The following is a 72,089-nucleotide window of genomic DNA, read 5'->3' on the forward strand; positions in this document are numbered from 1 at the left end:
TTCTTATCATATTCCTTTGATTCGTCGCCACAAATATCATGGAGTTTCAACACTTAATTACTTATTTCAATAAAAACATTGTACTCATCTTCTGGTTTGCTTACCATACTTTTCACATCAATAATACTAACATCATCACTACTATGGTATACTTTACTGCCAGTTTCATCTATTTCTCTCTCTTTCTCACTTTCTATGGTTGATTCTTTTTCCTGTTTCTTAGGTTTATCATCAGCTGATTCACTATTACCTTCTTGTGTGAACAACCCCCCCCCCCAATTCTGAACTAAAACATTTATTACTCTCTTCATTATTAGCTTGCTCTCCCCTTTTTTACCAGCTATAAAAATCATTTAACATCTCCTCATCCAGAATTGAGTCAGAACTTTGATCTCTCCTATGTTTGTTTTGTGGTGGTCTACTGTGCCACATAGCATCCCAAAATGTTTTATCAAAATTTGTATAATTCACCTGGTATTCCTTGTTTTAAACCTGTTGTTAATGGTACAGTTATTTACACTATTGGGTTTCGTGTGAACGTTAGTGGTCCTATTATGTTTAAATCTGTTCGTCCCAAAGTTGTGGACTCTCATTGAGGCGGTCCGGAGTTTTCCGGATGTCTACCTCTATTGTCACCCCTCCAGTTTGTATTCATTCTGTTGTTACCTTCCCATTTGTTGCTCCTAGTTACACCACTGTTTTCCCAGTTACTTCCTCTCCCATTAGCATTGTACTCTCTTGTTCTATCATACTGGTGTTCATTCCAAAAATCTCTATCGTCCATTCTAGTGTTCTCCCCACGGTAATCATAATTCCACCTCTCACTGTAATGGTTTCCATTACTAAACTGTTGCACATTTCTCTCCATTGCCCTGTCTAATTTGTCTATGTATTTTAGAAAATGGTCTAAACAGTCGTCAGGTCCATGCACTAATCCCCACTGTATTCTTTCAGGTAACCTTCCTTTAAGGGCATCAATTTGCGACATTTCGTCAAAGGCTTTATCTAGATGCACCAGTTTCTTACGTTGATCCCTGCAAAAGTTTTTCATTGAGTAGTTTCTGTCCCTGAAACTAGGCCCATTTAAAAATTCACTTTTTATTCTACCCTGTCCAGTCTCAGACCAAAACTTATTTAAGAAACTCTTCTTAAAATCATCAAACGTTTTCCACTCATCAAAATGTTGGTTTGCCCAAGACAAAGCTTCTCCCTCAAGAAATTTTTTGACAAATTTAATCTTTAGATTATCAGACATGCCAGGAACAAGGTTGTCAGAGCAGTATTGTAAAAAGTCTACAGGGTGTAAATTATTGCAAGGAAAACCTTTTACAGGTGAATTACTCCACACACTCCCACCATTCATACATAAATTTCTAGACACAAAATTATCTTGCATTTCAGTGAATCTCTTGTCTATTACACTTAAATTACATGTTACAGACTCTTGTATCTTATTTAATTAAGCATCTAAGGAGTTAACTTTTGATTCTGTATCTAGACTTGATTCGTCTACTCTCTCCTCCACAGTTCTTTGAGCTGCAGTTAACCTTTCAATCTCTTTCCCTTGACTTGAGCTAACTGTGGCCAATTTATTTTCTAAGGTCACAAACTTATTTGCTATAGCCTCAATTTGGGAGTTCACACCCTTCAAACTTTCTCCTAATTGAAGTTTTAAATTTGAGATCTCTTCTTTCAGTACATCACCGTTGGTTTTCATTTTTGCTTCCAGCGATTCACTAGTTAAGTTTAATTTCGCTTCTAGCGACTCACTGGATGCATTTATTTTCGACTCTAGAAATTCATTATTTGAATTCATTGCCATTGTTAATTCGGACTGCATTTGTCCCATTCCGGCAAAGAGTAAACTTACCCAGTCCTGTTGATCCGGTTTTCTTTCGGTTTGTGAGTCATCTGGATCGTCACTTACACCACACATTTTAGAGCCTAACGTTTCTCCCACTTCCTTTTTAATTTCTTCTGATAGCGTGATGATGACACCACGTGTTTGGACACAGTTTTGACGAAAAGTTTAAAAAAAAGCAGAATTGTACCACGACTTCGATCACAGGTCCACCTCTTCGATAAGTCACCACTTCGTTGGTTCTCACACTACTTTTTCTGGTCCAGGAAACGTGTACAATGTTATTCATGCTTTACGAATTATAAAGTTTATAATGTTTCGCAAACGAAGCACAATTAGTCTCATCGCATTTAACTGTAATATCCTGGACGAGCCACCAAGTTTAACAGACCTCTTCCTAAGATTTCCACAGTCTGTAAGTTGTCCTACTCCTTTGCCCACATGGTGACTTCAGGCACTACAGGAGATTCAAATTTATAGTCCGAGGTCGTTAACAAGTACAGACAGTCTGGTACTGAACTCATATCGATGGCTGCGTTGTTGTCTTCGTGAAGTCTAGAGGTGATTCCACTGCGATGTTCCTGCAGTTTTCTTTGTGTTTGGATGACACTAACTGGTTTGTAGGGCGACGTGATATTTTGATTTTTAGAGAGCAAACGTTACATTAGTTTTGCATATCACTATTGAATTCATTTATTCACATTTAACACTTCTACAATAATATGAAATAAGACATTGTTTTACACCACATCTGTATCGCCACCTCCTCCAACCCACGCTCCCGGTCCAAAGATCATCAACCACCTCCTCCAAAGATCGACCTCCTTCCCGCATGACCAAAGATAACCGTCTCTTAGTTGTTAAACTCGCAGTCAAAGGCTATATTTACATAAAACATTACATGTAAAGAAATTACTGACATACATGATTTTACGTTCTGTTATACTGTGTTCAGTGGGATGTATTTAGTTCACCATCAATTTTATAACCTTAAACCTATACACTGTACCGTTATTGAAACACAGCAGAGCACGAGCACTTATTTTCAAAGTATTTCGTACTATCAGAACAGCTTTTGATATTCTTTCCCATATAAAGTTGTTAAAACTCTTATCTAGATTTTGAGTCCTACAATGTAATAACTGTTATTAAAAACATTGAGTTACTAGGACATTAGAGACTAGAAAAGTCATTAAAAAGAACAAGTGAGTACAAAATTCTATTTTTAACACTGCCCTCTGTGTGACATGGGGGCGTCATCACACGTGCAGACACTTTTAAAATTGTCTCATTCTGGAGCTTTCTTCGGCACAATTTCCTCGAAATAGACTATTTCTCATTCAGAAAACCACAGACAAGTTTTTAAAACAAAAATAAAAAATCGATATTTGTCACTTTTTCATGTACTTGTTCGCAGTGTCATGATAATGAAGTTTTCTGCGGCACTAACTAGTAAATAAACTGAAAGTTGCAAACTGTCTGGCAGGAAGTGGCGTCAAGCTCGTGCTGGACAACAATAAATAAGCTACAGAAAATCAGTATAAAATGTGAAAAGGAGGCAGCGTGTGCATCACGTTGAATCTCAGTATCACTTTAAACTTCCGGGGCACGGAAAAGAGCATCAAAAAATAAGGATTTATGAAAGAAGATTTCGTTTTTGCGGCATATTAGCCTCACAAACGTGATACATAGTACTGTAATAAATTGAAATATTAAAACTAATACAACCAATGTAAGAATTAAGATGAAACTAATTAGTAAGCTAACTACTTTTTTAGATCCAAAGCAAATGAGGTATTATGTGAATATTCGTTGTGATTTTAGATGTAATGGCGTAGAGGTAAGGTTTCCCCTTCTCCTATGGAGCTCAGTTACGTACGACTCATTTATTCGTGCAACGGAACTACTTTATGGAGCACCGGAAAGAAAAAATCAAACCTGAATAATTAGGGCCACTCTAGTCTTCGTGTACGTCGTGTCGCTCCTAAACGTCCTTACCCTTGATGTTTCTGAGGCAGTGTACCATTCAAGAGATGTTGTGGTGAAGTACAAAGAAAAGGCGAGTTGATTATGTTATGTTACTCGTGAGACTCAGTATCAACAGATAACGTTCTATGGTTCACATTACATAAAAAGTTGTAAACAGGCTAATCTTTATTTTATGCACCAATCGATGGAGTAACTTTTAATCCACCGCGGTATTCGGTAGAAAGGCACATGTTACGATGAGAACAGAATACGAAGAAACCTCTGTGTGTCTACGTGCGACTGAGTGAGGCGTGTGTCACTCCACATGTCCTGAGATACAATGAGGTGACAACAATCATGGGATAGCGATATATACATATACAGAAGCGATAGTATTGCGGACACGAGAAATAAAAGGGCACTGTATTGGCGGAGCTGTGATTTGTATTCAGGTGATTCACATGAAAAGGTTTACGGAGTGATTGTGACCGCACGACGGGATTAAACGAATTTGAACGCGAAATGGCAGTCGGAGCTCGATGGTTGGGTCATTTAATTTCTGAAATCGTTAGGGAATTCAGTATTCCGAGATGTACAGTGTAAAGAGTGTGCCGAGAATATCAATTTTGAAGCATTAGGTCTCACCATGGGCAAAACTGTGGCCGACGACCTTCATTGCGTGACATAACCGCTAACATTAACGCCGGACGTAAGACGAACGTTTTCGTTTGGACAGTGAAGCGAAATATGGCGTTAATGGCCTATGGCAGCAGACATTTGTTCGCACAGTAGCAGTAGCATTGTTACGAATGAAGGAAGTCCGTATCCTATCTCGTTTCGCCGTAGTCACACGTTCCCTCTACAAACATTTGTCTCACTCTTCTTTGCAATAGTCAGCAGAAAGAAACTAATTTTTGGCATCATATGGTAGAGTACTAAGAGAGAGCTGTGATCTGCAGGGAAATGACATTTGACATTCACGCCTAGCGTGTTAATGCACGAAAACTTCCTGGTGCCGAAAAGCGCAGGTATAAAATGCCGCTGGAACCGTCACCATGGCAGTTAGTCGGAGCTTGTGCTGGGAGGGCTCCCGCAGAGCAGTATCTTTCCGTTGTAAGTAATCACATTAACTGCTGATAGCAACGTAGGCCTGAAATCGCAAGGAGTAAACGATGCTTTGTTAACCGCATGAGCGTCGCGCACCGTCAGATAGGCTGTTAATATCTTGAGTCAGCTGCACGGTATATGCTGAGCAATATTTCTTTGCCAGAAGCTTTTTCGCTCAGCTACGGGCGTTTAAAAAATTCTCTTTGAGTAAAAGAGGAGCTAACCGGCGGGGGGGGGGGGGGGGGGGGGGGGTTCACATGTTTCTAACCAACCGCAGGTATTTGTTAGGGGCAGTCAAATGGAAACGAGACAAAGGGAAAAAATTAAACATGTTTATTATTTCAAATGTAATCGCCATAACCGTTAATGTATTTACCCTATTGTGAGAATTCATGGAAAAAAGTTTGCAGTGGCCTATGGAACCATGATTGTACCCTTGCGAACACCTCTTTGTCTGAATCAAATTGAAGGCCACGTATGCCTTTCTTCATTACTCCAAAAATGTGGAAATCGCATGGGGAGAACATGGGTCTGACTGACTTACATAAACTATTATTATGTCTTTCATTTATTATTTACATATCTTGAACTCATTACTTTGACCTCTGTTTGTGACATGTATCGATTGAAAATCCGAAATAAAATTGTAAGTTGAGCTAAAATGTGCCAAAACAATAATATAGCTAATAATAATAATAATAATAATAATAACAACACAATGATTGTGTTGTCGTCTTAAGTCCGGAGACTGGACTGCTGCAGCTCTCCATGTTACTGTGTCCTATGAAGACCTCTTCACCTCCGAACAACTACAGCAATAACAACCTTTTTGGTCTCTCTCTAAGATCGTCCTCCCCCCCCTCCCCCCACCTCCCCTCTTACTTCCATCCAATACTAAGTTGGTGATCCCTTGAGGTCTCTGAATGTCTATCAACTGATCCCGTCTTCAAGTCAGATTCTACAGTGAATTTCTTTTCTCCCTGATTCTATTCAGTACCTCGTTATAGTTGAGTGATCTATTCTTCCGTTTACTTCTCTAGTACAACATTTCTTAAGCTTCTATTCTCTTCTTGTCTGAACTGTTTATCACCCATGTTTCACTTCCATACATGGCTACACTCCACATAAATACTGTCAGAAAATACCTCATAACACTTCGGTGTTACCAAATTTCTCTTCTTCAGCAACGCTTTGCTGCCATTGGCAGTCTACATTTTGCATCCTCTGTACTTCAGCCGTCATCAGATAATTTGCTGTCCAAATAACAATATTCATCTACTAGTTTAAGTGTCTCCTTTCCTAATCTAATTCCTTCAGCACCACCTGATTTAATTTAACTGCATTCAGTTATCATTATTTTGCTTTTGTTGATGTTAATCTTATATCCTCTTTTCAATATACTCTACATTCTGTCCAACTGCTCTTCCAAGTCCTTTCCTGTCTGTGACTGCATTACAATGTCAGCCGCAAACCACACAGTTTTTATTTCTTCTTCCTGAGCTTTAATTCCTTCTCTAAATTTTTCTTTCGTCTCCTTTGCTGATCCTCTATTTACAGATTGAATAACATCGGGGACAGGCTATAACCCTGTCTCACTCCCTCCTCCACCACTGCTTTCCTTTCATGCTCCTCAACTCTTACAACTGCCATCTGGTTTCTGCACAAGTAGTAAATAGCCTTTCGTTCACTGTATTTTACCCCTGCTACTTTCACAATTTCATAGAGAATATTCCTGTCAACGTTGTCAAAAGCTTTCTCTAAGTCAGCAAATGCTACAAACATAGGTTTGTCTTGTAAAATAAATCGTAGGTCCAGTGTGTTCCTACATTTCTTCGTATTCCAAACTGATATTCGCAGCTGTCGGCTTCTACAAGTTTTTCCATTCCTCTGTAAAGAATACTTGTTAGTATTTTGCAATCGTGACTTATTAAACTAATAGTTCGGTAATATTCGCACTTGTCAGCAACTGCTTTCTTTGTAATTGCATTTTTCTTGAAGTTCGAGGGTATTTCGCCTGCCTCATACACCCTGCACATCAGATGGAAAAGTTCCGTCATAGCTGGCTGTCTCGGTGCTACGGAATATCGTCTACCCCCGGGGACTTGTGCTCGATTTGCGTCTTTCAGTGCTCTGTCAAATTCATCTTGCTGTATAATAATCTCCAATTTCACAGTGACCTAAGTCCTCTTCCATTTTTATAATACTGATTTCAAGTTCATCCTCCTTTTACAGAGCCTCTATATACTCCTTTCTGTTTTCCCTTTTTTGCTTAGGACTGGTTTTGAATCTGAGCTCTTGATATTCATTCAACTGCTTATATTTTCTCCATAGGCCTCTTTAATTTTCCTGTAGGTGGTATCTACCTTTGCCCTAGCGAAATATGCTTCTAAATCATTACATTTGTCCTACAGCCATTCCTGTTTAGCCTTTTCCTTTTCATGTCAGTCACCTTTTTATACGATTTGTATTCCCCTCAACTGCTTCATAATTTTTACAATAATAACTAAATCATAACATCATTTAAAAAGTGAATTTATGTTATTTTACAAAGTTTAAGGTACCATGATGGTATTAGCCACCTGCTGGGACTATCCCGAGGATGCTCCTGGAACGATTTGGGGAAACATCAAAAAAGCAAATGGGGCAACTGGTACACACAACACATTCATGCAGGCGCTGAGAAATATGTTTCATACCGAGGCGTGGCTGGCGTATTCACGCTTTCCTGCATCTGATTGCGCTGTTTTTCCTGTTTCTCGCTGTGGGACAGCGGTCGTATTGAAACTTCTATTTTGATATTTTGAAAATGGCATAATTGCCTTCTTGTAAAACGACGAGAGATGACATAAAATTATGTTACACTAAATTAATCACTAATATCAGATATCTGATTTATTGAGAAAACGCTCTCGTTGAATGGACACACAAAATTTTATTGACAGCTGTCTGTTGCGCCTGGCTGATATGTAATACAGCATACGTTGTTGTGTTGCGGGTTGCATAGCTGTTGAAGTCGAGTGTGAGCCAGCCGTGGCACACAACGCCAGACGGCAGGGTATAGCACAGTGGTTCCCAACCTCTGGGTAATTATCCACTGAGGGGTAAAATGAAGTTTTCTGAGTGGTAAAAACAAAAGGGTTCAATTGCGTTTCGGTCACGAAATTAAATTATTTTTAAATGATGATTACTATCACCACCTTATTTCTTTCCCTACAATTCGATCCTTCTATGAGTGTCTAAATCTACTTTTATCATCTACTACCGCCTTAGAAACAAGTCCGGCCTATCTTTGATGATAGCTCCGTAAATATTTGATTCAGTCATAATGTGTACTCAGCAACTCAGCGAGATATTTCTGTCATAGGTGTGGTATCGTACACAGATCCTGTTGCCACATCAAAGTTGGTAACGCGAATCGATACCACAGTCCACAACAGTCCTGCAGTCCTCAACGACTTACGGTAGGCGCTCCTGAAGACCACGTCTCCCCTCTTAATTTAGCTGTGCACTAGTGCACTAACACTGAGGTCAATTTAGTGTAGAGCTAGCAAAAGCTGTGCCCAGTTCGAGACCTATTCAGAAGGAGCCATCATCATATTATAGAACCAACGTGTTAGTTAAAGTCTCGCACTCCACGGAGATTTTATTAAACACACTGATGACATTTCAGTGTGGAACATTGTACTGCAAGACAACAGTTGGTTAATTTGTGTATCAAGTGACGTTTTAATAGTCAATAACCTTTGTGGCTTATCGAACAATCCTGTGGCAAAGATCTGTGTAGTGTTAAGCAGGTCTTTTGTTCATTTATGTAATAAAGTGAGCAAATGTTCCATGTGTTGTAGTTTAATATGCCACCTCACTGAGCAATCAAGGAACCCGCAGTTGTGGCCGGACGATTGTAGTTTCGACTCGTCACAACAGTACGTTTTGCCAAATACTATACGTGAAGACTCAAGCATATGTCCATTCTCTGGAACTACGAACATCAGGTGTTAGTTCGCACTCCACGGAGATTTTATTAAATACACTGATGACATAACTTGGTAGACCTTCGTTTCCTAATAAGAGTGTTGTCACCAGGTATTTTTTTCCTTTTGCCTTAGACAGCAAGTAGTTGTTAGAGGAGAGGGAAGAAGGAAGAAAAAGGTGAGTTAAACGTCTCTGTGATGTACTGTTCGTAAGAGACGGGAAGTCTGGGTTACACAACAGCCGCAACTGTCTTTTTTGTAAGAAGCCAACAGTTCTCGCTGTTGATTAAAAATGATGCTTTATCGTTGTAGAAAAGACTTCTTTGGCTTTGTACACGTTAGAAGTTTCTACGGGTTGTGTTTTTACATAAATTATAATGAAATTTCCCGCGCCCGGGTTCCCGGTTTCGGTTCCCGGCGAGGTCAGTGATTTTCTCTGCCTCGTGATGACCGGGTGTTGTGTGATGTCCTTAGGTTAGTTAGGTTTAAAGTAGTTCTAAGTTCTAGGGGACTGATGGCCTTAGAAGTTAAGTCCCATAGTGCTCAGAGCCATTTGAACCATTTGAGCCATATAATGAAATACCCACTCTTAATGATTAATAAGTCGATCAGTTTCTTCCCATACCAGCAACTACTTTTCATTTTAGTGTCAAACGCACCAAACATCACAGTGTTATTTGAAATACGGTCTATAACCTCGTCACCAACCACGAAGTGATGTGTTTCTTTACAGAACTCTCCGTTGATTTTAGACGGTAAAATGTCAGTAACTCAGTCATTTTGAGTATTAGCCAGTGTTCAGTAATAAACACTGAAATAAATAAAATGCTGACGTTTCCACCGACTTTGCAGTGAACCTATTTAGTAGGGTGACGAACAGCTGGATCTTGATTGACAGGTGGCTACCGACGTCACATCCTCGCTATTGGACAGTTTGAAGTAAAGATAATAGAGTAACGCACGAAATAACTTGTAATTATGACATAAAATCACAAAGGAAGGATGTGCCCATATTGCAGATCAGTAGGAGTACTGCACAATTGCTGTATTGGACACTAAGTAAGGAGCAACCATCTAATAAAACAACGACTTTATTTGACGCTCTTCGGACAGGACCCATCCCCAGATTGTCATGTATATCTTGGTGACCATATATATAAAGACAGTATGCAACAAACGAAACTGACAGCTTTGTTTATTACATAATATTCATATGTATATGATCACCAAGACCTTCATGACGAACTGAGGATGGGTTTGTCCGCAGCTCGTGGTCGTGCGGTAGCGTTCTCGCTTCCCACTCCCGGGTTGCCGGGTTCGATTCCCGGTGGGGTCAGGGATTTTCTCTGCCTCATGGTGACTGGGTGTTGTGTGCTCCCCTTAGGTTAGTTAGGTTTAAGTAGTTCTAAGTTCTAGGGGACTGATGACCATAGATGTTAAGTCCCATAGTGCTCAGAGCCATTTGAACCATTTCAGAGGATGGGTTTTATCCGAAGTGTGTCAAATAAAGTCACTGATTTATCAGCTGGTGGCTTCTTAGTTAGTGACCAATAACAGCAGTTGTGCAGTTCTCCCATCGATGCACGCAATAGTCTACCCTACACCCACCCCTTCATTGCAATCTTTACTTCAAACTGCTTGATGGCATACCAGAATGAGACGTCGGTAGCTATCTGACAACCTAAACAGACAGTATATATAGAAAGCCCTTCACCAGAATCCAGCAGCTAGTCACACTGAAGAGGACTGCTGCAAAGTAAGTCGAATTGTCGGCATTTTATTTGTTTTAATGGTTCATAACGACGCGGTCTAATACCAAGAATCTCTTTATTAGAACTGATACTGCCCGTGGAAATCTATGAACTTATAACGTTCACATTTGTGTCTCCTGTGATGGAGCTAATATTTTCATCTCACTTATTTCTCATAATGACACTTCACTGCCGTTGATCGAAGATAGTTGTTGAAAACTCTCATTATCCAAACAGACGAACCTAATTTGGACAGATAGAGACACGGTCCAAAATCAAATGCAAGAGAACAGTGACACTCTTATACAACTTTTGATCATTAGTGGAAACCACGTCAGCTGTGTTATTACATATTTGTTGTACGACGACCGGTTTCGTTTTTACAACCTCTTCAGGTTGCCGAATTATGCTAAAGTCGTGATAGAAATAGTATGGTTGTCCTATGTAATATTAAAGAACAAATCTATACATGCGACAGCCAGACCATGATGACTTTAGTACAATTGGGCAACCTGAGGCAACCGGTCATAACGCAATGTATGTGTTAAAATACAGCTTAGGTGATTTTCATTAATCACTAAAATTAGTATCAGTTGAGATATGGTGCTCAACATGATCAAGACTTCACTCTTTTACATTCTTCCTTACAAAAATCATATAAAATAGTGGTACGAAAATTAGTTCTTACGAGAGCCACTCCGGAATATAGCAAATGATGCTCTTTCACTCTCACACTGCTGCCTCTGCTAAAACTTAAGTTCAAATTATTCAAATGGCTCTGAGCACTATTGGACTTAACATCTTAGATCATCAGTCCCCTAAATTTACAACTACTTAAACCCAGCTAACCTAAGGACGTCACACACATCCGTGCCCGAGGCAGAATTCGAACCTGCGATCGTAGCACCAGCACGGTTCCAGACTGAAGCGCCTAGAACCGCTCGGCCACAGCGTGCGGCACAACTTAATTAACTGTCCATGCGATATATTGCCTATGACGGTGTTCACATCCTATTACCGCAAAGATTTCTCTCTTATTATTCCGTATTTGTTTATTGTAAGCCGCGACAGCGTTTCGCAACTGAAATTGTGTACTAAGCTACTCCACTTTTGCAGTGATTAATGCCATGACCCTCTGAAAAGGTGTATGTTTTATAAGTGACAGTATAGTTATTTCTTCTTACGTAGTTTCTTTGGGGTGCATATAATATATTAGAGGGTTAAAACAAACGTGAGCACTTGTGTGCATTACATGTGCAACATTCACCTATTTTACTGCGTCAGTGGTTCAGATGCCCAGATAGGATGGTTGCACTAGTTACGTGACTACCATACACAATTTCTACTTCATCGGCTCCTCAGCGTGCAAGCATCCCAGAAGCTCGCATCATAGACTAAGCACCTGTCATCTCATCATAATACCACGACGCGGTTTCCAATAACCCAGTTGTGCGTGCCCACCTACAAAACAAAAGCACTCACAAGCCACCTGCCTATCATTTGTCTTTGTTCTATTTTTCGTTCACGCATACAATTTTTTTTCGTCTTAAAGCTGCTGCTTCAACTATTTGTCATAGTTATTCCTAAATTTTTGATTCTGTATTAGATGTAAGACCTTTTCGAAATTAATGGTCCCCGTCGTGCAAAGATACATAAATAATAACTTACAGGTGATCACCACGTTTAAATGTTGTCAGGCACGTCTTCATTGGATTACACTAATTTCACTTTCATGTAGTGCAGTGCTTCGAACATTATGAACTATGGTCAGTTCTGGTATTTCGTACAACTTGACAGAGAAACTGAAGTCTAAGATGTTCGCCTTTTCCTTAGAGAATGACCCAGTTTGTCTGTTGAACCATTATTTTCCCTCGTGCGTGGGTCAGTTTCTTTCCTGCAGCATACATTATTACGCCATTTCTGTCGTACGAGTGTTTTACGTATAAAGCGGATTGCGACATGCGTCTAGAAGGCGACTGAGATGTTGTGTAATGGAATTTCCATCCATGGGATCTAAAGTCAACTGAAAATGTAAGAGACCATCTCTATCGTCGCTATCTCTGTCAGAAGTATCCGCTCGTCGTTCTTCAGCAGTTGTGAGAAGCGCTAATGGAAGCTCTGCGTCGGAAAGCAGCAGACTGACTCAAGGTAAGCCCGTCTAGCTGTAGTGTGTGTCGCAAACCACAGCGACTGAGACCATCAACTGCGATTAATTTCTTTCCCACACAACAGAGTGTTTCCCCCATCGTACTGTGTAAGTAACATCTCCGGAGCAAAACACAGCGAACTGAGTTAACCATATCCTGAGAGTTGTCACTGAGATGATATTTCTTAACCTTGCAGAGTCTACAAAGAATCCAATCGTTACAAGCAAGATAAAGCCCCAATTAAACGGCATTGTTCACTGCGTACTATTTATGTCTCTTAACGGGACGGAAATCGATAGATGTGATGTACATATACAGACATACAGAAGATTACAGTTTCAAAAAAGATAGATGATTTAATAAAGTGAAAGAGCTTCACACATAGAACAAGTCAACAACGCGTTGATCCACCCGGCCGTTACGCAAGAAGATATTCGGCTTGGCATGACTGATAGAGTTGTTTGGTGTCCTCCTGAGCAATATTAGGAGAAATTCTGTCCAGTTGGCGCGTTAGATTGTCCAAGTCCCGTGCTGGTTGGAGGTCCCTTTTCATAATGCTCCGAACGTTCTCAAATCCGGGGAAATCCGGCGACCTTGCAAGCAAAAAGACAAGCAGTAGAAACTCTCGCCATGTCTGGGCAAGCATTGTCTTGCTGAAATGTAAACCCTGACGACGTGTCGTGAAGAGCAACAATACAAGACGTAGAATATCGTCGACTTACCGCTGTGCTACAAGGGTACAGTGGATGACAACCGAAGCGGTCCCACTATGAGGCCGAGCGGTTCTAGGCGCTTCAGTCTGGAACCGCGCGACCGCTACTGTCGCAGATTCGAATCCTGCCCCGGGCATGGATGTATGTGATGTCCTTAGGTTAGTAAGGTTTAAGCAGTTCTAAGTTCTAGGGGACTGATGATCTCAGATGTTAAGTCCCATAGTGCTCAGAGCTATTTGGTCCCGCTATGAAATGAAACGGAATCATTCCTCGTTGTCAGATCGTATGGCGGTCGACAATCAGGTCCGTATCCCACCACTGTACGGGGCTTCTCCAGACACGTCTTCGGTCTGGAGTCTAATTGGTTCAAATGGCTCTGAGCACTATGGGACTCAACTGCTGTGGTCATCAGTCCCCTATAACTTAGAATTACTTAAACCTAACTAACCTAAGGACATCACACACATCCATGCCCGAGGCAGGATTGGAACCTGCGATCGTAGCGGTGGCGCGGTTCCAGACGCACACATTTAAACCGGCCATCAAGTCCACATTTACTTAACTAACGAATCTACAACTCTCAGTTCTCAGTTCATACAACAAGCAGCCAGAAATACAAATAAGTCCGACCAGACTGACTACGCGATCTCACAGTCACAGTTCTGCTACTAATAGTGAGTTTCACATTCGGTCCTTTTCAGTACTTTTCTTTAAGAGAAACTGCTCGCCAAAATACTCCATATAAGAATACGGAACATGCCACGAGGAAATGTCCACAAAGGCCAAAAGTTCACACTCTCGTAGCTTTCCAACAAAGCAATTGCAAAACATCCAACTTTCATCAGACTGTTCGTAATTACAACGGCTTTCCTTGCAACTAGTTTTAAAGGCGCGGAACACAGTATTTCTTCATCTTACACATAATGGGAAACAGCACATTTAACATGTCCTTTCGCGACCAAAGCTGACAAATGACTCTTGTTCAGACTGCCTCTCTCCCAGTTTATTTAACTAGTTGTCCGTGGGAAGTACTTAATTCTGATTGGCTGATCAGTCTGACGGACCAATCAAAATGATCCTTCGAGTTCATTCTCGTGGCAAAACTCGGCTAGGCCAATCACTATTCAGAAAAGCATTTGTGTTTTTCCTAAATGCAAATACTTACACAATGTTTAATAAACCAAAACCGAAAAACGGCGTAAAGTCCCGCGGGACTGGAAGAAGGCCCAGCTCATAGCAGTCTATAAAAAGGGTAGAAAATCGGATGCACATAATTACCGGCCACCTTCACTGACATCGATTTGTTGTAGAATCATGGAACATATTTTGTGTTGAGGCATAATGACCTTTCTAGACTCTGAGAAGCTCATCTGAAGAAACCAGCACGGTTTTAGGAAACAGCGGTCATGCGAGACACAGCTGACCCTCTTTGTGCATGGTATACAAGAGGCTCTAGACACAGGCTCCCAGGTTGATGCCATATTTCTCGACTTTCGAAAGTCGTTCCACTTAGTTCCGCACTGTCGCTTGCTACAAAAAGTGCGCGCTTACGGTCTTGGATAGAAAGTTTCTAACATACAGGGAGCAGTATGTCGTCCTGAACGGGGTAACTTCAACAGAAACAAGAGTAACTTCAGGTGTGCCCCAGGGCAGGGTAATACACTCCTGGAAATTGAAATAAGAACACCGTGAATTCATTGTCCCAGGAAGGGGAAACTTTATTGACACATTCCTGGGGTCAGATACATCACATGATCACGCTGACAGAACCACAGGCACATAGACACAGGCAACAGAGCATGCACAATGTCGGCACTAGTACAGTGTATATCCACCTTTCGCAGCAATGCAGGCTGCTATTCTCCCATGGAGACGATCGTAGAGATGCTGGATGTAGTCCTGTGGAACGGCTTGCCATGCCATTTCCACCTGGCGCCTCAGTTGGACCAGCGTTCGTGCTGGCGTCCAGACCGCGTGAGACGACGCTTCATCCAGTCCCAAACATGCTCAATGGGGGACAGATCCGGAGATCTTGCTGGCCAGGGTAGTTGACTTACACCTTCTAGAGCACGTTGGGTGGCACGGGATACATGCGGACGTGCATTGTCCTGTTGGAACAGCAAGTTCCCTTGCCGGTCTAGGAATGGTAGAACGATGGGTTCGATGACGGTTTGGATGTACCGTGCACTATTCACTGTCCCTTCGACAATCACCAGAGGTGTACGGCCAGTGTAGGAGATCGCTCCCCACACCATGATGCCGGGTGTTGGCCCTGTGTGCCTCGGTCGTATGCAGTCCTGATTGTGGTGCTCACCTCCACGGCGCCAAACACGCATACGACCATCATTGGCACCAAGGCAGAATCGACTCTCATCGCTGAAGACGACACGTCTCCATTCGTCCCTCCATTCACGCCTGTCGCGACACCACTGGAGGCGGGCTGCACGATGTTGGGGCGTGAGCGGAAGACGGCCTAACGGTGTGCGGGACCGTAGCCCAGCTTCATGGAGACGGTTGCGAATGGTCCTCGCCGATACCCCAGGAGCAACAGTGTCCCTAATTTGCTGGGAAGTGGCGGTGCGGTCCCCTACGGCACTGCGTAGGATCCTACGGTCTTGGCGTGCATCCGTGCGTCGCTGCGGTCCTGTCCCAGGTCGACGGGCACGTGCACCTTCCGCCGACCACTGGCGACAACATCGATGTACTGTGGAGACCTCACGCCCCACGTGTTGAGCAATTCGGCGGTACGTCCACCCGGCCTCCCGCATGCCCACTATACGCCCTCGCTCAAAGTCCGTCAACTGCACATACGGTTCACGTCCACGCTGTCGCGGCATGCTACCAGTGTTAAGGACTGCGATGGAGCTCCGTATGCCACGGCAAACTGGCTGACACTGACGGCGGCGGTGCACAAATGCTGTGCACCTAGCGCCATTCGACGGCCAACACCGCGGTTCCTGGTGTGTCCGCTGTGCCGTGCGTGTGATCGTTGCTTGTACAGCCCTCTCGCAGTGTCCGGAGCAAGTATGGTGGGTCTGACACACCGGTGTCAATGTGTTCTTTTTTCCATTTCCAGGAGTGTATGTCCTCTGCTGATTTATATAAACGATATGATTGATGGTATTGACAGCGGCCTTAGACTGTTTGCCGATGATGCTGTAGTCTCCAGGAAAGTAGTATCACACGAAAGTTGCGAACAAATCAATGAGGATTTGCAGAAAATAAATGCGTGGTGGAATGACTGGCAGTTATCTCTCAATATTAGTAACTGCAACCTACTGCGTATAGCAAGGCGAAAATCGCCATTAATGTATGAGTACAAAATAAATGATCAGTCTTTGGAAGCGGTAACATCAGTCAATTATCTGGGTGTGACTATTCGAAATGATCTCAAATGGAATGATCAGATTACACAAGTAACGGGTAAGGCGAACTCTAGATTGCGGCTTATTGGTAGAATCCTGAAGTGATGCAGTCCTTCAACAACAGAAATAGCTTACAATACGTTAGTTCGTCTGTGTGGAACCCTTACCAGTTGGGTCTGATTCAAGAGATTGAGAAGGTCCAAAGAAGAGCGGCAAGATTCGTGACTGGTACATTTAGCCATCGCGAGAGCGTTACAAATCGCATAGAAAGTTTGAAGTGGGACACACTTGCAGATAGACAACGCGCTAAACAGAAGGAGCTGCTCACTAAATCCCGAAATCCAATCTTCGCCGAGGATGTAGAGCATATATTACAGCAATCAGGGTAAAACACAACTTCTCACGTTTTAGTTACGTACTGTTGTACATAATACAATATTGAATTTTAACGTATGTCTCACATACACACACTCACTCATTCTCATTTATTCACACAACAGCCTAATAAACAGATAATTTTTTTCTGAATTTTATACTACAAAAATGCAAAGTAATTAAGGTTTTTAAAATAAAATCTGAGTTAAATCATTCTACACCTTGAGAACTCTAGTAATGATTTCAAATGGTATTAAAAGACAAACTGTTATTATTCCTAACTGAGTTGTTTTGGGGTGTTTTAGGTAATATTCTGAATCTCCGAAACTATAATATGTACGACTTTGAAATTTTGTGGAGAGCTTCTTCTGACTAACAAAAATTAGTATATGAAATTTGAAAATAATCTGTCCATATTTAATGTGTTTTATTTAGATTCGTAGAAGGTATGAATATACAATCGCTCGAAGCGTCACAGGAGCCGTTCTCACGCTGTCTAGCAGCGACTGCTGTGCTTGTGAGTCATGGCTAAGACACAAGTTAACAGCTTCCTAAGCTCCAATACAGCGGGCTACGTTGCACTGAATGTTATCGGGTAATAACTTGCGACGCCACAGGATCTCTCCCCAGTGCAGAACGTCTGGTGCACTATGGCCGGAGTCCTCAATGCAGCTCGCGATTTTGACGATCTAACGCAACAATTGGACGGAATTTTTTCACGATATCCCTCAGGAGGACATTCAAAAAGTCTGTCAATCAGTGACAAGCCGAATAACAGCTTTGATAAAGGCCAGAGGAGGACCAACACGTTATCGACTTGCTCAATTTGTGAAGCTCTTTCTGTAGAATAAATCATCTAATTTTTCTGCATTTGTAATGCACAGTAATGTAAGTCAAATTTACCGATTTCCATCCCATTCGGTTAATTTTTCGTGGTGCGTCGTTCCTTTTTCCTGTCTGAGAGTGTATTCGTGCATTTATTTCACGTGGCAAAATTATTTGACACACTGCCTATTGGCTTCTGTCACGGATTCTTCGGCAGACGTTCATCTAGTGATTTTACTGACGTTTCGCCAGCACTAGTGGCTGGCATTGTCAAAGCTTCACTCTCCATTGCCATTGGTGAACTGGAGCCGAGACTATATGTACCTGGCGCGCCAACGTCCGAGGGCTTCTCCGCGGTCATTTCCGGTGCGGTTCTCCCCTTGCTACCTGCGACGGTCGTTCGCTGCAGTACGGGAAGCCAGGATCCGTTTACCTTAAGGCTTTCCTCTTTCTTGTTGAAGTTGTTGGCGTGTTTTTGTATTTCTACAGCTTCTCTGAAAAAGCGCGTGTGATAGTGCTTCTCTACAGCCAGAACTTCCGTGTCGGCGAATTTTATTACGTGGTCGGTCTTACTCAGTGCGTGCTCTGCCACGGCGATTTCTTCACCTGATCCAGGCTGCAATGTCGCTTATGTTCTTTGATCCTGGTACTGATTGATCGTCCAGTCATTCCGACATAAACTTTTCCGCATGTGTATGGTATACGGTATATTCCCGACATTGCAAGTGGGTACCTTTTCTCCTTCGCTGATACTGCGCAAACATGGCGTAAAGACGATTTTCAGACCGACAAGAAATATCAAAGAGTGTCTTAGATCGGCGAAGTAGAAAAGGGATCCACTTGCAATGTCGGGAATATACCGTATACCATGCACATGCGGAAAAGTTCATGTCGGAATGACTGGACGATCTATCAGTACCAGGATCAAAGAACATAAGCGACATTGCAGGCTGGATCAGGTGAAGAAATTGGCCGTGGCAGAGCACGCACTGAGTATGACCGACCACGTAATAAAATTCGCCGACACGGAAGTTCTGGCTCTAGAGAAGCACTATCACGCGCGCTTTTTCATAGAAGCTGTAGAAATACAAAAACACGCCAACAGCTTCAACAAGAAAGAGGAAAGCCTTGAGGTAATCGGATCCTGGCTTCCCGTACTACAGCGAACGACCGTCGCAGGTAGCAAGAGGAGAACCGCACCGGAAATGACCGCGGAGAAGCCCTCGGACGTTGGCGCGCCAGGTACATATAGTCTCGGCTCCAGTTCACCAATGGCAATGGAGAGTGAAGCTTTGACAATGCCAGCCACTAGTGCTGGCGAAACGTCAGTAAAATCATTGGATGAACGTCGGCCGAAGAACCCGAGACAGAAGCCAATAGGCAGTTTGTCAACAAGTGGCCACGAAAGCATTAACAATTTTGTAAAATTAATTCTTCAGGATGTCCCTTAACTCTGTCCAAACAAAAACATACACCGTCCGGACAAGCCTTAAAGGCCCATAGGTAGTGACCGAACACCGTGTCATCCGCAAGCCCTTAGGCGTCACTGGATGCAGATGCAGAGGGCCAGGTGGTCAGCACACCACTCTCCCGGCCGTTGTCTGGTTTTCGTGACCGGTGCCGCTACTTCTCAGTGAAGTATCTCCTCAATTGGCCTCATATTGGCAGAGTCCACCCCGCTTGCCAACAGCCCCTTGCAGACCCGGCAGGTGACCCATCCAAGCGCTAGCTAGCTATGCCCGACAGCGCTTAAACTTCGGTGGTCTGACGGGAACAGGTGTTACCACTGCGACAAGGCCGTTGGCGTTCACTCTATCGGGACGGTATTATTGCGTCAACGTTCCAATACGCATAGTACATGAACTACAGAAGGATGATGAAGATTAGATGGGTAGATCACATAACTAATGAGGAGGTATTGAATCGGATTGGGGAGAAGAGAAGTTTGTGGCACAACTTGACAAAAAGAAGGGATCGGTTGGTAGGACATGTTCTGAGGCATCAAGGGATCACAAATTTATTAATGGACTGAGATCCGCCTCTATTGCGAAAAAACACCTAGTGTTTACCTAGGTTTCGGTGTAGATAACTACACCTTTTCAGAACAATAAACTCAAAAGTGTCTATAAAGACCTTTGTCAATAATTAAAAGCTCAGCATAGCTATATATTTATAAAGCTATGCTGAGCTTTTAATTATTGACAAAGGTCTTTATAGACACTTTTGAGTTTATTGTTCTGAAGAAGGTGTAGTTATCTACACCGAAACCTAGGTAAACACTAGGTGTTTTTTTCGCAATCGAGGCGGATCTCAGTCCATTAATATATTAACAAACGATTGCTGACGTGCTGCAATGTTGAAGGTTCTTAGATCACAAATTTAGTATTGGAGGGTAAAAATCGTAGAGGGAGACCAAGAGATGACTACACTAAGCAGATTCATAAGGATGTAGGTTGCAGTAGGTACTGGGAGATGAAGAAGCTTGCACAGGATAGAGTAGCATGGAGAGCTGCATCAGACCAGTTTCAGAACTGAAGACCACAACAACATGAACAATACCCAACGCCAGTACCTTAAGCAGTATCTCATTACGTTCTTGACGAATGTGAGCTAGAACAACAAGAGAACGCAATTCACCACTCCAGAAGAAATAACATGTGGAGAAAATGACAAGAGGAAAGCACGACTAAAAGCAATGGGCAAGATTAGCAGATAATATCGAAGGAAGACAAAATTAAATAGCAAGCTACGTGGAAAACGTGTTTGGTCTTATCAGTGTGGTAGATATAGTGATTCTCTTTTTAACAGCTTCGATATGGCGAGAAGTGAAACTATACTGATTACAGATAAAACTACAACATCTTTTTGATTGCAGTGTGGTTTTGGGTGACATGCAAATTGCTGGGTGTACGGTTGAAATGGAAAATTAGATAGAGGAAAAATCGAATGTTAGACGTATGTACGGCCAAGTGCTGGACTACCTGACCAGGTACAGCAGTTATGTGATGATGATAGGTATCTGACGTGGGAGGAGAAATGTTGAGGACACCAATGACTAAGAAGCCTACGAAGAAAACGGAGCGTGTGAAAATCACGTCGTCTGCGCGGTTGCAGTCATCCTAACTGAGCGAGGGAAGGGCGGACGCGATCAAAGAACCGAAATTTGCACACATCTTACGCGAGCCTTAGACTCTTTAGATAACTTCAAACCTTTACTCACTTCTAGAGGGGGGGGGGGTTAAAATGGACAATCAGACCTTTGTTGGGAGACTGAACTACAGTGTCGACTTGTGTGGCAAACTGAGATATTAAGCTGGAGATCGTCTGTAGTCTGTAGTGAAGACAGACCTAGATGATTCTATTTCTTTGCATTTATTTTGCCAGTATTAATGTCTCGTTGTGACAGAAGACTCAAAAATGTTTTTCTAAATGATGCAGCTAATAGGGTGGTAACATTAGCACGTGACTTTCCGAGAACAGATTAACGTTAAAAATGCAATGCAAATAAATAATAATAACGACAAGAAAACATCTATCATTCCACGTAACACATTCACTCTACATTTTTCCCTCCATTTTTTTCTTTTCTGGGAAAACCTACTCTCAAGGCTATGCACTATATAATACTAACACCGCACCCTCTTTCTGAGCTCAAAATTTCACTGGTTGCATCAAAACACTATACAAACAGGTTCTGACACAGATCTCTTGCAAAAGCTACGTAAGAGCAGTTGAACGGAATGGACAAAGTCTACGTAGAAACGAGGATGTAAGAGCAGTTGAACGGAATGGACAACGGGTTGAAAGGAGGCCATAAGATGAACATCAAGCTGAATTAGGAAATGAGATATTCTAAGTAGTAGACGAATTTTGCTATTCGGGCAGCAAAATAACTGATGATGGTAAAGGTAGAAAAAATGGTTCAAATGGCTCTGAGCACTATGGGACTTGACATCTAAGGTAATCAGTCCACTAGACTTAGAACTACTTAAACCTAATTAACCTAAGGACACCACACACATCCATGCCCGAGGCAGGATTCGAACCGGCGACCGCAGCAGCACAGCGGTTCCGGACTGAAGCGTCTAGAACCGCTCGGCCATATCGGCCCGCCGGTAAAAGTAGAGATTACATACAATGCAGGCTGGCAATGGCAAGAAAAGCGTTTCTGGAGAAGAGAAATTAGTTAACATCGAATATTTTAAGTGTCAGGAAAGTATTTGTCTGGAGTGTAACCATGCACGATAAACACATTGGACAAAAAGGGAATAGAAGGTTTCGAAATTTGTTGCTTCAGAAGAATGCTGGAGATTAGATGGGTATATTGCGCAGCTAATGAGAAGATATTGAATAGAATTGGGGAGGAAAGAAGTTTAGGGACAACATGATTAGAAGAAGGGGTCTGTTGGTAGATACATTCTAGGACATCAAAGAATCGCCAATTTAGCGTGGGGAATAAAAATCGCATAGGCAGACCAAGGAATGAATATGGTAAGCAGATTCAGAAGAATGTAGGTTGCAATAGTTACTCGGAGATGGAGAGGCTTTCACAGGATATAGTCGCCTGGAGAGCTGCATTAAGCCAGTCTTCAGACTGAGGATGGCAACAACAAGGTAACCACCTTGTTGTCGACCATTTTAAATTCTTATGACTGAGAACAGCTGCCAACTTTCTTGGAAGTATTACGTTCAACATTTTGTGCAGAAAGTGAAGAACGTAAGAAGGATCTCCACTCACTGTGACGCTGAAACCGTGCACATTGTTGCTTCAGTTACTTTCAGTATAGTATGTCAAAAATTTTGGGGCAACTGTGTGTTCTCACCCAGCATATTCGTAGCCGAAAAAAAGAGCGATCCAAATGACGTTTTACGTCAGCAAACTCCCTTTGGGCCATTGTCCAAGTACCTCGGAATTCTAACTCTGCCGTCCATGTATGCACACTGCCGGAAAAAAAGTTAGTGCTCCTGGGAGTCGACAAGGATTTTGATCCGATGACGGCATATGCCACCTAGGTGATAGTAGATGCAATGATAATGTTTGAACGCCGTCTGTAAACAGATAGCGTAGTGGCATGGCTACCACAGCACCACCTACGTCTACCGTCTGATAGGGAATGCTCAAAGCCACAGGACTCAGTGTGGTGCAGACGTGGTAAGCAAGCTGGCAGCCACGCCACAGAGACTCACTCTTGCTTCCTACAGCTACATCTACATCTACATCTACATCTACATCTACATCCATACTCCGCAAGCCACCTGACGGTGTGTGGCGGAGGGTACCCTGAGTACCTCTATCGGTTCTCCCTTCTATTCCAGTCTCGTATTGTACGTGGAAAGAAGGATTGTCGGTATGCTTCTGTGTGGGCTCTAATCTCTCTGATTTTATCCTCATGGTCTCTTCGCGAGATATACGTAGGAGGGAGCAATATACTGCTTGACTCTTCGGTGAAGGTATGTTCTCGAAACTTTAACAAAAGCCCGTACCGAGCTACTGAGCGTCTCTCCTGCAGAGCCTTCCACTGGAGTTTATCTATCATCTCCGTAACGCTTTCGCAATTACTAAATGATCCTGTAACGAAGCGCGCTGCTCTCCGTTGGATCTTCTCTATCTCTTCTATCAACCCTACCTGGTGTGGATCTCACACTGCTGAGCAGTATTCAAGCATTGGGCGAACAAGCGTACTGTAACCTACTTCCTTTGTTGTCGGATTGCATTTCCTTAGGATCCTTCCAATGAATCTCAGTCTGGCATCTGCTTTACCAACGATCAACTTTATATGATCATTCCATTTTAAATCACTCCTAATGCGTACTCCCAGATAATTTATGGAATTAACTGCTTCCAGTTACTGATCTGCTATTTTGTAGCTAAATGATAAGGGACCTATCTTTCTATGTATTCGCATCACATTACACTTGTCTACATTGAGATTCAATTGCCATTCCGTGCACCATGCGTCAATTCGCTGCAGATCCTCCTGCATTTCAGTACAATTTTCCATTGTTGCAACCTCTCGATACACCACAGCATCATCTGCAAAAAGCCTCAGTGAACTTCCGATGTCATCCACCAGGTCATTTATGTATATTGTGAACAGCAACGGTCCTATGACACTCCCCTGCGGCACACCTGAAATCACTCTTACTTCGGAAGACTTCTCTCCATTGAGAATGATATGCTGCGTTCTGTTATCTAGGAACTCCTCAATCCATTGCTAACAGCTAAAAGCGGTCAAACTGTGGACTTCCGAGTGATGGGATCGTCCTTTTGGCGAATTGCCACACAAGTTGGTTGTGCTTTGTCAGTTGTGCAACGATACTGGTACCAATGGTCACGTAAACATTCTCACAACCATTGACAAGGGTTTGGGCTTCGACACAGCACATCCGCCGGCCAGGATCAGCGTATTTTAAGGGCAACAATGTCAAATCGTACATCACAGATAAGGGGGCTTGTGAGTCGAGGGGTGGCAACACGAACTGTTGCGAACCGGTTATTAGCAGTGCGACGACGGGCACGCACAACTCTAGCCAGTCTTACACCCAAGCCACAGCATCGATGGACACGGCTCGGCTGTTAGTGTCAGAGGATCACTTGGAATGGCGCGTCGTGGTCTTAATTGATGAAAGCAGATTCTGCTTGCACCCATGTGATGGTCGTTTGCATGTACAAAGTAGACCTGGAGAGCATTGTTTCGAAGAGTGCATTCGCCCAAACTCCACTAGCTCCACCGCAAGTCTCACGATCTGGGGTGGTTAAGCTATAGCTCCCATTCACCTTTTGTGTTTCTGGGCACGGGTGTTGACGCTAACCAGCGCTCAGTTCGTGCAGAATGTTGTTGGACCCCTTCCTTTGCCATTCTTGGAACAGAAAAGTGATGTGCTGTTCCAACAGGATATTGCTCGCCCACACACTGCTCGTGAAACTGGATGCCAGGGTCAGCATCTGTATTGCTGCCCAAGAAGGGTACACTACCTACTAATATGGGTGTTTCAGAATCGATCGGTACCTGGTACCTCAGAACTGCTTGTGCTTATGGTCTGTAAATGTAATCGTTTCATGTACTCCATATGAACTGTTGCAACAATAAATCTTGAGCGAATTGGGAACCTCTGAAAGGATATACTAACTATTTTCCACAGTGTATTTTCTATTTATAAGACTAGTTGTAGGCAATACTGATTCATTCAGAAGAAACTGCAACATTAATTCACTAGATCGAAAAATGATATGCACTTGTAAGGTGTCAGGCAAATCCAACACCTTCCATGAAAACCCTGAAATGGTAAGCAAATCCAGTAGTATGTCACATAGCTCCGAATAAATCGTGACATTAAATTAACCAAAGTAATACGAGTAACGAGTGAGCAAATGGAATACCACAGACTAACACAAGAATGCCTAAATGCATGTCGTACCTTCCCACCGTGAGATCGACGCAGTTCCGAGGGGAGAAACGAGAACCGAAGCCGAGAGCAGAACCGTGTTAAGTTATAAGGCCCTACGATAAGGGACGGACTGGACACCCACGTCGGCAGCCTACCGCTAAGACTACCATCCGCACGTTTTAGCGTGAGACTTTTTCGCGTCTCTATTACGTCAAGGACCACCCCCCACCCCATGTTAAAAGCTAGAGCCCTCCAGAAAAACAATATAGATCTTACGATAAGACAAAAAGGGCCACTACCACCAGCAAGTTTTAGCGTGAGACTTTTTCGAGTCTCTGTTACGTTGCAAACTTTAAAAACATTGCCCCACCACAAAAAGTATGACGTTTCTCATTGGACAGGCAGAATTTTTGTAGGCGGTGCTTAAGGTTAACATTGAGACCCTGATTGGTCAGATGAAAACACAGCCAGATAGTTTTTCTTTTAACCAACTTCGGTAAAATGTAGTAAGGAGAAGTTAGGAGAGAGTTGCTTCCGAGATGGCGAGGTGAGCGGAGCTGTACTGCCCGCCGCTACCCTGACGCTGCCGAAAAACCGACAAGGTAATGAACGCACGCGATGCCGCATTTTTGAGCGCATAAGGCTTCACTCAGAACTGCAGAAGTCTCATCTGTTACACCCCCTTTTTTGCGTAATACTAGTGTCGATCGTTAATTGAAATTCATGGTGTTCAGATTTGCCACTTCAAGAACAGATCTGAAACGCGATGATTTTTCTTTTATATAGTTATTGAGAAGCCACATCAGCCACTATAATTTACAAGTTAGATAAGTAATTAAAGATAATTGAGGGTCACTGTAGACCATTTTGATAGTTTTCTCTTTTGTGAAACTTAAATTAATCCTAGATTATAGATGTGATATGGCATAGGTCATCCTTCGATCGATTGTAGAACTTGGAAACCCATTCAGGGAATATTCGTTCGCATTTTTGTTGAACGCAGTTGGTTTTTACCATCCTGTATTAAAACATTTCCTTTTATCAATAGTGTAATTTATAAACGATGTTTTGTGAGTAGAATAAAATTTCCAATGGTAAACTTAACTGCTTTTTCGACGTTATTTTAGCAGCTAACTAAAAATAGGAAAGCCTTGAACCCTTTCCACTATATTTAGTTAGTATTAAGATTCTTTTACAGGGAGTGCAGTGGAGCTGACGCTGTATCATCGCTAGTCTCACTGAACTCTTCTGAATTCTACATGTCATGTGTGGTCTGGCGTCTCCTTACCAGCAACAGGTCTCAGGTTCAAACTAGTCAATTCCCTAAAAAACACGCTCAGAGCGTCGTTGCACGAAAGTGGTAGAGAGACACGTTATAGAACAAACAGACACCACCATGAATGTTTAGACACTTGCATAGTACTTCCTCAAGGACTGTAGAGAAAGGTTTGTAATAGACAGCAGGCTTAATGTTAAATATGATTCCAGCAGAACAGAAGAAATTGAGTCATGAACTCCAAGTATTCAATCAACTTTTGAAAAGTTTCCTTGTATGACACTCCACCTAATACGTACTGATGTTCCTGAAAGTAGCTCAGATCTTTTCCTTGTAGCGTGTTATTTATTCGTATATGCACCCATCGGCACTTTGTAAACTATATGCTGACTTGTCCCATGAAAAAGTAGATTTTGTTCACCTTGTCATACTGACCTTGATTAATAAATGAATATAATAATCAAAATATCAAGCGATGCTCGTAGTCTTATTCTGTTAGTAACTGAATAGCTCCAGCAATTTCGTGATCGTTTCGTTATCAGATACATAAAGGGTTTTTGTTAGTCTGGTGGTACAAAACACAGTTAAGTTGAGTATTTTGAAAGTATCCCTTCTATTTACTTGCTGCACTTGAAATGCCTTATTAAGTAATTGTACCTTCCATACAAGTCGCTCATTTCCGACTTTTTCTCGGTTTGTCTTTAAGTGGCTGTAATTGTACGGCGCCATGGGTGACGTTCACGCCATAGCTGCTCTCGATGCCATATCCCATTCAAACACAGACTTCACTGTGGATCTGTACAAGGTCAGTTTAAATTTTAAATAAACTACTCGTCAGATACAGAAGCAACGTCATTTTCTGAAATTCGTATATTCAAGTGCAAGACTCTGACGCACATGGGCCATGACACACCAACATTGTTAATGCCGCATTCTCACTTGAAAAATATAGCTGCTACTTCATGCCAAGTGACAGTGGGTGCAGCATCTCTTTTTGTCTTACACGAGCAGTTCCGCAAAGCAAATGGAGTATCATGTAGAGAAAACTGACAGATATAGCACTGTTTCATTAACAGGAGTACAGGAATTGTAGCAGTTGAAAAGTCCGATTCACGAACAATGGTGGTTCGCCCAGTTCGAGGCTCTCATTGTTGTCAGTCCCAAGCGACAGTTGCCGTGCGCGCCTACACGTGATTTGCACATGGAAAAAGCATGTATCCTGCAAATGATGTCTCTCGCTTACTCATGGAGAATTTGTCAGTTACCATCAACGTCAGCGATGACAGTTCGCAACAATGGAATAAAGAGTCACTAAATAACTCGCCACGATCACTTTTCAATACTCGCACTGGCTACGGCATTCACACTACAGCGCTCAGAACAATAATGGACGCTCATTCATTACCAGGGAGAGCGTGACTTAGGTGCACAGAACAAGTCGAAAGTAGAGTGCCATTGTTCGATACTCCAACTTTTTTTATTTGCCCTGGTCATCGTATGAACGATCCTGTTGTAAACAAACACATGCTCGGCGACTGGACGCCTGCGTTACGCCACTAGAGGTAGACCATAATTGTGTAGTGCTGTGTGTGGATGACGCTAGAGTTATGTTATGTTACCGCTAATGAAACTTTAAGCCACTCTAAAGCGTTCACTGATAGCAGTGGCTTTGCTGATCAGTATGCTAAATGCTTACGCCATGCGTTTCTTATTCCAAATTTCAGTGTACAGTCACCTTCTCTGAATAGTTTAGTGCACGAAGTTACTGCTAGTTCTGATGGATACCTGTCGGCCTGGTTTGCAAGTATTCTTTCAATTTCTCCTCTGAACGTGAAATATCGAAACGCTTAAGTTTTCACCTTTTCAATTAAATTGAGAAATATGGTATGGCAGCACAATAAAAATATCACCAAATCTACAAAGTTGCAGCAGCGTAATAGACATAGTGACTTATGTACGCAAGGCTGTGGGTTTGATTCCATTGTACGTTATTCTTTTAAATAAGCTTCTAAAGACAACATTCTGTGCTATGCAGTTGAGACCAAATGGAGTTTCTAGAATAAAATCAACCTCTTTATGTGACAATGAAGTCCTCACCATTCCTCAGTTTGTAAGTGGTGATCTTCTTTTCAGGGGCGGTCAGTTATATACGTCATTCTGAAGAAACATATGGACAGCAGGAGGGTGCGAAGGATCTCTCCTGTTGTGAGTAATGAATAAAATTTCGGGAAGTCTCACCTCCTCCAAAGCCCCCCCCCCCCCCCCCCCAACTGCTTCTCAACTATCATGCGGGCAGTCATTGTGGCACTTCTCACTCGTTCTGCGTTCTTGTTTCTAATGTGTTTGGCGAAAATGGCTGGCACTATGTCGTGTTTTTGATGGACTGGCACCCCGGTTAAAATGCGCCAGTAAAGCGTTGTGTGTGGGTTATATTCGCGGAGTAGTGTGGATGGGCTGTAGCACGTGCAGGATACGGTGGGCGATGGGCAGTGACCAGTTTTTGTCCAGAAGGCTGTGCGAATTCATTCATTTGTTCAGAAAGGGGGGGGGGCAAGGGTGATACGTGTTTTCTACCTTTCAGCCGCTCAGCGATGACTCAGTCGAGGCGCACGCTCTGCAGTGTTCTTCAAACGATTTTACGGAAACTATTCGGTAAAAAATGTCATCTTTGCTTTAGTTATAGAGCCATGTGTAATGTTCATGATGACGTGCCAGTCATTTCTGTAGTGATCATAGTTATTGTGATATTTACGTGAAAGTAACGCACTGCGAGAAATTCGGAATTGTACAATGAAAAGTAGAGGTCACTATGATTTTGTGTTTGGTGCACATTACATAATATGTTCTTGCATATGAAATTTAGTTAACATATTGAATTTTTCTTTAGACTTGGGTAGAGGTATCTATCTACCACCAATTGATCCGATATAGTGCGCTCATTTGCGATCGCGCTGAGCCAGTGGTAAAGCCAGAGTGAAATATCCACAAAATTCCTCATATTTCATAAACGGCTTGAGATATCGAAATGAGATTTTGGTAAATGTTGGCACTCAAAGAGGAGAATATTCTACTGTAAGGTTACTACGCAAAACTTTATTATCTACCATGTTATTCCATTAACTACCAATTTTTTCGATGGAAGAATGTAATTTTTAAGAGTCATCGATAATCGGTGAAATGAGAAATGCCATGGGTTTTGGAACGTAAGTGCAAACATTACACGATTTTTTGTACTCGAGATGTGGTTTTTCATTTGCTACTAACCTTAATTTTCCTCAGTTCCTCACTTGATAAACCATTGTTTCAGAATTCTCTAGCAGTTGCGTCTGCACAATAAATTAGTGAGATGAGACTGTGTAAATTCCAGCGTGTTTTGGCTATAGAAGCAAATTTTAAAATGGTGACCAGAGAAATGTGTAGGTTTTACTCAAAATTCGCCCTCATGACGCTTCCCTAAAATTTGCAAATGGTTAACAAGCCAGGGAAAAATAAATCACCTCATTTTCGGCAGTATTCGTTTTACAAACTAACGAAAGCAGAGGTGACAGTAGATAGTTTTGAATGGTCACCATGCAAGAGTTGGCGTGGAGGGGCCAGACTTAATATTCACAAAAGATGTGAGTGTAGGCTTCAGTTTAGAATGGCACTTCCACACCAGCGCTTGGCATTATCCTTACAACGCCTGTCCATAATCCCCACCACTAGCACTCTCCCCACACATGCTCTGCCGTCTGCGTATCTATGAGCCACTGCATTCTGCGCATAAAACGTAAGAATATTATCGGAGCCGAAAATACGCGGCTGAAGCTCCACGGGAAATAACATCCAATGAGCTAATAACAAACACAGCAGAATACACAGCGTAATGTTTATATCAGGATAGGTCTTACAATGAACAGACTACAGTCCTGAAGGCTTCCAGAAAGGCAATAGATTTAGATAATTTGGATTACAGCAAAGAAAACTGTAGTATGTAGCTATATAATATCATGAGGGTCATGCCTGTATGATTTCAGGTACTGGCGAATGAACTAGGAAATCTGTTTTTCTCGCCCCTAAGCATTCAAGTTGTTCTCGCTTTGGTATATTTAGGTGCAAAGGGCAACACAGCAAAGGAGTTAGAGACAAGATGGTCACAGACAATGGAATTAATGCCCTTATGCATCGGCTAAATGTGAGTACAAAGCGCCAGTTTAATTTTATTCCAAATTAAATGTGTGAAAATCAAGACCAGTTACCTGCTTTGGTACAGAATCAAACATTGCTGTCATGACAGATTGTGATTATTATTATTATTGTTATTTCTATGATTATTTATTGAGTGAATCATTTTTAGTGATGGTGTTGCTATAATAGCAGTGTACAACATTGTTCGTAAGTTGACTAAGTTTTCTTAGAACCTGAAAACCATTCTGCAAGATCTGTGCACAAATGCCCTGTGCAGATTCCACAAAACAAGGCTGCAATTTTAGATCCAGTATGCTCTTTGGCTTGGTGGTAAAGTACCTCTCTGGGAATCAAAACGTCTCGAGTTCGATACTCGGTTAAATATAGCATTTTTATCTGTCAGTTATCTCTTCTTTCATATCTGGCAACGTCTGTTGGTGTGAAAAACGTCGTTGGGAATACATGTTCAATTGCAGGACCTTCTATAACAGTCTTGGTAAATTAGTTAAAAGGCTGGAGGAAGGCAATGGCATGCCACCTCCAACAGGACCATGCCTAGTAAAACGCTGTGGTGTTCAAAACAATATTTGGATTGATGACAGCTTTACTTACTTTCTGCTCTTCAGTTCGTTTTTGCAGTTCGTTACCATGACTGAGACGATGTGTGCAGACTTCTGTTTTCATTTGGCTTTCAGGCCACTCTGTCTCATCCCTGTATTTTGTATTTGGTCATCGTCTCATTGCAGTTAGCTTGCAAATTGTTGGTGTTGAGACTAGTGATGCGTAATCGGAAAAGCCTTACTCAGCTATCTTGCTCAGTTATATGTTAGGTCGATTTCTAGGAACTGTTTGACTGGTTATCGTGATGCGGTTCCAGTGTTTATTATTATTGTTAATTCTTCCTTAAGGAGAGCGCTGGCATCCAATAAATTTTACGTCCCTTTTTTCTGTGTCTGTCTTCTTTCTTCCCATTAACTGCTCCTGTCATTTCTTTTTTTCTCTCTATGGACATTTGCCCAAATTCATGTTGTCTTATACACTCCTGGAAATTGAAATAAGAACACCGTGAATTCATTGTCCCAGGAAGGGGAAACTTTATTGACACATTCCTGGGGTCAGATACATCACATGATCACACTGACAGAACCACAGGCACATAGACACAGGCAACAGAGCATGCACAATGTCGGCACTAGTACAGTGTATATCCACCTTTCTCAGCAATGCAGGCGGCTATTCTCCCATGGAGACGATCGTAGAGATGCTGGATGTAGTCCTGTGGAACGGCTTGCCATGCCATTTCCACCTGGCGCCTCAGTTGGACCAGCTTTCGTGCTGGACGTGCAGACCGCGTGAGACGACGCTTCATCCACTCACAAACATGCTCAATGGGGGACAGATCCGGAGATCTTGCTGGCCAGGGTAGTTGACTTACACCTTCTAGAGCACGTTGGGTGGCACGGGATACATGCGGACGTGCATTGTCCTGTTGGAACAGCAAGTTCCCTTGCCGGTCTAGGAATGGTAGAACGATGGGTTCGATGACGGTTTGGATGTACCGTGCACTATTCAGTGTCCCCTCGACGATCACCAGAGGTGTACGGCCAGTGTAGGAGATCGCTCCCCACACCATGATGCCGGGTGTTGGCCCTGTGTGCCTCGGTCGTATGCAGTCCTGATTGTGGCGCTTACCTGCACGGCGCCAAACACGCATACGAACATCATTGGCACCAAGGCAGAAGCGACTCTCATCGCTGAAGACGACACGTCTCCATTCGTCCCTCCATTCACGCCTGTCACGACACCACTGGAGGCGGGCTGCACGATGTTGGGGCGTGAGCGGAAGACGGCCTAACGGTGTGCGGGACCATAGCCCAGCTTCATGGAGACGGTTGCGAATGGTCCTCGCCGATACCCCAGGAGCAACAGTGTCCCTAATTTGCTGGGAAGTGGCGGTGCGGTCCCCTACGGCACTGTGTAGGATCCTACGGTCTTGGCGTGCATCCGTGCGTCGCTGCGGTCCGGTCCCAGGTCGACGGGCACGTGCACCTTCCGCCGACCACTGGCGACAACATCGATGTACTGTGGAGACCTCACGCCCCACGTGTTGAGCAATTCGGCGGTACGTCCACCCGGCCTCCCGCATGCCCACTATACGCCCTCGCTCAAAGTCCGTCAACTGCACATACGGTTCACGTCCACGCTGTCGCGGCATGCTACCAGTGTTAAGGACTGCGATGGAGCTCCGTATGCCACGGCAAAGTGGCTGACACTGACGGCGGCGGTGCACAAATGCTGCGCAGCTAGCGCCATTCGACGGCCAACTCCGCGGTTCCTGGTGTGTCCGCTGTGCCGTGCGTGTGATCATTGCTTGTACAGCCCTCTCGCAGTGTCCGGAGCAAGTATGGTGGGTCTGACACACCGGTGTCAATGTGTTCTTTTTTCCATTTCCAGGAGTGTATTTGCTCTGTATCTTTTCCTGTATCTCATGTCTTCCGTGGAAACGTTTAGTTTCTTGAGGTGTTCCATGGTTTCTTTTATCCAGTTGGCTTTCTTGCTACTAGCTGCCATTACGTTAAAAATATTGTTGGTCAATCTGTTTCCGCTATTTGTCCTCAGAACTTTGTCGCTCTGTTCCTGATCTTGTCTCAAATTGTCTCTGTCTGTTCGTAAAGTTCTTTCGCTCGGCTCTTTATGCGAATCCCATTCTTTTGTACTGGCCCGTAGATATTTTTCAGTATTTTCCTCTCATCCTTTTCTGGCTCTTAGATTTTCGCTCTTTCTTTGATTGCACATTGGACTTTTTAGTTTATTTCCCGTGCTTGCAGAAAATATTAATGAATTAAGGAAGGGTCCGCCTTGCTGCAAGTACACAAAATTATTGTTTTAACACCCAAACTTTACCGCCATAGTTGTAGCATCCTCAGTGGCTTTCTCTTTTTTATTCTCCTGACATACATATACATAGGTTAGGAAATATGTTACATCAGATTGTGTTGTTATTTAAATTATACATGCGCTTTACCTTTTATTTTACATGTTGCATGTCGTGTGGCTGCCAACCAAAATCAGCCAACGGTCAAAATTAGTACAACATGTCATCTGCAAACATGGGAGATGTTAGGAAGTCCTCTGCATTGAATTTTTGCCTATAAACCAATCTTTAAAATCTTTAGCCTTAACATTGCAGTACTTGACAAGTCCTGAACGCTGAACAGTTTGTTTCTGTGCGCTAAACGTGGTTTTTTGAAGCTAGGCTGAGCTATGGACGTCGGGAAAACATTTAGTGAAGTTTAGTATGAGGAACTATTTCGTGTAGTTTGTTATTCATCTATTATGTTTCGCGTTTTGCCAGTGTGTATTCACACTTTCTCCTGCTCGTTTGTGAATACTGTGTCTCGCTATGTTGCTACGGCCAATACAAAGGACACCATCACGAATTTCACACTTGTGCCTACTACTTCATCTCAGAATATCACTTGCATCCTACGTTGTCAGGTATTCGTTGGGTATATTCTAATCTTTTTCTTCATCGGCTGTTTTTACTGTCTATAGCTCCCTCTAGTACCATGGACGTTATTCCATGATGTCTTAATAAACGACCTATCATCCTGTCTCTTCTTTTAGTCAGTGTTCTCCATATTCTCCTTTCATAGCCGATTCTACTGAGAACCTCCTCATTCCTTATCTTATGAGTCCACCTAATTTTCACCATCATTCTACACTGAAGCATAAAGAAACTGATACAGGCATGCGTATTCAAATACAGAGATATGTAAACTTGCAGAATACGGCGCTTTGGTCGGGAACGCCTATATAAGACAATAAGTGTCTGGCGCAGTTGTCAGATCGGTTACTGCTGCTACAATGGCAGATTATCAAGATGTAAGTGAGTTTGAACATGGTGTTGTAATGGACGAACGAGCGATGGAACATAGCATCTCTGAGGTAGCGGTGAAGTGGGGATTTTCCCAAACGACCATTTCACGAGCGTACACCGTGAATATCAGGAATCAGGTAAAACATCAAATCTTCTACATAGCTGCGGCCGGAAAAAGATCCTGCAAGAACGGGACCAACGACGACTAAAGAAAATCGCTCAGCATGATAGAAGTGCAACTCTTCCGCAAGTTGCTGCAGATTCCCAGTGTCAGGGCGCTAACCATTCAACGAAACATCATCGATATTGGTCTCCGGAGCCGTATGGAGACAACCTCATGAATCAATGGACCCTGCATGTCAGCAGGGGAATGTTAAAGCTGGTGGAGGCTCTTAAAGGTGTAGGGCTTGTGCAGTTGGTGTGATATGGGGCGCCTGATACATCTAGATACGACTGTGGTAGGTGACATCCTGTCTGATCACCTGCATCCATTCATGTCCATTATGCATTCCGACGGACTTGGAGAATTCCAGCAGGACAATGCGACCCCCCACACGTCCAGAATTGCTATACAGTGGCTCCAGAAACACTCTTCCGAGTTACACATTTCCTCTATCCACCAAACTCCCCAAAGATAAACATTATTGAACGTATCTGTGATGCCTTGCAGTGTGCTCTTCAGTGCTGTTGCAGCACTTCTGCGTGCTCGCGGGGGCCCTGCGCGATATTAGGCAGGTGTACCAGTTTCTTTGGCGCTTGAATTATATCACCATATCTCAAACCCTTCGATTCTATTTTTCCTGTTGTTCACAGTCCGTGTTTCACTACCATACGGTGCTAGTCCAAAAGTAATTTCTCAGGTATTTCTTCCTCAAATTTGGGCCCTTGTTTCATACTAGTAGACTTCTTTTGCCCAGAAATGCCCTCTTCGCTTGTACTGGTATACTTTTTATGTCCTCCTTGCTTCTGTCACCATGTGTTATTTTGCTTCCAAGGTAGCGGTGTTTCTTCAGTTCGTCTGCTTGATGGTCCCCACTTACATTGTCATGTTTCTCACTAACCTCATTTCTGTAACTCCTCCCCTTTACTTTCGTCTTTCTTGGGTTTAATGCGTATCTACATTCTGTGCTCAGTAGACTCTTCATTCAGTTTAGTATGTCACGTCATTTTTGATCTCCTTCACTGAGGATGATAATGTCACGAGAAAGTCTTATCACTGATGTTTAATTTCATTTCTGATTCCATCTTTTATATCCCTCATGTCTTCTTCGATGTACAGATTAAACAGTATGGGAGAGGGACTGCACCTCTATCTTACACGCAACTTAAATCGGGCACTCTTCTTCTTGTCCTTTCACTCTCATGATTCTATCTTGCTTCTTGTACATATTATATATTACGCGCCTTTCCCTATAGCTTCTTCCAATTTTTCTTAGAATGTCGAACATCTTTTGCCATTTTATACTGTCCGAGGATTTTTCTATGTCGATAAAGCTTATTGTCGTTTCCGTGTTTTCGTAAGTAGTGCTTCGATTACCAACCGCAACGTTATGACTGTCTCTATTTTATATTCTGAAAGTCATTCCGATAGTCATCTGATAACAACTCTACTTTTTTCCGTGCTTCTGTAATAGACTGGTAATATGCCGAAATGAATCGCGACGAAATAAAGCGCTAGATCTCAAAAAAGACCATTTTGCTCCCTCGCGTAGAGCATCAAAGTTCCATTCAGGAACCTCCCTGTTCTACAATCATCTCACATGGTATTTTATTTAGACTGCAGGAACAAAAGTTAGCAACGGGCCGTGTCACCAACAGTCTGCTCAGACAATAAATAAATAAATAAATAACAATAAACCTTGCGATGAAAAGAAAGACGCCATGAGAAATTTATTTTTACTATATAGAAATTATGAGAACAATCAACACTATTGACGTCATCAGTAGCTGTTAATAATTTATTCACAGATCAAAGTCAACACAGGTTCCGATATTTTGCATCCAAGTTCCTATCGTTGTTATAGCAATAGCCATAGTTTGCATACAGTTATTAGGATGCCTAAATAAGTTTTACTTATTAATACTCAGTAATTTGTTTTTATAGTACTAAAGTGCAAAGTTTTCTGCCAGGAATCGGAAAATGTATTACTTGACATCGCCAACAAAATATATCTTCTGCATGGTTTCGAAATCAAGAAGGAATTCCGGCAAACGGCTGACAGGTTCTTAGCTGGAGTCGAGCAGCTCAACTTTGGTGATTTAGAGCATTCCAGGAAAACAATTAATGACTGCATTGAGGATAAAACTCATGGAAGGATAAAAGATGTAATTGGAAAAGGTAATAGAGCTTTTTTAAACTGTAATTTTCTAAATTATTTTTTTTATACATATCTGATTAAATGGAGATGATAAAGACCTAACTGTGCCTGTCACCTAACAGCCAAAAGAAAATTAAGTCAGTCATTATCAGATATTTTATAGTTTCATTGCTACATTATTCCGCGCAGGCGTAATTTCCTCAAAGTAGACACTCGTTTTCCTGCAGTAGTTAAAGCTTCTAAACTGAGTGTTGCAACGAGTGAAACGTAAGTACTAGTTTTAAACCAGACTTGTTGAAACTCTAAGTAAGTCATCATTAGAATGTGCAGTATTAAACTCTAAGCGAGGAAAGGATTGTAACCCCATCCCAACCTCTGGCGGCCTGTACTGAGCTACAAATCCATGTCCCGCCCCTCATAAAAATTGCTAAGCCCTTAACTTGTCACGCTAACATCTACCTATGTTTCAACATTGAGCCATATTTAGATCTTCTAGTAGGAAGACATATCAACAGAATTCAGAAATCCATTATTGTTCCTACACCAAAGAAGGTAGCAACTGTAAAATGTAAACAGTACCGAAATATCAGCCTAATATCACATGCATAAAAAGCTTTAAAAAAATCTGAAGAGAATTGCAGAGAAGATGAAGGATATGCTGAGTGAAGATCAGTTTGATTTGAGAAGGGGATTAGGAACAAGAGAAACGATTCTGGCATCGAGACTCATTATCGACAAGCAATTACAGTAAATTAAACCAACTTATATTGCCCTTGTAGATCTGGAAAAGGCATTTGATAACGTTATCTGGCAAGAGATTGTCAGAGAGCTGAGGAAAAGTGGGATGAATTACAAAGACATCCGTGTGATACTCAGTTTCTATAAGAATGAGATGGCACTGATTAGGAACTGTCACCAGGGAAATGAAGCAAATATTAGAAAAGGGGTAAGACAAGGATGTGCTCTTTCTCCCCTTATATTCAACGCTTACATCCAGGAAGCTATAGACCAAGTTCGAAAAACTACTGAGGTGGGGGTCAAAATTAATGGGCTGAAGACAGACATGCTACGTTATGCAGATGATATTGATACAGTCAGGGAAACCAAAGAAGAACTAGAGGAAGTCCTCAGAACTATGGAAATGATTCTATGCAATCAGTATGGAATGAGAATAAACATGAAAAAGACTGAATTCACAGTATGTAGCACAGAAGCAGAATATGAACCTCTGAGAATGAGAATTGGAAGAGAGGAGCTGGAAGTAATAGAGGAATTTACCTACCTGGAAAGTAAAATCACTAAGGATGGCAGAAGCCGGAAAGAAATTGTAAGCAGAACAGTATAGGCCAAAACTGCATTTAATCTGAGGAGGAACTTACTCACCAGCAAGAACATCAGTCTGAAAATGAGGAAACGTATCACGAAAGATTTCGGTTGAGGCCCTTGACGGATGTGAAACTTTGACAATGGTAAGAGAAGAGAGACGACGTCTAGAGGCCCAGGAAATGTTGTGCTATAGAAGGATGATGAAGATCAGCCGGAGAGTCAAAGTAACAAATGAAGAGGTGCTTAGAAGAGTACAGGAAACCAGATCTCTGTGCAGGCACATCCAAACAAGAAGAGACAAACTTACAGGGCACCTACTAAGACACAACAACATCATTGGAACAATAGCAGAAGGAGCTATTGAGGGAAGGAATCGGCGAGGACGACGAAGGATATAATACATTCAACAGATCATGAATGATGCTGGATGTAACACGTGCGTGGAAATGAAGAAGAAGTCAGACAGAAGAGAGGAATGACGCTTTGCTGCAAACCAACCTCAGGTTTGAACACAAAAAGAAGAAGAAGAAGTAGTGTCTCAGATCAACAACTCACGTAAATATACACTACTGGCCATTGAAATTGGTACACCACGAAGCTGACGTGCTACAGACGCGAAATTTAACCGACACGAAGAAGATGCTGTGATATGCAAATGGTTAGCTTTTCAGAGCATTCACACAAGGTTGGCGCCGGTGGCGACACCCACAACGTGCTGACATGTGGAAAGTTTCCAACCGATTTCTCATACACAAACAGCAGTTGACCGGCGTTGCCTGGCGAAACGTTGTTGTGATGCCTCGTGTAAGGAGGAGAAACGTGTACCATCACGTTCCTGACTTTGATAAAGGTTGGATTGCAGCCTATGGCGATTGCGGTTTATCGTATCGCGACATTTCTGCTGGCGTTGGTCGAGATCCAATGACTGTTAGCAGAATATGGAATCAATGGGTTCAGGAAGGTAATACGGAACGCCGTGCTGGATCCCAAAGGCCACGTATCACTAGCAGTCGAGATGACACGCATCTTATCCGCATGGCTGTAACGCATCGTGCAGCCACGTCGCGGTCCCTGAGTCAACAGATGGGGACGTTTGCAAGACAACAACGAACAGTTCGACGAAGTTTGCAGCAGCATGGACTATGAGATCGGAGACCATGGCTACGGTTACCCTTGACGCTGCATCACAGACAGGAGCGCCTGCGATGGTGTACTCAACGACCAATCTGGGTGCACGAATGGCAAAACGTCATATTTTCGAATGAATCCAGGTTCTGTTTACAGCATCATGATGGTCGCATCCGTGTTTGGCGACATTGCGGTGAACGCACATTTGAAGCGTGTATTCATCATCGCCATACTGGCGTACCACCCGGCGTGATGGTTTGGGGTGCCATTGGTTACACGTCTCGGTCACCTCTTGCTCGCATTTACTGCACTTTGAACAGTGGACGTTACATTTCACATGTGTTACGACCCGTGGCTCTACTCTTCATTCGATCAGTGCGAAACCCTACATTTGAGCAGGATAATGCACGACCGCATGTTGCAGGTCCTGTACGGGTCTTTCTGGATACAGAAAATGTTCGACTGTTCCCCTGGCCAGCACCTTCTCCAGATCTTTCACCAATTGAAAAGGTCTGGTCAATGGTGGCCGAGCAACTGGCTCGTCACAATACACTAGTCACTACTCTCTGCTCCCAGGAGCAAATATAGACTCAGATCGACAATATAGTAGTGATGAAGAGTAGGCTGAAGTTCAAGACATTAGTCAGGAAGAATCAATACGCAAAGAAGTGGGATACGGAAGTTCTAAGGAATGACGAGATACGTTTGAAGTTCTCTAACGCTATAGATACAGCAATAAGGAATAGCGCAGTAGGCAGTACAGTTGAAGAGGAATGGACATCTCTAAAAAGGGCCATCACAGAAGTTGGGAAGGAAAATATAGGTACAAAGAAGGTAGCTGCGAAGAAACCATGGGTAACAGAAGAAATACCTCAGTTTATTGATGAAAGGAGGAAGTACAAACATGTTCCGGGAAAATCAGGAATACAGAACTACAAGTCGCTGAGGAATGAAATAAATAGGAAGTGCAGGGAAGCTAAGACGAAATGGCTGCAGGAAAAATGTGAAGACATCGAAAAAGATATGATTGTCGGAAAGACAGGCTCAGCATACAGGAAAGTCAAAACAACCTTTGGTGACATTAAAAGCAACGGTGGTAACATTAACAGTGCAATGGGAATTTCACTGTTAAATGCGGAGGAGAGAGCAGATAGGTGGAAAGAATACATTGAAAGCCTCTATGAGGGTGAAGATTTGTCTGATGTGATAGAAGAAGAAACAGGAGTCGATTTAGAAGAGACAGGGGATCCAGTATTAGAATCGGAATTTAAAAGAGCTTTGGAGGACTTACGGTCAAATAAGGCAGAAGGGATAGATAACATTCCATCAGAATTTCTAAAATCATTAGGGGAAGTGGCAACAAAACGACTATTCACGTTGGTGTGTAGAATATATGAGACTGGCGACATACCATCTGACTTTCGGAAAAGCATCATCCACACAATTCCGAAGAGGGCAAGAGCTGACAAGTGCGAGAATTATCGCACAATCAGCTTAACAGCTCATGCATCGAAGCTGCGTACAAGAACGATATACAGAAGAATGGAAAAGAAAATTGAGAATGCGTTAGGTGACGATCAGTTTGGCTTTAGGAAAAGTAAAGGCACGAGAGAGCCAATTCTGACGTTACGGCTAATAATGGAAGCAAGGCTAAAGAAAAATCAAGACACGTTCATAGGATTTGTCGACCTGGAAAAAGCGCTCGACAATATAAAATGGTGCAAGTTGTTCAAGATTCTGAAAAAAGTAGGGGTAAGCTATAGGGAGAGACGGGTCATATACAACATGTACAACAACCAAGAGGGAATAATAAGAGTGGACGATCAAGAACGAAGTGCTCGTATTAAGAAGGGAGTAAGACAAGGCTGTAGCCTTTCGCCCCTACTCTTCAATCTGTGCATCGAGGAAGCAATGATGGAAATAAAAGAAAGGTTCAGGAGTGGAATTAAAATACAAGGTGAAAGGATATCAATGATACGATTCGCTGATGACATTGCTATCCTGAGTGAAAGTGAAGAAGAATTAAATGATCTGCTGGTTGGAATGAACACTCTAATGAGTACACAGTATGGTCTGAGAGTAAATCGGAGAAAGACGAAGGTAATGAGAAGTAGTAGAAATGAGAACAGCGAGAAACTTAACATCAGGATTGATGGTCACGAAGTTAATAAAGTTAAGGAATTCTGCTACCTAGGCAGTAAAATAACCAATAACGGACGGAGCAAGGAGGAACATCAAAAGCAGACTCGCTATAGCAAAAAAGGCATTTCTGGCCAAGAGAAGTCTACTAATATCAAATACCGGCCTTAATTTGAGGAAGAAATTTCTGAGGATGTACGTCTGGAGTACAGCATTGTATGGTAATGAAACATGGACTGTGGGAAAACCGGAACAGAAGAGAATCGAAGCGTTTGAGATGTGGTGCTATAGACGAATGTTGAAAATATGTGGACTGATAAGGTAAGGAATGAGGAGGTTCTTCGCAGAATCAGAGAGGAAAGGAATATGTGGAAAACACTGATAAGGATAAGGGACAGGACGATAGGACATATGCTAAGACAGGAGGGAGTGACTTCCATGGTACTAGAGGGAGCTGTAGAGAGCAAAAACTGTAGAGGAAGACAGAGATTAGAATACGTCAAGCAAATAATTGAGGACGTAGGTTGCAAGTGCTACTCTGAGATGAAGAGGTTGGCACAGGAAAGGAATTCGTGGGGGGCCGCATCAAACCAGTCAGTAGACTGATGACAAAAAAAAAAACTCTCGATGAACTGTGGTATCGAGTTGAAGCTGCGTGGGCAGCTGTACCTATACACACCATCCAAGCTCTGTTTGACTCAATGCCCAGGCGTATCAAGCCAGAGGTGGTTGTTCTGGGTACTGATTTCTCAGGATCTATGCACCAAAATTGCGTGAATATGTAATCACACGTCAGTTGTAGTATAATATATTTGTCCAATGAATACCCGTTTATGATCTGCATTTCTTCTTGGTGTAGCAATTTTAATGTCCAGTAGTGTACTTACTTTGTGGTCATTAATTTGTCCAGGTTCGCATGTCGACGCCGTTGTTTGATGTTTGAGGTGCTGTTGACATTCAGTGCAAGATAAAAAAAAATATTGCACGACTTCAATATGAAGTCCTCAGTGCTACTGTTTGACACTGCTGAATAGAAGATGCCCTGTGTCATCTGAAACTGTCGCCTCCAGCTGACTTAATTCACAGAAAAGTTCTGCCAGAACTTCCCATTTTTAGTAGAGGCAGCTTCTCATATTGTGTTAACTGGTGACGTAATTCTTAAGGGGTCTACTAAGCCCTTCGTCAGAATACCTTGTTTTGTATCCCGCCTGGGAGGCGGCGCGTGGGTAAGAAACAGGATCAGGAGAAGGTACCAATCTCCCGGTACTGCAAATACGGTTTGAGCACCTTTACTAGTGGATAAACATATGCAAACATATTACATAACTTGCAAGGTGGTGAGAAGATGAAGCGATGTTCCCTGGCTGTCTGCACCTGATGAAAAAGGGAGAATCTGTAGCGATGCTCGTAGAGCTCTCCAGCGCTGGCTAGAGGGCGCTGTTGTCGGTGTGTGTCGTAGTGCCAACCTAAGCAGTGGCATCGTAGCCATCGATACCACACCTTGTATACCAAATTATCATTTAAACAATTTCTCTCGTTCCATATTGAGTGAATTGTCTGGTGGCAGCGACTAGAGGAAATATGACACCGGCGACTTCTTTCACCAGCCATGAGTTCCGTTCACCCCTCTGTCTGACTGGAAGCTCATGTAGTCTCTCTGGCACTTTATCATATTCACTTTTTTTATGGAGTTGTGGGGAAATGTAGGACTGTGTTGATTACGTGCACTGTATTTAACAGTATTTATTAACCACAACATACCTTGAACATACAATAAATATCATGTGGCATAGACAATTAAAATATAGCCCGAATGAATGTCTCGGTGTGCAGCGTAGTGTTCAATGTTATGAAGCTTCCTCGCATCTTAAGACTGAGTGCCGGACCAACAAACGAACTCGGGGCCTTTGCCTATCGCAATTGAATGCTCTACCAACTGAGATATTCATGTTCGACACCAGACCCGTCCTCAAAGCTATACTTCTGCCAGTACCTCGTCTCCTACCTTCTAAACTCCACAGAATTTCTCCTGCGTTAAGTTGCTGGCCTAGCACCCCTGGAAGAAAGTATATTCTTGAGACATGGCTTAGCCTTAGCCTGGGGGGCGTTTTGGAATGAATTTCTCATTCTGTAGCGGCGTTCTAATCTGCCAGGAAGATCAATATTAGGCCATACTCCGGAGGAAAAATTGAGAAATTCGTTCTTGAAACATCCTGCAGGATGTGGCTAAGCCATGTCTCCGCAACGTACTTTGCTCCACAAGTGCTACTACCGCAAGTTGCGCAGTAGAACTTCTGTGAATATGGATAGTATGAGAAGAGGTACTGGCGAAAGTAAAGGAAAGTAAATCTGAGACGACGAGTCCTGAGTCGTGCTTGGGTAGCTCAGTTGGTAGAACACTTGCACACATAAGACTAAGGTCCAGAGTTCGAGTCTCTGACTGGCCACGAAATTTGCTCTTGTTGCTATTTTTCGTCATCAGACTTCTGACTGGTTTGATGCGCTCCACCACGAATTCCTCCCCTGTGCCAACCTCTTCATCTCAGAGTAGCACTTGCTACCTGCGTTCCCAATTGTTTGCTGGATGTATTCCTATCTCCCCCCCCCCCCCCCCATGAACCATTGACCTTGCCGTTGGTGGGGAGGCTTGCGTGCCTCAGCGATACAGATGGGCGTACCGTAGGTGCAACCACAACGGAGGGTATCTGTTGAGAGGCCAGACAAACGTGTGGTTCCTGAAGAGGGGCAGCAGCCTTTTCAGTAGTTGCAGGGGCAACAGTCTGGATGATTGACTGATCTGGCCTCGTTACACTAACCAAAACTGCCTTGCTGTGCTGGTACTGCGAACAGCTGAAAGCAAGGGGAAACTACAGCCGTAATTTTCCCAAGGGCATGCAGCTTTACTGTATGATTAATAGTCCCCTATTCGGATCTCCGGGCGGGGACTACTCAAGAGGACGTCGTTATCAGGAGAAAGAAAACTGGCGTTCTACGGATCGGGGCGTGGAATGTCAGATCCCTTAAACGGGCAGGTAGGTTAGAAAATTTAAAAAGGGAAATGGATAGGTTAAAGTTAGATATAGTGGGAATTAGTGAAGTTCGGTGGCAGGAGGAACAAGACTTCTGGTCAGGTGACTACAAGGTTATAAGCACAAAATCAAATAGGGGTAATGCAGGAGTAGGTTTAATAATGAATAGGAAAATAGGAATGCGGGTAAGCTACTACAAACAGCATAGTGAACGCATTATTGTGGCCAAGATAGACACAAAGCCCATGCCTACTACAGTAGTACAAGTTTATATGCCAACTAGTTCTGCAGATGATGAAGAAATTGATGAAATCTATTATGAGATAAAAGAAATTATTCGGGTAGTGAAGGGAGACGAAAATTTAATAGTCATGGGTGACTCGAATTCGTCAGTAGGAAAAGGGAGAGAAGGAAACATAGTAGGTGAATATGGATTGGGGGGAAGAAATGAAAGAGGAAGCCTCCTGGTAGAATGTTGCACAGAGCATAACTTAATCATAGCTAACTCTTGGTTCAAGAATCATAAAAGAAGGTTGTATACATGGAAGAATCTTGGAGATACTAAAAGGTATCAGATAGATTACATAATGGTAACACAGAGATTAGGAATCAAGTTTTAAATTGTAAGACATTTCCAGGGGCAGTTGTGGACTCCGACCACAATCTATTGGTTATGAAATGTAGATTAAAACTGAAGAAACTACAAAAAGGTGCTAAATTAAGGAGATGGGACCTCGATAGACTGAAAGAACCAGAGGTCGTAGAGTGTTTCAGGGAGAGCATAAGGGAACAATTGACAGGAATGGGAGAAAGAAATGCAGTAGAAGAAGAATGGGTAGTTTTGAGGGATTAAGTAGTGAAGGCAGCAGACCATCAAGTAGGTAAAAAGGCGAGGGCTAGTAGAAATCCTTGGGTAACAGAAGAAATATTGAATTTAATTGATGAAAGGAGAAAATATAAAAATGCTGTAAATGAAGCAGGCAAAAAAGAATACAAATGTCTCAAAAATGAGATCGACAAGAAGTGCAAAATCGCTAAGCAGAAATGGCTAGAGGACAAATGTAACGATGTAGAGGCTTATCTCACTAGGGGTAAGACAGATACTGCCTACAGGAAAATTAAAGAGACCTTTGGAGGAAGAGAACCACTTGTATGGATATCAAGACCTCAGATGGAAACACAGTTCTAAGCAATGAAGGGAAGGCGGAAAGGTGGAAGGAGTATATAGAGGGTATATACATGGGCGATGTACTTGAGGACAATATTATGGAAATGGAAGAGGATGTAGATGAAAACGAAATGGGAGATAGGATACTGCGTGAAGAGTTTGACAGAGCACTGAAAGACCTGAGTCGAAACAAGGCTCCGGAAGTAGACAACATTCCATTAGAACTACTGACAGCCTTGGGAGAGCCAGTCATGACAAAACTCTACCATCTGGTGAGTAAGATGTATGAGACAGGCGAAATACCCTCAGACTTCAGGAAGAATATAATAATTCCAATCCTAAAGAAAGCAGGTGTTGACAGATGTAAAAATTATCGAACTATCAGTTTAATAAGTCACAGCTGCAAAATACTAACGCGAATTCTTTACAGACGATTGGAAAAACTGGTAGAAGCGGACCTCGGGGAAGATCAGTTTGGATTCCGTAGAAATGTTGGAACACGTGAGGCAATACTTACGACTTATCTTAGAAGAAAGATTAAGAAAAGGCAAACCTACGTTTCTAGCATTTGTAGACTTAGAGAATGTTTTGACAATGTTGACTGGAATACTCTCTTTCAAATTCTGAAGGTGGCAGGGGTAAAATACAGGGAGCGTAAGGCTATTTACAATTTGTACAGAAACCAGATGGCAGTTATGAGTCGAGGGGCATGAAAGGGAAGCAGTGGTTGGGAAGGGAGTGAGACAGGGTTGTAGCCTCTCCCCGATGTTATTCAATCTGTATGTTGAACAAGCAGTAAAGGAAACAAAAGGAAAATTCGGAGTATGTATTAAAATTCATGGAGAACAAATAAAAACTTTGAGGTTCGCCGATGACATTGTAATTCTGTCAGAGACAGCAAAGCACTTGGAAGAGCAGTTGAACGGAATGGAGAGTGTCTTGAAAGGAGGATATAAGATGAACATCAACAAAAACAAAACGATGATAATGGAATGCAGTCAAATTAAATCGGGTGATGCTGAGGGAATTAGATTAGGAAATGAGACACTTAAAGTAGTAAAGGAGTTTTGCTATTTGGGGAGCAAAATAACTCATCATGGTCGAAGTAGAGAGGATATAAAATGTAGACTGGCAATGGCAAGGAAATCGTTTCTGAAGAAGAGAAATTTGTTAACATCGAGCATAGATTTAAGTGTCAGGAAGTCGTTTCTGAAAGTATTTGTATGGAGTGTAGCCTTGTATGGAAGTGAAACATGGACGATAACTAGTTTGGACAAGAAGAGAATAGAAGCTTTCGAAATGTGGTGCTACAGAAGAATGCTGAAGATTAGATGGGTAGATCACATAACTAATGAGGAGGTATTGAATAGAATTTTGGAGAAGAGGAGTTTGTAGCACAACTTGACAAGAAGAAGAGACCGGTTGGTAGGACATGTTTTGAGGCATCAAGGGATCACAAATTTAGCGTTGGAGCGCAGCGTGGAGGGTAAATATCGTAGAGGGAGACCAAGAAATGAATACACTAAGCAGATTCAGAAGGATGTTGGTTGCAGTGAGTACTGGGAGATGAAGAAGCTTGCACAGGAGAGAGTAGCATGGAGAGCTGCATCAAATCAGTCTCAGGACTGAAGACCACAACAACAACAACATTGCTATCTCTGTCTTCCTCTACAGCTTTTGCCCTCTACAGCTCCCTCTAGTATCATGGAAGTCATTGCCTCATGTCTTAACAGATGTCCTATCGTCCTGTCCCTCCTCATTATTAGTGTTTTCCACATGTTCCTTCCCTCTCCGCTTCTGCGCAGAACCTCCTCATTGATTACCTTATCATTCCATCTAATTTTCCAAAATCAAAATGTCTCTGAGCACTATGGGACTTAACTTCTGAGGTTATAAGTCCCCTAGAACTTAAAACCACATAAACCTAACTAACCTGAGGACATCACACACATCCATGCCCGAGGCAGGAGTCGAACGTGCGACAGTAGCGGTCGCGCGGTTACAGACTGTAGCGCCTAGAACCGCTCGGCCACCCTGACAGGCCCTAATTTTCCACATTGGTCTGTAGCACAACATTTGAAATGCTTCGATTCTCTTCTGTTCCGGTTTTCCCACAGTCCATGTTTCACTACCACACAATGCTGCACTCCAGATGTACATTCTCAGAAATTTCTTTCTTAAACTAAGGCCGATATTTGATATCAGTACACTTCTGTTGGCCAGGAACGATCTTTTTTTAAATTGCTAGTCTGCTACTGATGTCCTCCTTCCTCCGTCCGTCATTGGTTATTTTACTGTCTAGGTAGCAGAATTCCTTATCTTCATCTTCTTCGTGAGCATCAATCCTGATGTTAAGTTTCTCGCTGTTCTCATTTCTACTACTTCTCATTACTTTAGTCTTTCTTAGATTTACTCTCAATTCATACTGTGTACTCATTAGACTGTTCATTCTGTTCAGCAGATCATCCAATTCTTCTTCACTTTCACTGAAGATAGCAATGTCATCAGCGAATAGTATCATTGATATCCTCTCACCATGAATTTTTATTCTACTCTTCAATCTTTCTTTCATTTCCATCATTGCTTCCTCGATGTACAGATTGAACAATTTGCATTCTACAGTAACTGTTCTAGTAACTGAACTGCCTCTAAAATCCTTTGACAGCAACATTGACAGCAGCTACCTTTGCAAATGGTGAAAACACCCGGCGAGGGGTGCAAAGAACGGTCGCGCTGGAATCCACCCACATTCGCTAACACTTGCAAGTCGATCTCCAGAGAAAACCGGTGCCCTCGCCCAGATGCAGTTATGGCCACGACCTGGCTGTTGCCTTTCAGTTCAGTTCTGGCCCACGACTTCGGGGCCACTTCGCGTGTCCTGGCCGCCCGGTGGCGGAGACATCCCACCGACCGTTGCAAATCTCGCACGGACGCGCCACGCGCTTCCGTGAATCGCGCACCATGTAGCGCGCTCGCTCTCCACAAAGCAGTTCTTGCATTCTGGAAATATTCACCTAGTAACGGGGGATTGTACCGTCACAGGGTGCGTCGTGGGTCGTGGTTGGACAGCTCAGTCGGTAGAGTATTTGCCACTGTCAGGAAGTTTCAATGAGGATCCAGTCATATTGACGAAGGATAGATGTAATGCTCATGTGATCCTGGCCCAGTAGGGCATTAAGTGCCTCTCACAGCCGGTGCCCGAGCAGCCGAGTGTTGTTACTGTTGTGGTCTTCAGTCCAAAAACTGCTTTGATGCAGCTCTCCGTGCTGCTCTATCCTGTCCAAGCTTCTTCCTGTTTTACTAACTACAGCAACCTGCATCCCTCTGAATCTGCTTACAGTATTCATCTCTTGGTCTCACTCAACGACTTTTCCCCCCACGCTCCGCTCCAGTACTAAACTGGTGGTCCCTTGATGCCTCAGAATGTGCTCCACCAACCGATCCCGCCTTTTAGTCGCGTTGTACCAAAAGTTTCTCTTCTCTCTAAATCTAGTCAGTACCTCCTCGTTAGTTACGTGACATACCCATTTGATCTTCAGAATTCTATAGCACCACTTTTCAAAAGCTTTTTTTCTCTTCTTGTGTAAATTGTTTATAATTCATGTTTCACTTTCATACAAGGCTACACTCCATACAAATACTTTCAGAAAATACTTCATAACACTTCGATGATAGCAAATTTCTCTTCTTCAGAAACGCTTTTCGTGCCATTAACATCCTCTGTACTTCAGTCGTCGTCAGATAATTTGCTGCTCAAAGAACAATATTCATCTACTTGTTTAAGTGTATCCTTTCCTAATCTAATTCCTTCAGTATCGCCTGATTCAATTAGACTACATTCCATTATCCTCGTTTTGCTTTTGTTGATGTTCATCTTATATCCTCCTTTCAAGATACTGTCCATTCTGTTCAGCTGCTCTTGCAAGTCCTTTGGTGTTTCTGACAGGATTACTATTTCATCAGGAAACCTCAAAGTTTTTATTTCTTTTCCCTGGACTTTAATTCCTATTCCAAATTTTGTTTTGTTTCCTTTACTGCTTGCTCAATATACAGATTGAATAGCATCGGGGAGTGGCTACAACCATGTCTCACTCCCTTCCCAACCACTGCTTCCCTTTTATGCCCCTCGACTCTTATAACTGCCATCTGGTTTCTGTACTGAGCACTGTGGGACTTAATATCTAAGGTCATCAGTCCCCTAGAACTTAGAACTACTTAAACGTAACTAACCTAAGGACATCACACACATCCATGCCCAAGGCAGGATTCAAACCTGCGACCGTAGCGGTCGCGCGGTTCCAGACTGAAGCCCGTAGAAGCGTTCGACCACACCGGCCGGCTAGGTTTGCCTTTCCTTCATCTAACTTCTATGAGAAGTCGGAGGGTCAGAATTGACTCGCGTGTTCCTACATTTGTCCGGAATCCAAACTGATCTTCACAAGGTCGGCTTCTGCTAGTTTCTTCTGCACAGGATTCATTTTAGTGTTTTGCAGCTGTGACTTATTAAACTGATAGTTCGGTAATTTTCAAACCTGTTGGCTCCTGTTTTCTTTGGAATTGGAATTATTACATTCTTCAGACGAGCACTGAAAGTTTATTTGGTGAGATTCGGCTAGCAGTGCTTTTCCGTTTAGTAGTTCAGGGGTGCAGTGTTTGCAAACGTTGTGGAGTTAATCGTTTCGGTAACTGATGACCGCATTTAGTTATTTGATTAGTAGGATGCACTACGCATCTGTGAACAGTATTTGTTCTTCTGAGTTCACTTTTCATTGGCACTTTCCGATATGCTCTTCGCTTGACCATTGGCAATATACATTTCGCAATCCTAAAATAAGGTCGGAATTAAACATAATTGTGTCTTTAACTTTACATTCATTGGTATCTTGTTGGACTTTTTCCACTTGAATGAATATTAAGGAAAATAAATAACATCTTCTACAAGCGCACACTTTTAATCACCAGTTAGATGCCTCTCTTAACTAAAATTTGGTGTCGTGTAGCTGACCTGTTTATTTCCTAAACGACTATTAACTTTTAACGTGGGCCTACCCTGTTCAGTTTAGATTGCGCGTCTTGTTCATTACCTCTCAAAAGTAAATTCGCATGATTGTATGTGGAGCTTCACTCCGTTTTCCGATTACGGGGACTTTAATTTTGCATCTCAGGCTTATGCACTAGTACAACCAAAACGATACCACTTCACACTTACCGTCGCAGATTCGCTTAGAAAAGCTTCTAAGTTACATAAGCCTTCAGTTTTTTTCTTATACTGAAATGCTCTGCAGTATTGTATTTCTTCTACTGAGGTAGAACGTATTAAAATACGAAATGTAATGCCACGTTCGCTCCTGCTAAATGCATCTCACTTCCAAAATTTTCATAGCATCACTAATCCTTTCCTCTGTGGCGTACAAGAAGACAGGACGAACTCAGTTCGCAAAACGAAGGACTATGAAAAGTTCGCAAAGCGATAATTCCGCAGAAGATGGTGAACTTAAGTGTCATTGAGCCGGCAACCTTACAATTCTTGCATAGTGTGACATGTTAAATACGCCTTCACAGTAATGCAATTGAAGTGTTCTCTCCCGACAACTTTTTCGCCGCAGAAATACCAGTGGTGTGGGAAGAATTAAGATCTCGAGTAAAAATGTCACGTGGCAGAGAGAGAACATAAAAAGCAGGAATTGTTTTTCGTATTTATCACGTAAGAGTCGTTCCATATGCATTATATTTTGTAAAATAACCACTGTAGCTTTTGTTGTAATCCTGTATATTATAAGAAAAGTAAAAATCTTTTTCCGTTTTGTACATCTGCTGGTTCGCTTTCACAGACACTTTGGATGCTTACACACTCATGGTGATCGTCAACACGATTTACTTTAAGGGTGAATGGCATAGGGTAGGCCTGCACCTTTCCATTTTTTCCATTTACCATCCGGAACGACGGAAGATGTTGACATGATGTTCGTCGAGGAGTATTTCTCGTATGCTGATGTAAATGAAGTAAATTCGCAGGCTCTTATGCTTCCCTACAAGGTAACTCATAATTCTTTGAGTTTTATTCCTTCACATAACTTTAGGAATGAGAGGCACTACTCGTGAAACTTAAGTAATAAGAAGTTCCGTAAGTATGTTAAAGGACAGTATTGCTTCAAATTAAAAATGGATAGGCTTTCACGGCTGGTGTCAGTCACATTAAAATCTTCCTGAGTCTACTATCGCGTCATCCTATAAAATACTAAAAATGTTAAAACGTTAAAACGTTAAAACAAGAGACGGTTCGCCGTGTTGCATCGTCTGTCCTGTGCGTCCCGAGGAATACCACTGCAACACGGCCGAAAAATCACTTATTTTAGTGTTTCAATATTTTAAGTGTTTTATGACTTTACAGTACATCCAGAAAGATTTTAATAAGGTTACAGGGAAAGTTCTAGTTGCCTTCTTACATTAACATCCCAAGTTGCGTAGCATTGCATGAACGTTGTTATAGCTCTAATGGACCAGTCCTTCAATTTTAAATTCCAAACTATTTTTTTGCCATGTTACAAATAAAAACACACACTGTAAATACATATTTCAATAACATAATCAGTTTTTTTTCCTTTTGCAGAGTTGTCGGCTGAATATGATGATATTGCTGCCAAAGAAAGGGAACGGTTTGCAAGACCTTGAGAGAAATCTTGACAGATTTGATCCCATGCAACTTGTGAAGAGAATGACCAGTAGGAAAGTCGAAGTGCATTTGCCGAAATTCAAAATGGACTATTCCAAGTCTTTAAACGAGACTCTGATAACAGTGCGTTCAACATTTTCAAACTTTATATTACGCAAGACAAAATTCTAGAATAACACTTAATGCAAATTGGGGCTTTACGTCACAAAATCTTTCTAAATGTTTTGTACCGCCCTCGACCAGTAGAGCTGAAACATACGGGGATACAGGCGCTCCCGACGAGGTGGTGTAAGGGCGTCGCATTCAGTGGAGATTATGTTGAAAAATAGGATTTTGTAGCCAAGAGAATGGGGAATAATATATTTTGTTGGAATTCTGAATAGAACCAACCTGGTCTTAGAAAAAAAATGTTGCACACTTACTTAACGCCCCTTGTAAACTTGATATCCGGACGGGAGCTTCAGCCACCATCCTTCCCAATAAGATCCGTTTTCCCACTGGGTCACCTCCCTCGGTAATTCTCTTGGACTGAAACTGCAGTGATAAGGTGGCATCCTGCTGAATGTACGCCCACGTTTTCTTTGGTGTACGTGTAGTCGAATGGTGTACCATATAATCGTGCCTGATAATCAGTTTCATATCCAGGGAACTGTGGTTATTGGTGAGATATGAGTACCATAATCTTCATATTTTTAAGATTATCATATACTTCTACGATGTAACGTTGAAGTCAATTCATCACCACCCTACTTCGGTTTACTATGGTAGTTCCGTGTTTCAGTATCTCCGTGACTCTCTCCCATGGATCAAACAAAGCTGTGACCATTCGTTCTGCCCTTATTTATATACTTCAAAATCCACTGCTAGTCCTGTTTTTTATGGCTCCCGCGCACTTCAGCAGTATTCTCTTAAGGGTGACACGAGTGATCTCTATTACGACCGAACCTATACGATCGTTCCATTCACGTTCCTACATATTGTGACACCCTTATATTAAAAGTAATTGACCGATTACAATTGGGACTCATTAATACTGCACCCATAGCACACTACATTTTTTATCGTTTTGTGTAGAGTGCACTTTTACATTTATGAACATTTAAAGCTACTTGCCAATCTTTGCAGTCCTGCGAAATGTTACTCGTATTAAGTTGTAACTGAATATTTGTACAGCTTTCATCAGGCGCTACTTCATTAAAAACAACTTCGTCATATGCAAAACAGTCTAAGATTGCTCCATTGCTATTGTCTGTCAGGACATTTGTATAAAATAGGAACAGAAAGAATCGCAACACACTTCTCTGTAGCAAGCCTGAATTTTCTTCCACATCCGTCGATAATCCTACATCCGAGATAAAATGTTGTGCCATCCCTACCAACAAATTCTCAGTCCAGTTTCGTTTGGTAACCAATTAATCATAGTTCAGATAACAAACGTAGGTGTGGTACTGAGTTAAATCCTTTCTAGAAGACACGAAGTATTGCATCTGCCTCGCTACCTTGATCCGTGGCTTTCACAATGTCATGTGGTAAATGCTGAATTGCGATTCGCATGAGCGACTCTTTGTAATGGATAATCGGTAATCAATGCTGCCTTGAGATCATTCGTTTAAAGATACCGCATTACGTTGTTCTCTCTCTTCCCTATATCTCTGTCTCTGTGTGTGTGTGTCTGTACAGTAAATCAGAATCTCATTAGACATAGACGGCAATTTTTCTGAGCTGTATTATCCAACCAATGTAAGGCTAGCTATGATTACTTCACAGACAATTGTTTTAGAAAATGTTTCTTTGTGTCAGTTTTCAATCATACCTGGCAGGCAAAAATTTCTTTGATAAAATAAACACGTAAGAATTTAATTGCCTTTCATTAAATTAATAAATTATCATAAATACTTTCACACAATGTGACAAACACAACTCAAAGTTCCGTTTCATCGTTTGCTATCGTTATTCTTGTGATATCGAAAATACCGTTATTACTGTTTCTTGATTATAAGTATTATACGTCAGTTTGTATGACAACTTGAGGATATAAATACATTGCAACCCAACTATGGATGTACAGACAATTCTGTTTCGAAGTACTCGTATCACTTTTTCAACTTTTGTAGTCCTGTCTTCCTCAGTTGCGTGTAATATCACGGTATATTCATAATTTTTACTTATGGATCATCTGACAGCACACTCGAAAGTTTGGCAATAACATTTGATCTTTGGCAAAAACATTTGACAGTCGGCAACAGAAACCAAAACATTGCGTTGAAACAAGCGTTCAGTTCATAGCGCTGTGGAATGTGGGAAAAAACCGCAAATTGGCATTCATAAGAAGAAGAACAACATAAAAAATGCAACAGGAGCATAATATGTAAGAAATTGTCCACGCAACCTGTACGTACAGTTCAAAACATTGCTACTTAATAGGAAATACCACCAGAACTGTTTATAACCTATAGGCGCAGTAACAAAAATGTAAATGAAATAGCTAACATATGTACATATACCAGACCACTGATGATGCCTTGCAGAAAAAAATAAAGGCGAAACGCGTATGGCACTAAAATTGTTTTATTCAGTTGCTGTCAGACGGTCCATAAGTAAAAATTGTCAATATACCGTGACTCGTATCACTGTTTGTCAATCGACTCTCTGTCGTTTTCAATAAAACGCAGGATGTAGAAATCCTGTGCATAGCAGCTCTACTTGAAAGCGCATTCGTTTTAATGGTAAAAGCTATAGAAACAAGAAGTGTAAAATTATTCGACTGAGTACCTATTACAGAATTAATATACACTCCTGGAAATTGAAATAAGAACACCGTGAATTCATTGTCCCAGGAAGGGGAAACTTTATTGACACATTCCCGGGGTCAGATACATCACATGATCACACTGACAGAACCACAGGCACATAGACACAGGCAACAGAGCATACACAATGTCTGCACTAGTACAGTGTATATCCACCTTTCGCAGCAATGCAGGCTGCTATTCTCCCATGGAGACGATCGTAGAGATGCTGGATGTAGTCCTGTGGAACGGCTCGCCATGCCATTTCCACCTGGCGCCTCAGTTGGACCAGCGTTTGTGCTGGACGTGCAGACCGCGTGAGACGACGCTTCATCCAGTCCCAAACATGCTCAATGGGGGACAGATCCGGAGATCTTGCTGGCCAGGGCAGTTGACTTACACCTTCTAGAGCACGTTGGGCGGCACGGGATACATGCGGACGTGCATTGTCCTGCTGAAATGTAGGGTTTCGCAGGGATAAAATGAAGGGTAGAGCCACGGGTCGTAACACATCTTAAATGTAACGTCCACTGTTCAAAGTGCCGTCAATGCGAAGAAGAGGTGACCGAGACGTGTAAACAATCGCACCCCATACCACCACGCCGGGTGATACGCCAGTATGGCGATGACGAATACACGCTTCCGATGTCGACAAACACGGATGCAACCATCGTGATTATGTAAAGAGAACCAGGATTAAAACGAAAAATGACGTTTTGCCATTCGTGCACGGGTTCGTCGTTCAGTACACCATCGCAGGCGCTCCTGTCTGTGATGCAGCGTCAAGGGTAACCACAGCCATGGTCTCCGAGCTGATAGTCCATGCTGCTGCAAACGTTGTTGAACTATTCGTGCTGATCGTTGTTGTCTTGCAAAAGTCCCCATCTGTTGACTCAGAGATCGAGACGTGGCTGCACGATCCGTTACAGCCACGCCGATAAGATGCGTGTCATCTCGACTGCTAGTGATATGAGGCCGCTGGGATCCAGCAGGGCGTTCCGTATTACCCTCTTGAACCCACCGATTCGATGTTCTGCTAACAGTCATTGGATCTCGACCAACGCGAGCAGCAATGTCGCGATACGATAAACGGCGATCGCGATAGGCTACAATCCGACCTTTATCAATGTCGGAAACGTGATGGTACGCATTCTTCTCTTTATACGAGGCATGACAAGAACGTTTCACCAGGCAATGCCGGTCAAGTGCTGTTTGTGTATGAGAAATCGGTTGGAAACTTCCCTCATATGAGCACGTTGTAGGTGTCGCCCCCGGCGCCAACCTTGTGTGAATGCTCTGAAAAGCTAATCATTTACATATCACAGCATCTTCTTCCTGTCGGTTAAATTTCGCGTCTTTAGCACGTCATCTTCGTGGTGTAGCAATTTTAATGTTCAGCAGTGTATAACTTTCCACGACGTATTGCTTTCTGAACATTACCGGTTCCTTAGCTGAGAGAACTGACGCATTCTCATGCTGCGCCACTCGACTCGGAGGTAACCTGACTGTGGATGAAATATCGATGGAGAATGTTGGTTGACAGCCGGCCCGTGTGGCCGAGCGGTTCTAGGTGCTACAGTCTGGAATCGCGCGACCGCTACGGTCGCAGGCTCGAATCCTGCCTCGGGCATGGATGTGTGTGATGTCCTTAGGTTAGTTAGGTTTCAGTAGTTCTAAGTTCTAGGGGACTGACGACCACAGCTGTTAAGTCCTATAGTGTTCAGAGCCATTTGAACCATTTTGAAGTAAGCTAATCGGAAAAAATTGTCAGCCCCAGACTCCCAGGTGGGATTCCGTTGATAACATGTGACACGGGCCCTAGCCTTGAAAATTGTCTCAATTCGGTGATCCAAAGAACCCACAAGTTTCTTCATGTATTCTATCTTCAGTTGGGGCCAGATTTTGATAATTAGATCCTGTAGCGTTATCAAGTTTTCGAGGGATCCTGATTGCTACGTTTCACCCTCTTTTCCAAATAATCCTAGACATTTTCTCTGTGAGTAAGATTTAGTGGCTAAGATCTACATCTACGTGATTACTCTGCTATTCACAATAAAGTGCCTGGCAGGGGGTTCAATGAACCATCTTCAAGCTATCTCTACCGTTCCACTCTCGAACGGCACGCGGGAAAAACGAGCAATTAAATTTTTCTGTACGATCCCTGATTTCTCTTATTTTATCGTGATGATCATTTATCCCTATGTAGGTGGATGCCAAGAGAATGTTTCCGCAATCGGAGGAGAAAACTGGTGATTGAAATTTCATGAGAAGATCCCGTCGCAACGAAAAACGCCTTTGTTTTAATGATTGTCACTCCAATTCACGTATCATGTCTGTGACACTATCTCCCCTATTTCTCGATAATACAAAACGAGCTTCCCTTTTTTGTACTTTTTCGATGTCATCCGTCAGTTCCACCTGATGTGGAACCCACACAGCACAGCAACACTCTAGAATAGGGCGGACAAGCGTGGTGTAAGCAGTCTCTTTAGGAGAACTGTTGCACCTTCTAAGTCTTCTGCAAATGAATCGCAGTCTTTGGTTTGCTCTACAAACAATATTATCTATGTGATCGTTCCAATTTATGTATATTGGAATTGTAATCCCTAAGTATTTAGTCGAATTTACAGCCTTCAGATTTGTGTGACTTATCACGTAATCTAAATTTAACTGATTTCTGTTAGTACTCGTGTGAATAACGTAACATTTTTTCTTATTCAGGTCGAATTGCGACTTTTCGCACTACACAGATATCTTATCTAAATCATTTTGCAAGTCGTTTTGATCATCTGATGACTGTACAAGACGGTACATAACAGCATCATCTCCAAACCATCTAAGACGGCTACTCAGATTGTCTCCTATATCGTTAATATAGTTCAGGAACAATAGAGGGCCTATAACACTTTCTTGGGGAACGCCGGATGTTACTTCTGTTTTACTCGATGACTTTCCATCTGTTACTACGAACTGTGACCTTTCTGACAGGAAATCACGAATCCAGTCTCACAACTGTGGTGATACTCCGTAGTCACGCAAGTTTGGTTAGAAGACGCTTGTGAGGAACGGTATCGAAAGCATTCTGGAAATCTAAAAATATGGAATCAATTTAACATCCTTCCTAGTCGATAGCAGTTATTACTTCATGTGTATCAAGGGCTAGTCGTGTTTTGCAAGAACGACATGTTCTGAATCCGTGCTGACTACGTGTCAGATCAGCTGCGATTTGCTGCCTGAGCGTTCTTCAAACCAGAAAAGTGTGCCTGCAGCCCTGTGAACACGGGAAAGTCCACAATATCCTCATCATGAAGGTGTAGAAGAAAGGGGAACACTTCGTCGCAGAGAATGTTGAAGGAACCATCCTAGTTCATGGTGACGGTAAACAGTGGATCCAAATCATGGTACGAATATTACCCCCAAAACTTTACGGAAGCAGCTGCTTCCTGAACTTAACACTAAATGCCTCACTGGGCTGTCGGTACAATCGGAGCTTCGCCTCGATTCACTCGAAAAGAAATCGCAGCTCGTTCGACCGCTCTAGATGTCTCCAGTTAGCTGCCGTCTAGCTTCTGCGTTCTATGGCACACTGACGACCTCGTACTATACATGGTAAGTCAGGAGGAAAGAAAGGTACACGCTTTGATGGGTGATAGTATTGGTGATTCTGAACAAAAAACTTTATATCGACGTATGCCCTATTTCGAATGGTTTCCGAGACAGAACACCATTAATTTCATGCTATATTGCCTAAACCTGACATCATGAGACCGTGGCTGTGTACAATTGATGTAGGTTAATTCTGACAAAGAAGAAGACAGCAACCAGCCACTATTAATACTGCTGTAAGTAGCGCCGTTACCGGTTTCGAACTGGCAAGTTCATCATCAGATGGCTGTTCATACGATTTTCAAGATACACTTTACATTATCGTCCGTTTTAGATTTTTATTCTTCCACTGTTGCGAAGTATTTTTGGTGTGTTGTTGCCGTCGAGAATTCTGCGCGATTTTGTTGCGAAGTTGCAGGATTGTATTTTTCAAATATTACAAAATATATCCAGTGCTTATGTAATTTGTACATCACCATATTGTACAAAGCACAACACATACACACATGTAAAGTTATAACAAAAATTTCAGATTTACAAAAACCACATATTTGTAAATCTGCAATGTTTGTGATAACTTCACATGTGGCAAATTCTTTTTGGTGCGTGTGTGTGCCTCTTCGACTGTCAGCGACCTCTGTCAGTCAACAGACGAGGTCGGTCTATACGCTTTTGTGCTGTACGTGTCCCTTCACCATTTCTACTTCACTATTACATCGGAAACAGTGGACCTAGGGATGTTTAGTAGTGTGGAAATCTCGCATACAGACGTATGTTACAAGTGACACCCAATCATCTGACCACGTTCGAAGTCCGTGACTTCTGCGGAGCGGCCCATTCTGCTCTCTCACCATGTGTAATGACTACTGAAGTCGCTGATATGGAGTACCTGGCAGTAGGTGGCAGCACAATGCACCTAATATGGGGGTGTCTAGATATTTTTATCACATATTGTATGTATTTAAAGTCGCAATTTTGGTCTTCGGCCTGTCAGCAAGTGGTATTGCAATAGATTTTGTTTGAGCACAAGTCAGACTTTAAAGAAGTTCACGGAAGAGATGAACATAGTTTGAATAAAAGTGAATTTTGTACTCACTGCATGTATGTTCAGTGGAAAAAATGAATTGCACTGGGACTCTAACTTGGAGACCTAGATTTTGTGAGCAATGCTCTTCCTCTCTGGCGCTGACTGAATGCTCCTGAAATCTTAGCTTTACACTGGTGTATGAATAACATTGGTAGGTATATTAACAAGGATGAAGAATGTAACGTTTATTCCTGATGTTTCAGTTCTCGTAGGAGGTGGTCTCGGTGGTTTCCCACCCATCGTCTTCAAGGCCGACCTCCCCTACATGTTCTTCATACTGGATGACTTCACCAAGACGGTCCTTTTCGCCGGACGACTTGCATCACCTTCTATGTAAATTTTGATGAAATTAATATTATTCTTGCTGGTGAAATATGTAAGACTAGTTATTTAATAAAAAAACTGCATACTCGAAGGGTGTAAAGTGCGAGCGTCAGGAGCACATTACTTTTCTAACTTGTATCCTCTGAAAGTAACATGTAGCCCACCACTTTATCAGACGCGAATGTGAGCCCCACCCGATTGCACTCTGCATGGTTGATTAACGACATTGGCAGTACACTGGCCACGCCGGGAATGGCTTGTTTAGGTGAACGCTGAGCTGATCTGCATCTTCCACATCAGACAACACGTTATGCAAACAACGAGAATACGATCGCACACACAACAAAGGTCACACAATCCTCAGACGGGGTGTGTACAAACCTTCCTCCGCCAAATTAAATGACGACAGCGGCGACAGGAAGGCAGTCGTTCTGCGTGGTTCATGGTCGTCGTAAACCGAATGAGTGGATCCAAGTCATGGTACGAATATTACCCGCAGAACTTTACGGAACCAACTGCGTGCTGAACTAAATCCCCAACGCGGTGCAGATAAGATGCCTCACTGCGCCGACGGCACACTCGGAGCTTCTCCTAGATTCACTCGATAAGAAGCGAAATAGCAACTCGTCTGACCACACTAGACGTCTCCAGTCAACTGCCGTCGAGTTTCTGTGTTGTGTGCACACTAATACGTGCTACTATAAATGGTAAGTCAGTTTTTTTACGTTTTCTTGAATAAATCGAAAACGGCATCCTATAGCAAAAACGTGTAGCAGTGCTTAATAAAACCACGTTAAATTACCTACAGGAAAGGCCTTATCAATTTTTTTTCTCCAGCGCGTGCTATCTCAGAAACTATTCGGTTTAGTCGTATGTCCATACTCAGTTTTTTTTTCAGTATCACCAATACTATCACCCCTCAAAGCGTGTATCTCTACTCCTGGTTGGCCCTGTATGTGCCGTTCTGAGATTTGAAACCGACAGTCATTGCCGTGGCGTAATTTTGTGTCTGGTTACAGCGGAGAGGAAATTCTTACAACTGTTCTTGTGCCTTCTTACATGGCTACGAGTGGTACGTCATTATTTCTACATCTGCATCTATGTTATGCAAGCCGCCTGACGGTGTATAGTGAAGAGTACTTTTGGTACCACTAACTGAGCCCTGTTTCCTGATCCGTGTCACATGCCTCGAATGGCGCATGGAAAGTATGATCGTCGGTAAACCCCTGTACTTGCTCCAATTTCTCGCACTTTTGCGAGATGTATGTGGGAGGAAATAACATGTTGTCGGAATCTTTCCTGAAAGTACTCGAAGTCGTAAACCTGTCCGTGATGTATAACGCCTCTCTTGTAGTGGCTGCCTTTGGAGTTTGTTGAGCATCTCTGTAAAGGTCTCGCGCGACCATACGACCCCGTGACGAAACGCGCCGCTCTTCTTTAGATATTCTCTGTTTGTTCTACTAGTCTTACCTCGTGCGGGTCCCAGAGCGAGCAACAAGACGCGAGAACCGGTCGAGCAAGTGCCTTATAAGTCCTGTTCCTTCATGGACGTATTACATTTCCTTCACATTCTTCCCATGAATTTCTCTGTGGTAATTACTTTTCCTACTCCATAATGAGATTTTCACTCTGCAGCGGAGTGTGCGCTGATATGAAACTTCCTGGCAGATTAAAACTGTGTGCCCGACCGAAACTCGAACTCGGGACTTTTGCCTTTCGCGGGCAAGTGCTCTACCAACTGAGCTACCGAAGCACGACTCACGTTCGGTACTCACAGCTTTACTTCTGCCAGTATCCGTCTCCTACCTTCCAAACTTTATAGAAGCTCCTCTGCGAACCTTGCAGAACTAGCACTCCTGAAAGAAAGGATATTGCGCAGACATGGCTTAGCCACAGCCTGGGGGATGTTTCCAGAATGAGATTTTCACTCTGCAGCGGAGTGGGCGCTGATATGAAACTTGCCCGCGAGAGGCAAAGGTCCCGACTTCGAGTCTCGGCCGGGCACACAGTTTTAATCTGCCAGGAAGATTCATTTTTCCTACTGTTTGTTTCTGTGGTCATTCCACTTAAGGTCACTCTGGATAGTTACTTCTACATGCTTTACGGTAGACACTGTTTCCAGCAAATATGTCATCAGTAGTTTAGCTGTAGACTAGTGGATTTCTTTTCCCGTATATGTGCAATTTGTTACATTTGTTTAAGTTCAGGGTCAACTGCCAGAACCTGCACCATTCATCAATCCTCTGTAGGTAATTCTGCAGATCGATACTGTCTTCTGTCGTTAATACTTTCTTGCAAACAACCACATCATTTGCGAACAGTGTTAAACAGCTTCCGACGCTTTCTGCTACAGCATTTATATTCATTCTAAAGAGTAACGATCCTAACGCAGTCTCTTGTGGTATTCCCTAACTTACCTTCACATCTGTCGATTTTGTTCCATTAACATCGATGTGTTGAGTTCTATGTTCAAGAAAGGCTTGAATCCAGTCGCCAATCTACTCCGATATTCGGTAAACTCTCTCCTCTCTCTCTCTCTCTCTCTCTCTCTCTATCTATCTATCTATCTCTCTGTCACTCTCTCCCCGAAGTCAAGCAGTACGGCATCAACCTGAGCGCCATTGTCTGTAGCGATACGGATCTCATGGAGGAACACAGCGAGCTAAGTTTCGCAGGATCTCTGTTTGCGGCATCCATGTTGATTCTTACAGAAGAGAATTTCGTTCTCCAATAACGTAACAATTCTTGAGCGTAAAACATGTTCCATAATTCTACAACAGATTTAAATCAACTATATAGGCCTCTAATTACGTGAATCTATCCGTTCTGCGATCCTCCTTGAAAACGGGAACGGCCTGTGCTTTTTTTCCAGTTGCCAGGAACCCTTCGATGCTCCTGCCAACTAGCAGGGCAGCAAGTTCCTCTACATAATCCTTGTAGAATCTTGCAGACTTCGAGTCTGATCCTGATGTCTCTAATACTATGAGATTACAGCTTTTTTTCTATTTGCGATCGGTTATCACAGTATCTGCCATTTAGACGTTGGTACAATGATTGAAAGGAGCGGCAATATTACGACCGTTTGTGGTGAAACGATTTCGGAAGACGGAATGCATTCGTGCGGTCTTTTCTCTGTTATGTTCCATTTCAGTCTCAGTATGGTCACTGCGTGATTGAATGCATGATTCTGAACCGCTTGTTGACATTACGTAACACGAAAACCTCGTAGGGTTTTTAGTCGGCTAAACTGAAAAAAATTGAGTTTCAAAGTCACTGAACGCTCGTCTCATTACGCCCATTTTCACTCGTTCATCTTTTGTTTGTCAACTAGGGTTTTTGCATTCCTTGAAAGTGTGATGAATCTCTCATTGGCATAGGTGTGAAATCTCTCTTTGTTTACGCAGCAGTTTTATAACACGGCTATTAAACAATGCTGGGTCTTTCCCACTCCTGTAGACCTTTCTCTAAACACACTTGTCTAAGGCATATCTAACGATGCTTGCGAGTTTCTTCCATTTCTGGTTGACGTCTTCGTTCTTAGGACTGAATATTTAATGCTGACTGCTCAGATACTCTGCAATTTATATCCTGTCACCGTTGATAAACAAGAAGATTTTCTTTCTAATACTCGAAGTCATAGTTACTATCACAGCCTTATGATTACTGAGACTTCCCCTACCTTAATTGATTCGGTAAGTTCAGGCGGTGTTATTTGCTAGGATGTGTAGGACGTCAGCTTCTCAAGTTGGTTCCATAATCAGCTGCTTGAAGTGAATTTCGGACGAGACATTTAGAATAGTGTCACACTCCCAATTGGCAAGGTGATACACTGACACTTTGGACAGTCCGCTTGGATACACGATCAAATTGGACAACTGCATTCAATATGCGATCAGTGGCAGGTCCAAACGTGTTAGCTCATTTTTGCCATTTGTAACGTCGACTCACTCTATTGCGTTAATTCCACACAACCTACCAGCAACTACACACCACTTCAATGCGATGACGTCAGCAGTGGACGATCATATCACCACGTGGAACCAGTTCTGCTTCACCTACAGCCCTCCAGAACTTTCTGTGAACTCTTTAAGGGACTTACTCATTTTTTCTTCAATGAATTTAGTAAAATCAGCAAGGCTGAAATAAATATATCAGCCTTAGCTTCCCATCTAATCCCAAAAGGATATATTTTTGCTAATACTGACAATAACCTTACGATTTTGCATAAAATAAGGAAGGCTACTCATACAGATATCCGGCAGGAGAGAGAAATTTGTAACCGTGTCCACGACAATAAGAATAAAATTTTTAACGTACAGAAAAATTTATTATTTTCTTTATTATTATTTAGGGAATGTATTTGCTCCTTCTCGTTGCGGGAGTCCTATAGCTGCCTCCGAAAGCAGCATCTCTGTTGCCAAATGCTTCGATTTCACCATTCTTCCTCATCCTCTTCCATTCTTCTTTTTACAGCCTCTTGGATATCACTTAGCCACACTTTACATGAGCTTCCCCTTCTTCTCCTTTCAGGAAACTGCCATGAAGGTACTCTCTTATGCCATCTGTCTTCATCCGTTCTTTTGACGTTCAAAAGCTAACTTAGCTGTCTTCCTTCTATTTTATCCGTAGTACTATAATGAGCCTGTGTTCTTTCTTTTATTTCCTCATTTCTTACGTGGTCAGTTAGGATAATTCTACAGGCTCTTCTCAAGTGGCCCATTTCTAAAGCTCTAAGTCTCTTTCTCTGAGTTCCCAGCACTCAGTCCCATTGCTTGTTATTGGTTCTACGAAAGACTTGTTTAAATTAATTTTAACCTTTAAACTCATTCTTTAGGACCAAAGCGCATGGTTTAATTTTTGGATAGTCGCCCTTCTTAGACTGATCCACTGTTTGATACCTCAATCACATCTTTCATCACGTGATAGGGTACTACCAACGTACTTAAATTCTTTACTCACTTTTATCAATTCTCCACCAACGTCACTGTTACTTTCCCCTTCTTCGCAACCTGTGTATTCCGTTTACTCAAAATTAATTTTCAGCCTCCACTTTTCACACTCTTCCTACAGCTTCCTAAGCATGTAAGACATGTCCTCTTCATCGTTTGCTGCAACGACCTGATCATCTGCATAGAGAAGTGTGCACATACGCTCGTTCCCTACTTCAATGCCCATGACGACACACTTTTTATTTCACAAATCCATTGCCTGCTGCACACATATCTTAAAGAGTCTGGAAGACAAACAGCACCCTTGCTTCAGTCCCTTATGTATTCTGAAAGTCTCCCTAGAAATTACTTGCCCTACTTTAATGACACATTCTGCTGATTTGTAAAGGTTTATGATACTTCTTACATTAAGTTTTGTCAGTTTTCCTGACCGCAGCACCAAGAACAATAACTTTAGTGGTATTTTGTCATATGCTTTATTAAGGTCTATGAAAACCAAATGACTGATTAGAGTCCTTTCTAGTATCTTCTCCATGATCTATCTTAGGGTAAAGATTTTATATACACATGATCTACCTCTTCTAAAGGCACTTTGTTCTTCCACTTCGTTTACAAACTCTTCCATTCTTGATTTTAAAATCCTACCATACTGCCTACTAACTGTACTTGTGACACTAACGCCCTGATAACTGCTACATACTTTCTTGCTTCCTTTTTTTTATGCATGAGGCTCAGATACGCTAAGTTTCCACTCCGCTCTGTCGCACATACATTTATTAAGTAACATGCTTAGGATATTCATACAGAACGCCGGGGCATTACCGCACTATTTCTACCGGTACATTTACAGGCAGGTCCTGGTGATTTCCCAATTTCAATTTGTGTAGCCGCCTTCTGTACCTCTTTCGTAGTTATTTTCTCTACCTGTGCATCCTCCTGGTTCTCCCATACCTTGCAGCTCGGGGTAGCCGCGCGGTTTGAGGCGCCTTGCCACGGTCCGCTTGGCTCCTCCCGACGGAGATTCGAGTCCTCCCTCGGGCATGGGTTTGTGTGTTGTCCTTAGCGTAAGTTAATTTAAATTAGATTAAGTAGTGGGTAAGCTCAGGGACCGATGACCTCAGCAGTTTGGTCCCATAAGACCTTACCACAAATTTCCAATTTCTCCCATATCTTCCACTTCCTTTCCGTGTACACTTCCCCTTCTTCTGTTAACAGGCCTTTAATATGCTTCTCAGACTCTATCAGTTTGATAATTAACGGTTTGCTCTTTCTTTTACTTCTTTCCTCAGGCCAGCAATCATTTTCCATGCTGCCGCCACTTTTGTGCTCTCCGTGTATCGATCGACTTCTTTGCATTTATCCTCCCAGGTTTTATTTTTCTTTTCCCACATGTTGTTTTTTACTTCTCTGTTCATTCTAACAAACAAGGCTCTACCATGGTTGTCCCATGTTCTCAACCAGTTATTACAGTACGTCTTCTTTAAGTTCACTTTTTCTTCAAAGCTTTGAGTCCGCCATTGTGAAAGCCACTTTCTGTCTTCCTCTTGCGGTCCTAGTGCTTCAAGTGCAGCATCACGCATGCATTTGTTAATTACATGGTTTATATGCCCCACCATTTGTTCTTCTAAGTGCCTAAGTTTGTTTGACAACTGTAATTTATGAATAAATTGTACGATCTCTTGTTTCAAGCTACCTAAGTTGCATTCCGTAGTATCCACTGTCCTCGAGGTAATATTTTCCTATTTAATTTGTCTTTGGCCCTTGGATGTCACTATCATCTTTGTGTGGCGTTCGCTGTGTTATTCGGTGGTTTGGTATTTTATTAATTTGTAAATGAAAATGATAATCTTATTTTATTACATTGAGTAACTACTAAATAGTTTTTCTCCCGGCTAAAGATTTGGTCAAGTTGCTAAAGAACTCCAAGTTAACGATGTGTTAAAGTGTTGTCTGTAAGTTATGTAAGTGTCACTAAATCACAGTTCATACAACAGATTCTATACAACTATTGATTATGATGGAAAGTTATCTTCAGCAAAATTATCATTAAAACCAACGAATATCGGCCGCGCAAAACACTGACGTATGTTACCTGAAACAATATTCTTCGCAACTCGTGCGTAATTAATTTCGGCTCCATACATCAGCTAGGAATGTTTGATATAAGGATCGTGCTACAAGCACTTTTTTTTTGAAGAACCAATCTGATTCGCATTATTTTCATTAAAATGAGTTCGGGACCACCGGTGCACATTCATTTTTACACATTTTTATTACCTTCGGCATTTATGTCTGCAGAATTGCGTAATTTGAATTTGTCGCTGAGATAATCGTTAAGATGGCGGCAGACAATTGATAGAGACTTTCTATTGTTAGAGCAAATAGGATAAGTATTTGAAATGCTTATTAAACTTTACTTTCGTATTGTGCACTATTTAGATTTCATCAAGCAAACATTTGATTTTTTTCTAAGGAAAACACAGACAAAAACACGATAGAAATCGCTATCATCAATGGCTGCGCTCCTTGCAGCGGAAAGAAATAATTAACACAGATAATGCTTACTGGGAGAGGAATTAAAGTTACAAATAATTATTCACTCATATTTATTATAATAATAATGAACTCTATTCTCAAGTAATAATTAACAAATAATTACCATTTCTTAACAGACCTCAGTTTGATATGCGTCCGCAACCTACAAAAGCCAACCAACGAAAGGTAAAAACAAAGGAAGACAAATGCAGATCATAAAAGGAATTTACAGTTATCATTGTCTTTGTATGATACACATCGATATGTCCAATTACATACATAGTGTTTATAACTGTTACAGAAATAATTTCCTCTCGTCGCACTGTAGCTAAAATTTATCTCGTGGATGTTACATTTGCACCTAACAGGAAGTAGTCTGAGGCACGTTCCGCACCCCGGTAGAATCTAACGTCATTGGTTCTTATGTTGGAATTTTTATTTTGAATAATGTAGTCTATTATAGATTTGATATTTTTGGAAGTTGTCTCCCATGTAAACTTGCGGATCAGCTTGTGAGGAAAAGAACCATTTAGAATATTCTAGGACAACGTCTCACACATACCCGCTCCATTGTCATTTACTGTGCCATCTTCATATCTGCCCACTAATCCACCATCAGTGGCCATCACTACTTTCCATTAAAATCTACCGTTGAAATTATTTCTTTGCGGGCGTTTATGCTCTATGGTACAGTTGATAATTTTTTACAAACACATCTTTGACTTTGCTGTCAGCGTCATTTCCAGGTGCATAAGCCCCGACAATTATCTATTTGTGCCGATCTTGGTGGCAGAACGGTTCTAGGCGCTACGATCTAGAATCGCACGGCCGCTACGGGCGCCGGTTCGAATCCTGCCTCAGGCATGGATGTGTGTGATGTCCTTAGGTTAGTTAAGTTTAAGTAGTCCTAAGTTCTAGGAGACAGATGACCTCAGATGTTAAGTTCCATAGTGCTCAGTCACTTTTTTATCTATTTGTAGCCTTGTTTTGAGAATTCTACGCTCATTATCCTACCATCAATTTCATCCAAGTATCTGATACTTCATCTGTGCTTCTTACGTATTTGACACGTTGTAATGGAAATTAATCTAGTGCCGTCATTTAAGGTTACTTGCATCATTATCAAGAGCTCAGATGGAAACCCAGTTCTAAGCAAAGAAGGGAAAGCAGAAAGGTGGAAGGAGTATATAGCGGGCCTATACAGGGGCGATGTTCTTGAGGACAATATAATGGAAATGGAAAAGGATGTAGATGAAGATGAAATGGGAGATATGATAATGCGTGATGAGTTCGACAGAGCACTGAAAGACCTGAGTCGAAACAAAGCCCCCGGAGTAGACAACATTCCATTGGAACTACTGATAGCATAAGGAGAGCCAGTCCTGACAGAACTCTACCATCTGGTGAGCAAGATGTATGAGACAGGCGCAATACCATCAGACTTCAAGAAGAATATAATAATTCCAATCCTAAAGAAAGCAGGTGTTGACAGATGTAAAAATTACCGAACAATCAGTTTAATAAGTCACAGCTGCAAAATACCAACGCGAATTCTTTACAGACGAATGGAAAAACTGGCAGAAGCCGACCTCGGGGAAAATCAGTTTGGATTCCGTAGAAATGTTGGAATACGTGAGGCAATATACTGACCCTACGACGTATCTTAGTAGAAAGATTAAGGAAATGCAAACCTACGTTTCTAGCATTTGTAGACTTAGAGAAAGCTTTTGACAATGTTGACTGGAATACCCTCTTTCAAATTTTGAAGGTGGCAGGGGTAAAATACAGGGAGCGAAAGGCTATTTACAATTTGTACAGAAACCAGACGGCAGTATAAAGAGTCGAGGGACATGAAAGGGAAGCAGTGGTTGGGAAAGGAGTGAGACAGGGCTGTAGCCTCTCCCCGATGCTATTCAATCTGTATATTGAGCAAGCAGTAAAGGACACAAAAGAAATGTTCGGAGTAGGTATTAAAATTCATGGAGAAGAAATAAAAACTTTGAGGTTCGCCGTTGACCTTGTAATTCTGTCAGAGGCAGCAAAGGACTTGGAAGAGCAGTTGATCGGAATGGACAGTGTCTTGAAAGGAGGGTATTAGATGAACACCAACAAAAGCAAAACGAGGATAATGTAATGTAGTCGAATTAAGTCGAGTGATGCTGAGGGAACTAGATTAGGAAAAGAGACCCTTAAAGTAGTAAACGAGTTTTGCTATTTGGGGAGCAAGATAACTGACGATGGTTGAAGTAGATAGGATATAAAATGTAGAATGGCAATGGCAAGGAAAGCGTTTCGAAGAAGAGATATTTGTTAACATTGACTATAGATTTAAGTGTCAGGAAATCTTTTCTTAAAGTATTTATATGGAGTGTAGCCATGTATGGAACTGAACATGGACGATAAATAGTTTGGACAGGAAGAGAAGAGAAGTTTTCGAAATGTGGTGCTACAAAAGAATGCTAAAGATTAGATGGGTAGATCACATGACTAATGAGGAGGTATTGAACAGAATTAGGGAGAAGAGGAGTTTGTGGCACAACTTGACAAGAAGAAGGGACCGGTTGGTAGGACATGTTCTGCGGCATCAGGGGATCACAAATTTAGCATTGGAGGACAGCGTGGAGGGTAAATATCGTAGAGGGAGACCAAGAGACGAGTACACTAAGCAGATTCAGAAGGATGTAGGTTGCAGTAAGTACTGGGAGATGAAGAAGCTTGCACGGGATAGAGAAGCTTGGATAGCTGCATCAAACCAGTCTCAGGACTGAAGACCACAACAACAACAACGTGAGGGCTTTGTCTTAGAATAAATTTTCATTTTGAGTTACATTTTTGTATTTCTCCAGTGTTGATCCTACGTAACTGTAATATGTAATTGAATATTTTCTTACTGCTTGCTAAGCCTTCAGTGGAGAAATTTTGTATCTGGAGTAGTGTCGAGAAATCTTTTCGAGGTGAATTTCTTTTTAATACAGCTTCCTGAGAAGACCTCTTATCTAGAGAGTAACTCATATTCTTCTACGTCATTGTCCAGCACCATTACGTGATGAGCATTATTTTTTTATGAGAGATAAATTTTATGAGAACAAAGTTTGCATAGCATGTGTTCAAGATTCCATATTGCACTACCACAGTACTCTATAATTAGTAGCAGCTCAGAAAACTAGGAGCGCCGTTTCTTCTTTTTCTACGAGAGCAAAGAAAAATCATTGCGACACAGGTAAGCCAAAAAAAGGAGACACTAGTTTTGAATTTCACTTCGCCCACTGCTTGAATACTGCTCAGCAGTGTGGGATCCGCACCAGATAAGGTTGATAGAAGAGATAGAGAAGATCCAACGGAGAGCAGCGCGCTTCGTTACAGGATCATTTAGTAATCGCGAAAGCGTTACGGAGATGACAGATAAACTCCAGTGGAAGACTCTGCAGGAGAGACGCTCAGTAGCTCGGTATGGGCTTTTGTTAAACCTCCGAGAACATACCTTCACCGAAGAGTCAAGCAGTATGTTGCTCCCTCCCACGTATATCTCGCGAAGAGACCATGAGGGTAAAATCAGATAGATTAGAGCCCACACAGAAGCATGCCGACAATCCTTCTTTCCACGTACAATACGAGACTGGAATAGAAGGGAGAACCGATAGAGGTACTCAGGGTACCCTCCGCCACACACCGTCAGGTGGCTTGCGGAGTATGGATGTAGATGTAGATGTAGATGTACTAAGTTTAATTATCCTCATTGAAGTTCAGACACTCTTTTTTGTAACGAAGTGTTGATTGAGACAGGTAATATTTCAGATACATTCTCGTAGTCAGATTTGCTTCTCAGTCTCGCAGACTGATTAATTTCTTAACTGAAAACGTGAGGTTAGCTTATGCACATATTCCTTTTCCATAAATGGAATTTTTTGGTAGGCCACAGCTTATATTCATAACGAGACTATACATTCAGAAAGAGACAATCCAGAATTATAGGAAACAGGGGCACATTCACATAATCGTCTTTAACTTTTTTATTTATTAAGATAACTTTCAAGACTAAAGGCGTTTCGCTTTAATTTAAAACATCTTCAGTGGTCATTGTAACGATATGGTTACAATAGGATTATGAACAGTGCTCATGCTTCAACGTACAGCTATAAACGGTATAAAATTATTATTATTATTCACGGATATTTTTGTTTCTTAGATCTTTCTTAAGGTTCTTCTACCCATGTGTTTCAAAT

General features: G+C 42.2%; 1 protein-coding gene across 1 annotated transcript; it reads left to right on the plus strand.

Moving 5' to 3' along the window:
• Positions 1-30,876: 30,876 nt before the first annotated feature.
• Positions 30,877-52,693, plus strand: LOC126335462 (serine protease inhibitor 3/4-like). Its single transcript, XM_049998764.1, has 3 exons — positions 30,877-30,922; positions 36,926-37,133; positions 52,514-52,693. The coding sequence occupies exons 1-3, from the start codon at positions 30,878-30,880 to the stop codon at positions 52,573-52,575; spliced, it is 315 nt and encodes a 104-aa protein (XP_049854721.1). The 5' UTR covers position 30,877; the 3' UTR covers positions 52,576-52,693.
• The last annotated feature ends 19,396 nt before the right edge of the window (positions 52,694-72,089 follow it).

This window comes from Schistocerca gregaria, chromosome 2, assembly GCF_023897955.1.
Source record: "Schistocerca gregaria isolate iqSchGreg1 chromosome 2, iqSchGreg1.2, whole genome shotgun sequence".
NCBI classification, from domain to species: Eukaryota; Metazoa; Arthropoda; class Insecta; order Orthoptera; family Acrididae; genus Schistocerca; species Schistocerca gregaria.

Excerpts from the sequence above, each read along its gene's own strand:
- LOC126335462 (XM_049998764.1), top strand. The coding sequence starts at position 30,878 with ATGGTCACAGACAATGGAATTAATGCCCTTATGCATCGGCTAAAT. Across the intron at positions 30,923-36,925 it reads CCCTTATGCATCGGCTAAAT|GAATCGGAAAATGTATTACT; the intron begins GTGAGTACAAAG and ends GTTTTCTGCCAG. Across the intron at positions 37,134-52,513 it reads AAAAGATGTAATTGGAAAAG|AGTTGTCGGCTGAATATGAT; the intron begins GTAATAGAGCTT and ends TTCCTTTTGCAG.